This window comes from Schistocerca serialis, chromosome 1, assembly GCF_023864345.2.
Source record: "Schistocerca serialis cubense isolate TAMUIC-IGC-003099 chromosome 1, iqSchSeri2.2, whole genome shotgun sequence".
Classification (NCBI taxonomy): Eukaryota; Metazoa; Arthropoda; class Insecta; order Orthoptera; family Acrididae; genus Schistocerca; species Schistocerca serialis.
Genome location: NC_064638.1, coordinates 659,950,884 through 660,022,972, shown reverse-complemented (window position 1 = coordinate 660,022,972; position 72,089 = coordinate 659,950,884).

Below are 72,089 nucleotides of genomic sequence, written 5' to 3'. Positions count from 1 at the left end.
CCAACACTGCCTGAGCTGGGAGCGAAGGGATGCCAACTCAGCCTGCATCCAAACACAGCAGTTGCAGTCCCTATCCATGCTAAAAACTGTTGTGCAAAGAACGTCTGAACTAATCTACAGACAGCGCAAAAATCGACACAAAATTTAAACGGTTATTAAAATACAAGATTGCCTAGTAAATGCAGTAATGCTGCTACTTGCACACTGCTGACACACTGCTCAGCGGCGGAAGGAGACTACGCGATTTTACACTATTCAGGTACTAAAACGTGATGCTACAACTCTCAAATACTATAATATGCCAGAAATTTATGAATTAAACAATGCAAGTACCAGAAACACGCAAAGAAATTAAGAATTAAACTATGTAACAAATGAGTGAGCTAGGAGTATACGACTTGCTGCTGCAGCTGCTTATCCAACGGTGGCAGGGAGTCTTGTTCCTCCTGCCACCAAACTTCACTAATTCCCACTATATCCATTTCCCTTTTTAAATTTTCTAACCTACCTGCCTGATTAAGGGATCTGACATTCCACGCTCCGATCCGTAGAACGCCAGTTTTCTTCCTCCTGATAACGACGTCCTCTTGAGTAGTCCCTGCCCTGAGATCCGAATGGGGGACTATTTTACCTCCGGAAGTCAATCATCCAGAGTGTTGCCCCTGCAACTACTGAAAAGGCTGCTGCCCCTCTTCAGGAACCACATGTTTGTCTGGCCTCTCAACAGATACCCCTCTGTTGTGGTTGTACCTACGGTATGGCTATCTCTATCGTTGGGGCACGCAATCCTCCCCACCAACGGCAAGGTCCATGGTTCATGGTGGGTAGGAGGGGGGGGGGGGGGGGGGGAGGGAAGGTAATCAAAAATATTTTATTCAACAGACTGTTCCTAGCATTTACCATAAGCTGTTTAGAGATCTGAGGAAAACCTCTATCTGAATGGTCAGATGGGATTTCAGCTGCAATCTTCCAACGTACTAGTCCACTATCTTAACAACTACAGCTTGCTAATAAGGCTTGAACAAGCTCTTATTAATTTCTTTCAGATTCATTATTCACAACAAATTCTTTTTATTATTAGTACTGGTACTTAGTGAGAAATAGAGTTTCATTTCATTGCATAAATGATATGTTTAGATACAAGGCTCAAGGATCAAGAAGATGGCAGTGAAAAAAGGTACACTAAAATTGAGTTCCACAAAAAATGTAAAAAAAAGGGTGTTTATGTACATGATGATTATACTTAAAGTTAAACTTTCAAACCACTGTAGAAATAACACCACTGGGCAGAATGACATCAAAGTGCAACAGAATGTTATCAGAGAAGAGGGAAAATGTATGACAGAAGAAAAATACATAGTTACAAAATGTAGCAATAGATGGCACTGTAAGCATCATGATTTAATAGTGGTTGACTATAAATGACAAATGAATTCTACAATAACGTGTAAGGTGTATGTCTGACGTTAAACAAACTGTACTACTCAGTGTGCATGGGTGTATAAGTGTGATACTGTTAATTACGTAATCCCCATCAACCACGGCAAGGTCATATCGTGTTGGATGGGAAGAATCAGTTTTTAATTGTTCTGAGGCCAGAAACCACATAAAAATTATCACTCACATCGCTTTTTAATTGCCCTGAGGCCAAAAACTGCTTAAGAAGCATCGATCACTTCAATTTTTAATTGTCCTGAGGCCAAAAACTGCATAAAAAGCATCAGTAAAATCAAATCAGATTATTAATTTCTGTGTGACTGGTGCAAAACATGTTCAACATGCTGCACACCATTTTCTGCAACAAACTGAAACTAAGAAACAGCATGTTCCACAGATGGCTGAAGTGCTTCCAGGGTCACGACCAGAATGTGATGCGCAATGCGTGCCATCAGTGGAGCTAAGATTACAATCGGAACACTGAACACAACATCATTCAGATAGTCCCACTGCCATAAGTCACACAGATTAAAATCAGGTGATTGGGATGGCCAGGCAGTAGGGAAATGGTGGCTGATAATTCTAGCATTTCCGAAATGGCACTTCAGCAGCTACTTAACTGGATTTGCAATGTGCGGAGGTGCGCCATCTTGTATAAAAATGAACCGATCCACACATCCATTCTGTAGGAGAATTGGAGTGATGTGGTTGCGCAAAAGACACTCATAGCACTTACCAGTGATGGTACAGGTAACAGGACCGGAAGCACCTGTCTCTTCGAAAAAATATCGCCCTATGATAAAAGATGCTATAAACCTGCACAACACAGTGACCTTTTCAGAATGAAGTGGTACTGGTTGATTTGCGTGTGGATCTTCCATTGCCCATTTTTGACCATGATGTGTATTGATATATCATGTCAGATAGAAGTGGACTTCATCTATCCACAAAATCATCCATGGTCAATCATTGTCCACTTCCATGCGAGCACGGAATCCTAAAGCAAAAGTCTCTCTTGCTGGCAGGCCAACAGGAAGAAAATTGTGCACAGGGGCAAGTTTGAATGATAGCAAAGAAGGATGTTTCATAGGATTTTATGCACCATGTTGATGGGTATGTCCAATGTTCATGCAATTCTCTGTGCACTACGTGTTTGCACACCACCACCCGTCTCCTCCTGCATTGCTGTGGCCACTGCTTCCACTGATGTCGAATCAGTTCATTTTATCCCTCTACCAGGTTGCATACCAAAAGAACCCATATTTTCAAATTTCTGAATCATTTTCTCCAGACCCACAGGAGTCATTGGACCTTTTTTCAAACCCTTCAGTGCCTGAAACATCTGCAGAGTGATGAGTGCACAGTCTTCATTCTTGTACTAAAGTTTTACAAGCAGACAATGTAGTGCCCACAGAATTTTATGAAAGTCTGGAGACACTTGTGTTCCAGCCGTTTCGAACACACGTTATTTTAAAGCAGGGCATAAGGATGAGCATGGGATACTGCACCCATTTATTGTTTGTGCAGGCGAAACTGGAAGGGAGATAATTCATCGGTGCTGGCAAGTGTTCAGTGCGACCTGCCAAGAATAATTAAATACGGCCCGGAAGCTCCATGGCCGGCTGCAAAGAGTAATGTAGCTTTGTATTGTTGAAAAACAAATGGAGACACTTGAAATAGTGACTGTTTATTAGACGTTGAACTGCTGTTGAGAGTACGTGGACAGGATGTGGATAGTCAGCCACAATAAAAACTTATGTATTAATTGTGTTAAAAAATGTGTAATTAACTGATCTTGGGTGCCCGATAATGTGTGGGCTTACGTCATAAAGCTTAGTTGTTTTTTTGTACAAAGTGGAAATAAATATGCTCTGGTGCATTGAATGATATTCCAAGAGCAGCGAATTTTTTAAATAAGAAGAGAGAGAGCGAGAGAGTGAGAATTTCCCCTTCCTAGCAGTGAAATCTTTGGAGAAGCGTCTGGTGCTAGCAGAAGATATCGGCGCTGCAAGAAAGCAGAACAGAATTCTTCAACAAGTAAGTCCACAAAAATGCTTAAGCTGTATAGAGAGAACTTAACATTACACTGGGCCACTGCAAGAACATGGTGACCATAAAGAAAGGACCTGAGAAAGAAGGGGATATATTGAAGAAGTTATAAGAAAAAGAAAAAAAAAAACACAGTTGGGAGTTGCCATAGCAACCAATAACAGCGAGGCTGAAGAGTGATTCCACGATACTTATCCAGAAATATCGGGTTGATAAATGGTGAAATGATTAAGGGAATCAAGAAAATCACACAATGCTGCAGTTAGTCTCAAACCACCGATGCTGCCTTCCACAAATGCTGATGCCACCACACACCAATGCCAACGCCGCCGTACACCATCGCTGACATCGCATCACACCAACGCCGGCGCAGCTGTCAACAAAAGCCGACGCCGTTGTTCACCCACACCGACACCACTGTCTACAAACACTGACACCACCGCACACCAATGCCGACACACCATACACCAATGCTGATGCTGCCGTACAACAACGCTGACGTCGCATCACACCAACGCCGACGCAGCCATCCACAAAAGCCGACGCCATCGTTCACCTATGCCAATGCCGATGTCCATCGACGCTGATGCCGCTGCACACTGGTGCCAACGCCGCCTTCCACCGATGCCAGGTGAGCTACTATTGACCCTTGATTGTTTGTGAATTGTGGGGGTTGTGGAAATAAGTGAGTGTACTTTTAATGACAACTAGATTAAAGGCAAAACAAAACACAATGGGAAAAGAACATCAATTCGTAGAGCTATGGGAATTGAAAAACAGGGGCCAGATTTAGGCGGATTAATGAGGTTGATCAAAGCGCAGTTTGAATCACAGAACACAAAACAGGACACAAGCCAAAACAGGACGAACTGAAGGCAGAATTAAACTCTAAGATAGATTTGCGAAACACCACATTAGAGGCTCAACTTAATATCCTAAGTAATCAGATGCAAGAATGGAAAAAAGAATTGAAAAAAGAATTATCCAATTCCCTGAGTGAACAGACAAATATTTTATTTAAGGATTTAGAACAAAGAAATGAAGCTGATCTAAAAGGTTTAGTTCAAAAATTAGAATATGATGTAGACTGTAAATGTAGTAATTTGGAAACACAATTTAATGAAAAATACGACTCTTTGAAAAATGTATGTAATGTTACATTTGATGTGGTTGAACTATGCTAAAAACCAATGTCCAGAAACAAGATAAGTTGCTCCCCCTAGTACAGGTGCAAATTTCAGCGGTCAAATCACGGGTGGAAACTGTAGAACAGAACTTCAAAGAAAAGTTAATGGCTGCAGAGCTTATAGATTTGAATGGCTTAGAAGAATGAGTAGAAGAATTAATAGGACGAAAGGTTGAAGAGAAACTAAGTGTTGATATCTTCGCCTATAGTAACTTCCAATTTAGATAACACCAAGAAAGCCTTCGAAACTTTGAGGAAAGAATTCAAGCTGATGCAGGAGAAACTAGAGAAAGGCACAGTTTCCCAAAATATTATATTAAGTAAGGACATGCCAACTGATTTGCAATGGGGATCAAATTCAGGCTTGTGAGACAGTTTCCTAAACTCAAACCAGATGGGGAGGTACACCCCACCCATTTCTTAAAACAGTTTAACCAAGCCATACCAGGACCTTATCGTATCCAATCAATAAAAAACCAAAAAACCTTATATTTAGTAGATCCTGTGATGGGAGAGGAAAAGGGAATGTATAATGTTAATGACATAAAATGATATGTACGAAACCCCCAGGGATGTTGACATTCTGTGTCAATGGGCAGAGTGACGCCCGCCGGTTCCCGAGTTGGGTTCGGTGTTACTTCCCCATTAGTTTTCCTGCACCGAACTCTCTTCAAATCTTCAACTATCCTGTAATCTATTTATAGCCCTTAAGCTATCCTATCATATTAGTATTAAAAGAGACCAATTATGACTACACGCTTATGACTAAATTAAGGAGTCACAATAAACAGTAACCTCTAGGCAGGAGATAAAACTAACAGGGTAACATTCTAACAGGAGATATAATATGATGGTACAGTTTAGGAAGAATGATACCTAGATGACATAAACTGAACATGTGTATGAAATATAAAATGAAGTGACTAACTGAATAACTATTTGATTATAGTGTATATAATTTCTATTTTTATAGAATGTTTTATATTTTTTGTAAAGTGTGATGTGATTGGGGAGAGTTCATAACTAATTTTGAAAGGGGTGAGTAGAATAGGCACAGACATGACCTACACACCAAGCCATTCATACAACCCTCGCAAACAAGTGTGACTGGTTCTTCATCATTTGCCATTCCATAGGAGTTGCTAAGATCTTTTCTTCGGGGACTTCAAAGGTGACGGTGAGAATGTCCGTTCTGCAGTAGATGCCGAACATCATACCTCCTCCGGCTTCTCACTTAAGTACCGGCGAAGTGGGGGTCCTGGGGGGGTGGAAAGGGTTTCCTGTCTTTGGGGCTGTCTTCTTTCTTTCTTCGATCTTAGCAACCAATTCTTTTATTTCCTTTCTTACTTCTCATAAGAGTACCAATCTATCTTTCCCTCTGTCCACATTCATATACTTCTATCGCTGAAGTCCTTCTCTTTTCCGTGATTTCTATAAGTCTTCAACTAAGAACCTTAGTGGGCCGAAGAATCAGGACTCATGATCACACTCTCACACTCAAACAATTAAATACAAAGATGCAGACAAGTAATACACAGGGAGATGTAACAACCGTCACAGATAAGGGGGGACGAAGTGTGTATCCATCTGTGTCCATAGCTATAGTAATACAAAGTAATATGAATGGGGATAAAAAGAAATAGATATTAAGCCAGAGGTATCAAGTCAAATAAGTTTCTGAGGAATAATAGGATTGTGCAGACCGAATAGCCCGATGAAAAGAAATAAAGTTACAACCATGGACGAAACATATTTAGTTATTAAGGCTATATAAGTGAGCTGTAAACAATGAACAAGCGAAGAATTTAAGCAGGTAGGCTGAAGGACTCAGGAGGAGGAAAGGAGAGGTAGATAGAAATTTTACCAAGCCCCAGACTGAACGCTGAAAGGCATAATCAGTCTTAAATGACGATGATGATGATGATGAATTTTAAATAAAATAGTGTGCAGAGGAGTACAAAACAGGCAAGACTATGAATCATTGTTAGAAAAGATAAGGAGGGCGCATCTGATATAGATGAAATGAGAGAAAGAGAGGCAGGTAGGCAGACCCAGAGGAGGCTGACCTATACTGTGCGGGCAGGGGCACCAAAAAGGGGATTTACCTGTACCATAGTTTAGTATAAATGGAAGGGGCGTACATACCTAAGGATGAGGAAGAAGATGTTTTCATAGTATCAACCCTTCCATAGATTGGAACCCAAAGGGAAAGGGTGGTATAGAGACCTGTGATTGTAGCAGAAAGTTTCTCCTGGTAAATTTGAATTCTAAAATTTTTTAAATAGAAAAGATGAGTCCTGCGCGAGGAGATAGAAAAAAGAGAAAACCCCCAGTACAACTAATTTTTTTCAGACCCAGAAATCCGGTGGTTATCATTGCAACAGCTTCCAAAAAAAAAAAAAAAAAAAAAAAAAAAAAAAAAAAAAAAAAAAAAAAAAAAAAAGTAAAGACTCAACACAGAATAACGCCTGAACTTTGAAACTGGCTAAGGGGAGGGATTTATTGTGGCTCAATCCTGGAAGCAAGAGTAGATAAATCTATTGGAAATAGCTAATACTTGTTGTACTATTAGTTTATCATACTACTATGTCTATGAAAGATATTACCAACAGCTTAATGAAATACCAGAGATGGAAGAGAGTTTTTGTACCTAATATTTTTATGTAGTAAAAAGTAACAAGATAAGTGTTAAGAAAAAAAATTATTAAAATATATGTTGTGTGCAAAATAACGAGTGTTCAAGCTAAGGGGGGGGATGTGTAGTGCCCCCAGAATTTTACCAAAGTCTGGAGACACTTGTGTTCCAGCCATTTTGAACACACATTATTTTAAAGTAGGGCGTAAGGATGAGCATGGGATACTGCACCCATTTATTGTTTGTGCAGGTGAAACTCGAAGGGAGACAATTCGTCAGCACTGGGAAGTGTTCAGCGCGACCTGCCAAGAATAATTAAATACGGCCCGGAAGCTCCGTGGCCAGCTGCAAAGAGTAATGTAGCTTTGTATTGTTGAAAAACAAATGGAGAGACTCGAAATAAAGACTGTTTATTAGATGTTGAACTGCTGTTGAGAGTGCGTGGACTGTACATGGATAGTCAGCCACAGTAAAAACTTATGTATTAATTGTGTTAAAAATGTGTAATTAACTGATCTTGGGTGCCCGGTAATGTGTGGGCTTACGTCATAAAGTTTAGTTTTTTTTTTTTGTACAAAGTGGAAATAAATATGCTCTGGTGCATTGAATGATATACCAAGAGCAGCGTATTTTTTAAATAAGAAGAGAGAGAGCGAGAGAGTGAGAATTTCCCCTTCCTAGCAGTGAAATCTTCAGAGAAGCGTCTGGTGCTAGCAGAAGACATTGGTGCTGCAAGAAAGCAGAGCCAGCATTCTTCAACAAGTAAGTCCACGAAAATGCTTAAGCTGTATAGAGAGAGCTTAACATTACACCGGGCCACCACAACAAGCAGAACATAATCCTGCATTGAGACAGTCATGGTGAACATCGCAAATGTGAAAGAAGGAAAAGCTGTGTACCCAGAGTGTGTATACCAACTTCAATGGGCAGTGCACATGACAAGTGTTTTCATTTATGTATGTATAGTGACGCATACATCTCCTGATCAATTTTCACACTATTTTTTTTCCTTCTGCCATACGTTTTCCCCCTTTGCAAATAATATTCCATTGTAATTTGATGTCATTCTCACCAATAGTGTTATTTCCACAGCGTTTTGAAAGTTTAATTATAATCCACCTGTATTAAGTGCAAAAGAAGTATCGTGGTTCAACCTGGAAAATGTTCCTGCTGTGAAGTTAAAGCAAAAAAGGCAAATGAAATCATTACAAGATCAAAATCTAGTGAAAAAACTATGGCAAATATAAATTCAGTGACATCCATATATAAACATAGCAATGACTTTCTTAGTGTCAAAAAAAAATCTTAGTTGTTAAACTCAACAAACAGAGCATCGACTCAACCTCAAAGAAATATACAAACAAAGGAAGAATAACAGTGGAAGCCAGCACAAAACTTGGAAGTATAAAAGTAAGTGCATCAAATAGCTATAACGACAGAAGTGATTCTGCAAACAATGTCACTCAGAAACATGAGAGTGCAGATTATAATTACTAACAACAGCCGTGCACTGTAAACTTTTTGAGCATGTTGCATCGCACACAAAGAAATGTGATTAAAGAATTTGCTCAAGTGTGCAAAAAAGAACGAAAATTCTTAATTTGTGCTTATTATCATGAGTGTCAGATAGCAGAAAAGGTGACAGATACAAAACTAATGCATATGTCCAGGTCATTGTCAAGCCAGGATCTGGCATTTCAGAAGTGGCAAGAACAGTGTTGAAATCATGTGAAAACCTTAATGCAGACTGTGTCATAATTTGTGCAGGTGCAAATTATGTTGCCAAAGATAAAGGTAGTGAACTCAACACTGTTCTTGAAAGTGTGCCACCCAAATTAGCCAACACAAATGTAGCTGTTGTAAATCAACCACACAGACATGACCTACCTCTTTGATCATGTGTAAATAAATTAATAGGAAGAGTAAACAAAGAGACAGATGAAGTATGCAAAAAAATTCTGTATGTGAACTTAACAAATGTAAGAATGTTAGACGGATCCACACATACCAGCCATGGTCTTCATTTAAATCACAGTGGGAAACAATTTTTGGTTGAAGAAATCTGTTGTTTAGCAAATTTGAGTCACAATAGGTATAGTATAGAAACAGTCCAAACTACTTTGGACAAATGGGTCATACAGAAAGATGAAATGTCCTACAAAAAGGGCAAAAGACATTTTTTAGAGAAGTAGACTGTTTCACAAAAAATGTGATGCAGAACTAAATTGCAAATACACATTGAAGATTGTACACAGAATGTACAGTCATTAACAAACAAAGTTGATGAAATAAGTATACTTCTCAATAGTGAATGGAAAGATGTTCCAGTTTTATGTTTTTATGAGCACTGGTTACAAAATGGATACTAAAAAATATTGCATTTTAACCCTACAAACTGCTTTTGTAGAATGGAATAAAAACATGGCAGATCTTGTATGTATGTAAAAGAAAATGTAGATTATAAGAGTACAGCATCTGTTCACAAATTAGGTTGTGAAAGAGACTTTGAAATTGCAGCTGTTGAGTAAATGTCTGAAAAAAACTATAATTTTGTGTGTGTATGGATCTCTTGTTAGCAATGTAAGTGTTATCTTCAAAAAACTCAACCTTGCCTTAGGTAAACTCAAGACAACTGGGAAAACAGTGGTACTGTGTGGAGATTTTAATACTGACTTTCTGAGCTATAGCCCTCACAGGGAGAAGTTCTTAAACATGATGAAAGCCTACAATCTTTGTCTGGTTGTTAGCTCTCCAAAACATGTAAAAAAACTTGTGTCACTCTCCTTGATCAGGTATGTGTAACCATGGACTGCAATTACTAACCATATCTGTAAATCACATTTTGACCAGTGTAAAAAATATCATCCACAAAAGGAGTTAATGTCAGAAAAATACTTCCAGGATCTAATCAGTCAAAAATCTTGGAGAGTAGTATATGATACCTCTATTACCAATGAAAAGATGGAAAATTTTTTTGAACATTTTCAAGCATAACTTTGACATAACTTTTCCGCAATGGAAAGTGATTTCCAGAAGCACAGATAGAGTCTAAAAACTGGATTACATCAGGCATTAGACTATCTTGTAAAAGGTAGCAGGAACTTTTTCTTCAGTCAAAAACCTACAGCGGTCCAGAATTTCATAATTATTTCAAAAAATAAAGCTAGTTTTCAAACGTGTCATAAAAAAGAGGTAAAAATTAAGGAAAATGGCAAATAGATTTTGAAGTCATCCAATAAAACCAAGTCCATGTTGAAAGCTGTGCAGGATCTTATGGGAAGAAGACAACTCACAAAAATACTGTGATATCACATTACGGCAAGAATGTCACTGACCCTAGGTCAGTTGCAAACAGCTTCAGTTCTTACTATGCAGCTGTTGCTATACAATTAGTGAGCGAAAAATTTTGTAGTCCACCTTATACAACATTGAAAGAATTTTCATCTCTTGCAACAAATAATATATCTATGTTCCTCAGTCTAATAAGCCCAACAGAGCTCCTAAATACCATTAATTCACTGAAGAGTAATTATTCAAACTGGTATTGATGATATTCCAGATTATATAATAAAAATAACAGCAAGACACACTCTCTCTCCTTTATTAGACATATGCAGTTAATCCTTATTATGTGATGTTTTCCAACAGCAACCAAAAATGGCAAAAGTAATACTGCTATATAAAAAAGGTGATCAGCAATGTATGCGTAACTACTGTCAGGGTTTTAGAAAATTATTGAAAAAGTGTTCCTTTCGCAAATAACTATGTTCTTCAACAAGACTAATATTATTTCTGGATGTCAACACGGCTTCAGACCACAGCGATCCACTGAAACAGCTACTTTCAACCTGATAAATCATGTCTTAAATGCAGTGGGCAACCCTATTAGAATCTCAGATGTATTCTTGGGCCTAACAAAAACTTTTGATATGATTGATCATTCCATGCTCCTGAGAAAGCTTGAATGGTATGGTTTAAGAGGTGTGCCAAATTAGTGGATTAAATCATATTTGGAATACCGCTCTCAGGTAACTGAAATTAAGTACTTGGAAGGAAATCAACTCCAGGTACACCTTTCAGAACCATGTAGACTAAGTCCTAGTGTTTCACAGGGCTCTATTTTAGGTCCCTTTCTTTTATTTTTGGTATACATTAATGATTTCCCATCACACATTAGGGATTCCGAACCAGTACTGTTTGCAGATGACACCAGTCTATTGACTGAAGCAAATAAAGGAGAAAATATTACTGCATCTGCAAAAGATATTACAAAAGCAGTGTCTGAATGGTTTACCAGAAACAGGCTAATAGTTAATCCCCAAAGAACAGTACTCATGAATTTCCAAACAGATCAAAATAAAAATGCAGCACAACCTGTAAAATGTATAGACAATCAAAACATTATTGCTGTCACTGAAACTAAAGTTCTTGGGATTCATATCCAGGAAAATCTTAAATGGAGCATTCACATCACGTCCCTAAATTCAAAACTAGCAAAAATGAGCTATGTAGTAAGAATTCATTGCAATAGTACTAGTGCAGAAACAGTGAGGGCTGTATACTTTGCTCATGTACATTCAGTATTGAAGTACGGTATCATTTTCTGGGGAAATGTACATTAGGCCATAACATTTTTCAGGAAACAAAAGGCAGTTATAAAAATAATGATACAAGTGAGCAGCACAAAACCATGCAAACCTTTCTTTAAAGACCTTACCCCTTCCCTACATTTATATACTGGAAGTAGTCATGCATGCCAAAAACGTATACTGAGAAAAGAGAACCTCTTTCATCAAAACAAAAGTGTCCCTGATTATAGTACCAGGTCAGATAGTGAGATACACATTAGTCATTGTTAACACCACATTATGCCAAAAAGGTTTATATCGTGCAGGAACAAAACTATACAACAGATTACCAAGACATATAAAATCTTTTCCTGAACTACAGATCTTTAAAAAGTCTGTGACAGCCTACCTTCTGAAAAACTGCTACTATTCAATCTCACAGTATCTTATGTAAAAAAAAAATGTAATTTGTATATTTAATTGTAGAAATAAGTGATAAATATACAGTATTTTTAAAAAAATTGTAGTTATTAACTGTATAGATCCAATTTGTTATAAAAATTTAAATAGTGTATGTTTGATGTTTGAAAAACCAATAGATAAAAGAGTTTTCTGTCCAATATCCTATGTACGATACATGTACTGAAAAAGAGATTTATGTAGACAAATAAATAACTAAATTAATTAAAACAGACATACTCCACTGTAAAACAGAAATATGGTTCATAAGTAATGTAGTGATGAGCCAAAGGACTGTGTATAAAAGCAAGTGATTTGTATAGAATTTTTGAACAGCTATTGTACGTGGTTTACTTCAGGATTTCTTGCAATATCAGTTATTAGATACTGTCAGCAGCATTTTAAAAGTCTATTGATTTGATGGTATTTTACACTGAAGAGCCAAAGAAATTGGTGCACCTGCCTAATTTTGTATAGGTTCCCCACGAGCATGCAGAAGTGTCGCAACATGACAAGGCATTGACTCGACTAATGTCTGAAGTAGTGCTGGAGGGAACTGACACCATGAATCCTGCAGAGCTGTTGATAATTCTGTAAGATTATGAAGGGGTGGAGATTTCTTCTGAACAGCATGTTGCAGGTATGCCAGATATACTCAATAATGTTCATGTCTCGGGAGTTTGGTGGCCAGCGGGAGTGTTTAAACTCAGAAGACTATTCCTGAAACCACTCTATAGCAATTCTGGATGTGTGGGGTGTCGCATTGTCCTGCTGGAATTGCCCAAGTCTGTCGGAATGCACAATGGACATGAATGGATGCAGGTTATCAGACAGGATGCTTATGTATATGTCACCTGTCAGAGTTGTATCTAGACATATCAGGGGTCCCATATCACATGCCTCACACCATTACAGAATCTCCACCAGCTTGAAGAATCCCCTGCTGACATGCAGGATCCATGGATTCATGAGGTTGTCTTCATACCTGTACACATACATTTGCTTGATACAATTTTAAATAAGACTCGTCTGAATAGGCAACATGTTTTGAGTCATCAACAGTCCAATGTCAATGTTGATGGGCCCCGGTGAGGCATAAAGCTTTGTGTCATGCAGTCGTCAAGGGCACATGAGTGGGCCTTCAGCTCCAAAAGCCCGTATTGATGATATTTCATTGACTGGTTTGCATGCTGACTCTTGTTGATGCCACAGCATTGATATCTGCAGCAGGGTCATACTCCTGTCAGTTGAACAATTCTCATCAGTCACCGTTGGTCCAATTCTTGCAGGATCTTTTTCAGGCCACAGTGATGTCAGAGATTTGACGTTTTATTGGATTCCTGATATTCACAGTACACTCGTGAAATGATCGTATGGAAAAGTCTTCACTTCATCACTACCTCGGAGTTGCTGTGTCTCATCACTCATTCAAACTCACTTAAAACTTAATAGCCTGCCATTTTAGTAGCAATAACTAACCTATCAACTGCGTCAGACGCTTGTTGTCATATATATGCATTGCCGACCTAATTATTTGAATATGCATGCCTATACCAGTTTCTTTGGTGCTTCAGTGTATTTATTTACACCCTAGAATCCTTCATCAAGATTGCTCACATACCTTTCCCATAGCTTACTTGACAAGTTGTCACCATACGGTTGGCATCTGTTGGAGGCTGGATGTTTATCAGCGTTTTCCGTTTCTGAAACAGGTTTACGATATATGGATTGATATGGAAGAATTCTCAATGGTACAGAACATTGTAGGTTAGCAGTCAACAACCCAATTTGGATGAAATGAGACGGTGAGAGCCATAGGGGTCTGAAGCACATCACCATTGATTTTGAGATTGTAGTATGTATGAGTTACCTGACACCTGTTGATCTTGTGGTGAATTAACTTTATCTACAGCTGTAGCCCCACATTTTGAATATGAACATTCACAAAAAACTGCCTAACTAATTTGTCAAATATTCATTTCTGTAAGGGTACAAACCACAAAGAATAACTTTGTTGCTCTGCACTGCTCAGTTGTTGTCTAGGATTGACAACATAATTTAATGTCCACATCAAGTATGTAGTAGTAATACTTCATAATCTGAGGCAGTTTTATCTGAAACTCAAGCCACAGAATGTACGTAATGAAAATGATTATAACGAGGACTGAGAAGTGTTCGAATATGTCATAATTACGTGTGTGGTGTATTTAGTATCTGTTCTTTATTAGTAATTCTTGAGATCATTTCTCATGGAGAATTTTCTGATTCTAATTGCCTATTAATTATAAACTTTACAACATTATTGTCACCAACCTGTACATGGAAATATTGTGGGTTAACAATAATAATAAATATAAGCTTAAATATTAATTAACATTTGATAATAAAGTGAGTATATTACTTTTTCGTAGGAGGTGTAGGATATTTACACCTGATAAAAAAACAGTTTGGACCCATGAGTCTGGTAGTTTGGCTATAAATTTGACTTTTACAAGCATTTATTTTTCTCAAAATGGCATTTCTGTGTTTTGGGCCCATATGGTTCTCAGTGCCTCAAATAGTTTAATATATGTCCTTATCCAAATACAGATATTAGATGCCTACATTTTGCAACATGATATTACTTTTCAAAAGTTTTACAAATTTGCTGCTTCTGAACTGAGTATGTTCAGTCAATAGAATTTATTTATAGGAAAATAGTAGAATAAAGCTTCATTGATGACTTACCTCTGCATTGCCCACATATCATGGAAGCTTCACCAGGTTATACCTGTACCACTACTGATCTCTTTAATATAAAACAGAAGTGACAGAGTGTGGATAAGAAAGATGTAGCTAATGGGCTCATTCCTAGATAGACAAATGCCATTTTTTGTATCTGTGTCAATTTTTACTAGTGTCCTCTGATGAACTTGTACAGAAAATATATTTTCTTCAACTGCAGTGAGATTTTTTAATTGTAAATTTGGTAATTTATAGCTTTCCTAACTGTAGCTTAATAAGCATATTGTGGACATACCATGAAAAACGCAAAAAAAAAAAAAAAATCTAGTAAATTTGTGCTCTAATACTTCATAATCTGAGGCAGTTTTATCTGAAACTCAAGCCACAGAATGTATGTAATGAAAATGATTATAACAAGGACTGCAAAGTGTTCGAATAGGTCATAATTATGTGTGTGGTGTATTTAGTATCTGTTCTACCTACGAGCACTTCATTTTCAGTACTGTGGAACACATCTCTTCTTCTGAAAAAGTGCTCATAGCTTGTAAGATATGCATTTTAGAGCTCATGTTTTCTAGGCAATTTTGCTTCATTCTTCCATTTCAATACAAGAATCTTCCCATTACAAAAACTTTCATCTTCATAATAGAACTGAGGGCATTATTACAACCTCAAGATTCAAAATCAGAATTAGATGTGTCAACTTGACAGATCTGATTGACAGCACAGAATAATAATTACAATACAATCTTGATATGTCTTCCAAAGTCAATATAGTCACAGTATGTAACCTGTGATGACTCACTTCTCCAACATGGGCTGGTGATACACAGAATGTCAGTATTGTGTCGCTGCATGTACTACTTCTTCTGATGTTACGGTGATCACCAGCCCACCCTGAAGACAAGCATTCACCACATGAAAATAAATTATAAATTCATGCAGCAAGTGCACTCACCTATATAATAATTTATTATGTTGTTTTATTGTTCACAAGTATCATTCGTTGGAAAAGTCGGCAAGACTCAACACAACCAGGAGCACCTCCGAAGATGTCCAACATAGCTTTGGACGAAACGTCAGGGATAGAAGAGTTCCACGGACCGTAGAAATTGTTTGTTAGCATAATATGAAAGCTCCTTTGTAATAAATATTACAGTGCTTAATTTGCACCAGACATTGTCTGTATGTTGTGTCAATTGGAGCTTATTGTCAATTGTAAGTCCCAAAAATTTTATAGATGTAACTTCTTCCAATCTTGTTTCATGTATGAATGTATGTGATCTTCCTTTTCTTTATTTGTGAACCCCATGAACATTGTCTATTTCAGGGTTGTAATTAAGTCATTTTGTATGATATACTGCACTATGCTATTTATTGACTGTTCTTGTACTGGCACGAAGACGACGGTGAGGGGGCTGCGTTGTGAGTAATGAGAGATGCCAAGATCCCGAGCATCAGGTAGAGCTGAAGGTGGTGTAGCGGCATCCGGGACAGGTGTTGCCGGCACACGAGGCTGAAGCTGGTCTGAATGACGCACTGCTACACCTGTGTCCATCTGGATTTCATACAGGCGTCGGCCACTGTGTCGTAAGATGCGGTCCGGACTCCATTTTGGCCACCTGCCATATCCCTGTACCCAGGCAAGGTCGTCGGCGGTGAACCGGCCAAGCGAAGGCACCCGCGGCCGTGAAGTGGAAGGCCGCAGAAGATGAAGTAGCGTGCGGGGCTGTCGGCCATGTAAGAGCTCAGCCGAGCTGTGGTCACCCATGGGGGTGAAACATTAAGAAGCCAGAAACTGGAGAAGTGCATCATCAGCAGCAGAAGAAGTCAGGAGTTTCCGCATCTGAACCTTAAATGTGCGGACCAGTCGTTCAGCCTCACCGTTTGAGATTGTGGATGGAACGGAGGGGCCGTGACATGCATAACGCCGTGACAAGCACAAAAATCTGAAAATTCAAAAGAGGCAAATTGCGGACCATTATCAGTAACAAGAGTAGAGGGAAGGCCTTTCAAAGAAAAAATGCGGGCGAGAGCACTTGTGGTTGCCATGGTGGTAGGCGACATGCAACGGACAATGAAAGGAAAGTTAGAGTAGGCGTCAATTACGAGGAGCCAATAAGTACCTAAAAAAGGTCCCATGAAGTCAGCATGAATGAGCTCCCAGGGCGTCTCAGGCGAAGGCCACGGTGGCAAAGATGACTTCGGGGTGGCGGCCTGTGGTGCACAAGGACCGGAGCCAACGACCATGTATGCTATTTCAGAGTCGATGCCAGGCCAGTACACATGACGGTGAGCCAGAGATTTTGTGCAAGAGACACTCCAGTGCCCTTGGTGAAGGAGGCGCAAGACCGAAGCACACAAAGATGCAGGTACCACAACACGCTGCGAAGCATTGTCGGTGGAAAGGAGGATAACACCATCCCTAGCCGTGAGGCGGTAGCGCAATGTGTAGTAGTTCTGCAACGGGTCAGAAGTCTTAGCGGACGGACGATCTGGCCAACCCTTCTAAATACAGCATAAAACCTGGGAGAGGGTAGGATCTGAACCCATAGCAGCCACCAGCCGGTCCCCAGTGATGGGGAATCCATCCACAACCCGCTGCTTGGCAACATCCAGGTGGAAACACAAACGTTCATCCCTATCAAATGCCAGATCAGGACCCATGGGAAGGCGAGACAGTGCAGCAGCATTTGCGTGTTGAGCCGTCGGCCGGAAATGAATCTCGTAATTGAAACAAGACAAGTAAATAGCCCAACGCTGGAGGCGGTGTGTAGCCTTGTTGGGAAGTGACAATGATGGATGAAACAAGAAAACAAGTGGTTTGTGATCCGTAACAAGATGAAATTTCGATCCATAGAGAAAAACACCAAACTTATGAAGAGCATAAACAATGGCCAAAGCTTCTTTTTCAATTTGAGAATACTTTTGTTGGGCATCCGTGAGTGTTTTGGAGGCATAAACAATGGGTTGTTCAGAGCCGTCAGAAAAACGGTGCGCAAGGACTGCATCGACCCCGTATTGAGAGGCGTCCATGGCGAGAACAAGATGTTGGCCAGGTTGATTAGTAGCCAGGCATGGGGCCTGTTTCAGCATAGTCTTCAATTTCTGGAAAGCCGCATCACATGATGCGGACCAGTGAAAAGGCACGTTTTTATGCAACAGTTGATGCAACGGCTGAGCCACCGAAGCAGCAGATGGTGAAAACTTGTGATAGTATGCTATTTTCCCCAAGAAGGCCTGCAGTTCCTTAACAGATGTAGGGCGAGGAAGGGCATCGATTGCAGCGACAGTTTGCTGAAGCAGACGAATACCATCCCGAGAGAGTTGACACCCCAAGTACATGATAGACGCCTGAAAAAATTGTGACTTCTGAAGATTACACTTAAGACCATCAGTCTGTAAGACATGAAAAAGTGTGCGGAGGTTCTGAAGATGTTCTTCAGTGGTGGAGCCAGTGACAAAAATGTCATCCGTGTAATTTATACACCCAGGGACGGCGAGCAATAATTGTTCCAAGAATCGCTGAAAGAGAGCAGGGGCGCTGGCAACCCCGAGTGGCAAACGTTGGTATTGATAGAGGCCGAAAGGCATGTTAAGGACCAGAAACTGCCAGGAAGCAGCATCGAGAGGAAGTTGATGATAAGCTTCTGACAGGTCAATTTTAGAAAAATACTGGCCTCCCGCAAGTTTAGTGAACAATTCTTCAGGTTGGGGCACAGGGTAAGTGTCGATGAGGCATTGTGCATTTACAGTGGCTTTAAAATCGCCACAGAGACGAATATCATCATTGGGCTTAGCAACGACAATGACAGGAGAGGACCACTCACTGGAAGTGACAGGAAGCAAGACCCCCGAAGCAGTGAGACGATCCAGCTCCCGTTTTACCCGATCACGAAGGGCCACAGGAATGGGCTGAGCCCGAAAAAACTTAGGCTGAGCAGTGGGTCTGAGCATGATATGAGCTTCAAAGTTGTTTGCATGGCCTAACCCAGGAGAAAAAAGGGACAAAAATGTTGTCGACAAGGAATCCAATTGATCATAAGGAATAGCATCAGAGACGATATTGACAGAGTCATCTATAGAGAACCCAAAAACACGAAAGGCATCGAAACGAAAAAGATTCTCTGCATCACTCTGGTTGACCACAAATATGGGAACAGTGTGAACGATGGATTTGTAAGATACCTCAGCATTAAATTTCCCCAAGAGAGAAATCTTCTGTTTATCGTACGTCCGTAATTGCCAAGTGACAGGTGATAGGAATGGAGAACTCAACTGAAGATACGTCTGAGAATTAATTATAGTGGCAGCAGAACCAGTATCCACCTGCATGCGAACATCCCGACCAAGAATTTGGACAGTGAGGAATAACTTCCCTGAAAGGGAAGAAGTGCAATTGACAGACAACACAGAAGCAGAATCAGTGTCACGGTCATGAACATCATGTATGCGGTCGGATTTGCAAACGGCAGACACACGACCTTTCTTTTTGCAATTGTGACACACGGCCCAACGTTAGGGGCAGTCCTCCTGCGAATGTTTCGTAAAACACTGCGGACATGAAGAAAGTTGCCGTGGGTTTTGCAGCAGTTTCCTAGAGGTTTGTTTACGGTTAAGCCCAGGCTGCGCGTGGGAGCGTACTGCGGCCATGTCGGCAGGCGGGGACATGCCACACGCGTCATCAACAGTGCACTGAGGTTGTATTTCCCTGACGTCACCCCACTCCTCTATTTGGACCCCAGCGCCACGAGAAATTTCAAAAGACTGCGCGATGGATAGGACTTCATCTAGAGTCAGATTTGCCAACTGAAGGGCACGTTGCCGAACATCTTTGTCGGTTGCTGACTGGATAATAGCATCCCGTGCCATGGAATTGGCATAGGATTCTTTGTGAACGTCAGTAACAAATTGACGCTTTTGACTGAGGCCATGAAGTTCAGCAGCCCAAGCACGATACGATTGATGCGGTTGTTTTTGACAACGATAAAAGGCAACACGAGAGGCTACCACATGTGTTTGCTTGTGAAAATAGACAGACAGAAGTGAGCACATTTCAGCAAAGGACAAAGATGCAGGATCTTTCAAATGAGTCAATTGCGACAACAACCAATACATTTGAGGTGAAATCCATGAAAGGAACAGAGACTTACATGTTTGTTCATCCGTGACATGAAATGCCAAGAAGTGCTGTCGAAGACATTTTTCGTAATCAGACCAGTTTTCCGCCGTCTCGTCGTAAGGAGGAAAAGGAGGTATAGACAACGACGAGAAACGCCCCGCATTTGATGCCGCGCCGAAATCGCAAATCGCCGATGTTAGAAGCGTTTGCTGTTCAATGAGACCTTGCAATAGTTGCTCGACAGTAGCCATGGAAACCTGTGGGTCAACTACCTCATCACCAATTGTTATAACATCAAGTTGAACACATATATTTCGAAACGACACAACACATATAAGTCACTGAGCAAGTTGACAAAGCAAGACGTGTGAACACAGTAACATTAAAATGAGCACTGAGTTCAAGTCTAGCAGCCACTGGCTGGCTGGCCGCTTAGGTGGCATGGCTGCTGCATGGCTGGCAGACAGCGCCGCATGTAGATGATGCGTGTAATTACGCGGCAGTACTTTGAATGATCGGCGAGTCACAACACTTTCCTTTACTGAGATATGTTCATGTACCAATAGCTTTCAAGTTTTTCAATTGGTCTGAAGTGGTGATTGTGTCAGAAGCTTTAGACAAATCCAGCAACATAGCAGATACAGAATTTCTTTTGCCTAATGTGTCTATGACAGGTTCTGTTCGGCTTGATATAGTAGGTTATGTAGATTGTCATATTTGGAAACTATGTTGTGCCAGAACCAAAATACTCTGTTTCTTTAGGAATGGGGTCATCCTACTATTTTTGAGAAACCAGAGATTAAAGATGTTGGTATGTAGCTATTCAGGTCGTCTTTGTCACCTGTCTTATATATTGGTACTACTTTGCTGGTTTGTAAGTTTTCTAGAAATACATCTCTGAATGAGCAGTTTGCTTTATCCAAAAGAGGTTCAGCTACTTCTTCTTTCACACACTCTGTTACATAATTTGATATTTCATCACCTCCTGCAGACAGCTTTAATTTTAATTTCTCAATTACATTTATGAGTTCTCTTCTTCTCACTGATTCCAGGAACACTGAGTGGGAAGGTTGTTAAAGGGTTGACCCCTGATGATTTCTTTCACCCTATAAATTTTGTACAGTACCTATAAAAATTTTTGTTGAGTATATTAGCAATTTTTGTTTCATTTGTAACTATGTTGTTCTTCAGTCTCAATGACTTAACAAAATTTAGTTATTTACACTCATTTGACTACACCGTTAAATAATCATTACGTCCCATGCAGCTTTATTTTTATGATTTGAATTTGCAGTAGCTCAGGTTATTGAACTGCCTTTTGATCCTCTTACAAATTGCCTGTACTACTTCTGATGCTGTTTAGACTTCTTCATATTCCCTATTTGTCTGAGTTCCTTCTGCCTAGTCCTGAGTTCAATTATTTCTTTGGTAATCAATGGTCTACTGTAACCTCCTTTTCTGAAAGGTCTTTTTGGGGAAGACTGCATGAGAATGCTACAGAAATGTATCATACTTCTCATTAGTGCCTTGTTCTTGCATTGTTTTTGTTTCCTCACATCATTTTAAAAACTTTCAAGTTTTACCAATAGATAATCCTGATTTCTCTCTTGTCTTGCTTTACTCCTGTCTTGAGCTCCTATTTTTGTAGATACAAAACAGTAGCCCATGATGATCAGAGATTGTTGCCTGCAGAACTTTTACTTCACATTCACTATTTTCAAGATTAGTGATAATGCTATAAATGATGATCTGACACTGACCAGTCACTCTCGTAGGTACATTTATTACTATTTTCATATTACATGGCAATAACGTTTCTTTTAGTTCTTGTTTCAGTTATGATTCTTTACCCATACCTATGTTATAGTCTCTATTTATTACAACATACTTCATGTCAAACTTTAGTAATAATTTTGCTAGCTTTTTCAGAAATGTTGCAGTACCACCACTTACAGACATGTATATAGACAAAATTCTTAAATCTTCATTCATTAGGTCAGTAATTTCAAAATATTTTTCAATGTTTGCTGAGAGGTTTATACATTTACAGTATTCAGTACCTTGTGGGCTTCAAATTTTCTTTTTGTGTACAGCACCAGTTCCACTTTATGTTTGGATCTACAGAAATAATTAATCAGATCATAGTCTCTTTCATCACACTGCAAAGTTCTACTTCATTTAACCCATGATCACTAAACAATAATATATCTAGTTGCGATTCACTCAGGAGCAATTCTGCTTATAGTTTTTTGTTGCCCAGGTATTGAACATTTTGCTGCAGACCTTTAATGTTATCTTTCTTTTGATGATTCCTGAGTTTGTTGAAAATCTTTTGTGGTTGTAGACTAACATGTGACCCCAATTTTATCTTGTCCATCTTCTATTTCATTGGCTGTGGAATAAAAAATCTTTTGCTAAGTAGTTAGGAACTGTTTGTACACTCTGTGAAGTCTCTGTTGGTTTCCCTTCTATTTGTGAAACTTTTGAAGTTGCTGATTTTTTATTTTAATACTGTGATGTATTTCATATTCTTTTTGTGGTGGTGTGTGTGATGGTTCAATTATTACATTTACTGCTGCACCAGCTAGTTTTTCTGTTGAATACCGTATTGACTGGAAATTGGGAGCATCAACTGATGGTGGTCACCATAGCACTCTGCTTACTTCACCATATGTGTCAGGCCACTATATCAGATGTTAATAACAGTATATTGTTCGTCACAAAACATAACATTGTAGATGTGATCTTTTTTTTGGATCAGGAGATGAGCCCTGCCACGTACAACAAAATCTGGATTGTGTTGAGATGAATAGCACCAATCTGTTGCATCTAGATGCTTTGATTCCCTGGTATAAATGGTGATTACACCTGTTGGCACAAAATTCATACCTGAGCTTCTCACTCTGAGAATGTTTTGTCAGCATTTAAATAGCATCTTCTCTGGGTGTCATACATTCAGATAAATGTTAATCCCTAGAAGAGGCCATGGGTAATGAAGAATAAAAGTAAAGGGGACACCATGGCAAAGTGCTGTCACGTGCAAAGAAGGATACAAAACTGTTGATAACTGAATGAGATAGTCCATGTGGGTGCTTGATGCTGGCACAATGCACTACAATGTACATGATATTTTTATGTGTCACTGCACACAGAATTAATGGCCTGCAAAAATCGGAAGGTGGCTCTCCAAAGCAACTCAGTAAAACTAAAGGGGAAAAGGCACACAAACCATAACCTGCTGGACTGTGAATGGTCCTGCTGAGGAAACTCCAGCACTCACAAGCTATCTTCCCGAAGCAATATACAAGGCAGACTCATCTGATTTTCCTACAAATAGACATCGCACAGTGACATCCAGGTCCTCCCTGAAAATGATGTTTCCACTGGTTCACAAATGGAAGGAGGAGCATCCATGTGGATGCTACATCGACTGTTCATCACTAGTACATGCTGAAGAATGCCTGTCTCACACACAGATGGGAATTCTAGGCAGAGGCACCGCTAAACAGACTGCAGTAGCAGAGGGAAAGACATTCCTATTGTTAAATATTCACTGTGGTGCAGATGCTTTGGAGAGAGTCTAGGTGTGACTCTGAGGCTATAATTGTCTGCTGGGGCAGACTGTGGTACTCATGAAATTTTAGAATTCAGAGGGGGTTGGAGGGGGGGGGGGGTGGCACACATCTACCCTCCCTTTGAGAAGAGGACATCTGTGTAGCAATGCCAAATGCAGCTCCGGTGTATCAAACCTAGTGTGGGTGCCGTAGTGGTGCAGTGGTGAGCATCAATGGCAGTGACATAGGTGGAAAATGCAAGAGGTTCTTGGTGCCTGAGAGCCATCATGTTGATGATTGCCATGTTGAAAAAACTAGCCATGCCAAAAAAACTGCAAAACTGGGAAAGGAAACTGACAACAATGTAAGAAAGGTGTTTAATGGCAAGGGAAGCACTTCCCAGTGCACGGGGTGGAAGGCGATGGGGGAAAAAAATGCACGCTTTGTGCACATGAGAGTGCAGGCATGGGATGGAAACAATGGCTAAACATCATGTGGAGCATGTGGAGCAACAAAGAGATGCATGAAGGGTAGCCTAACAGCAAAGGTATGTTACGTGTAGCGTGTGAGGATTGAGGGTGGTAGAAGGAGTAAGAGGGGGTGGGGTTCCTTAAATATGGGTCACCAGTGTGGTAATGCTGACAGTAAATGTAGCACAATGGCAGTAAATGTGCACAATGCACATCACAGCTATTTGGTTGGGGAAATTAAGGGAAATGGAAGGAGAAGGCAGGAAATGCGGTGCATTGTGTGCTGTAGTGAAGCAACAAAAAAGGGAGGAAATTGAATTTTACACAAATTAGGTGCAGCTTACACAGCAAAAGTTCTCAGTTTATCAGTTCCAGTATAGGAACAAACACGCATTTAAAGTTCATAGATTTACACAAATTCAAAAGTTCAATATAAACACTAAAAGCTTGCCCCTATCAGAGGCTGTGGGTAATGACAAATAAAACTAAAGCGGACACTGGGTAAAGGCACCTACCTGTGTGAAAGAAGATCAAAAACTGTGTGATAATTGAATAGGTTGGTCCACATGGTTGCTTGGTGCTGGCACAAAGCAGTGCAATGTACAGGGCATTTACGTGTATCATGCATGTGGAATTAATGGCTTCTAGAACTCAGAAGGTGGCTGTCAGAAGTGACTTAGGAAAAGCAAAGGAGAAACAGTGTATGAGCTATAGCCTGCTGGACTGTGACTGGTCCCACTCGGAAAGCTCACAAGTTATTTGGCCAGAGCAATGCACAATGCTGGCTCAGCACATTTGTCCTTGAATAGTCATTGTGTGGCAGTCCTCATTGAAAGTGCTGGTCCAAAACGAAAGCATTGGTTCACAAATGGAAGCACTGATTCACAAACAGCAGCACTGGTTCATAAATGAAAGGAGGAGCGTTTGTGCAGATGCAGCAGTGACCATTCATTGCTGCACACACTGAAGACTGCCTTCCTTGCATGTGGATGGGAATTCCAAGAGGAAGCACTGGTAGGCAGGTTGCAGTAGTGGAAGGAGAAACAATGCAGTCAGTAGGTCCCCACTATGACATGAGTGGTTTGGTGAGCATCTAGGTGCAACGACAAAGGGAGAATTGTCTGCTGGGGCAGGCTATGGAACTCTCAAAATTTTAGAATTTAGTGAGGCACCATCTATTGATAGAATTTTAAAATTTAAAATGCTGTCAAATACCCTTGTGTATTTGTGAATGATGGAAAAATTAGAAATTTTTTAAGTCTTATTGAATTCTGTAGTTCTATATGATTAGATTGATATTTACTTTATAGGGAATGAAGAAAAAAAGACTGCTATGTACTAAATTTTAGAGTTATGGTCATATATGCTGCCACACTCTCTTTATTTCAGCTATAGGAAATTTTTTGCTTCCAGAGTTTCAGTTTGGGATGCATCATATAAATTAATAACACCACTGTTTTCCAGTATCTGTAAATGATCATCTTTGCTCGTTTATTTTGACATGGTGATGTGTGTTTTTTTAAAACATCCTGAAAGTGTGTTGCCAATGAGCTACAGACTTTTGTGGATATAGATGTTCTTTAGTGAGAAATAAATACTAACAATACCACATATCAAGAAATTTAATAAAAGAAAATTCAGGGGTAACCAATTTACAAATAAAGAAGTCCTTGTTACAAAGAGGAACCCATGTAACTGTTCATCAAGGAAAAACTTCTACATGGCTTTCCTTCTCATGATTTCAATTTTTATGTTAATGGTGATGCTGTTTATAGTGGCCAAGCAGTTTACATCATCACATTTTTTTATATTCTGCCACTTCTTTTATTGAAGAAGGTACTTTGGTAACTGATAATCCACTATGAAATTATATCATAACCTCCCCCAGAATTTTACACGTAATAATGAAATGAGCATATAATTCTATTAGTATGTATACATCATTCCTTTTAAGAATGCTGAGTACTTTTTTTGGCCCCTTTTTTGTGAAAATAAGTATATGTTTTTTTCATTCACTATTTGTTGTATGTTTTACTGTTTTATAGTTCATCACAGTTAATGCAGAATACTTTCCATACAATTTACAAGTATTTTGAACAATTCAGAATGTACTGATATTTATAGGAAACAACAAGAAAAAATTAATGTACCAGATTTTCTAAAATGCTCCCCAAATTCAGGTACCATTTAATCCCACAACACACATGTGAAGGATTGCCAGATTCTTACCAGATATTTATGACATGATGGCTGGGATACTAGAGGTATTTAACTCCACAGTTTATTTATATCAATTAGAAAAAAATAATATTATATCTTATATTTTAATTTTTAGGATATTTTCTTAATTAAAAATTTTATTTCTCTATAATTTAGCTGCAGCTGAAATGAAATGTAGGTTTCCTACATAGGTATGGAAAATGACAAGTTACAGGAAAAGTTGAGCTATGTGTGCCTAAATTCTGAAAAATACAACCTGCAGGAAATTGCGTATGAAGGAAGGAGTCATATTGAGATGAAGCAAGCTGGGATATTTTTTACTTTCCCTCTTGTTTTGCCATCTGCCTCCTTAAATGCATTTCTTTCTCAACTAATTACCATTAGCATATGTGAGTATGATCTGCACTTTCATAAAAGAGAAAGGTTGGCCCTCAGTTTTAAAGAATGTAACACCAGGTCTAATTTTGTGCTTAGTTTTATGTAAGTAATTGATTTTCTAATTTATTTTGACTATGCCTAGTTAGTATTTTTTGTCATAGGGTGAAATCAGTAATCGTTTTGTAACCTAAATTCTATTGTTGACTTATAAACAAATATAAATTCTATAATAATTTAAAAAATTTGGAGGAATAAATAATAGTAATAATAAAGTATTTATTCGCCTATATTCAAAAACATATTAGCAAAGGCAGCTCTTAATTAATTACAAAGCAATTACCAGTTTTGTCCAGAGTATTTTTTGCATAACTATATCTGTTAATTTCATCATTTAAACAAATAATTCAGCCTAAACCTTGTAGTATAAGAAACTGTTAAGAGGAACAAATTTTTTGATGTATTCCATTAATTTAATGAGTTAAGTTTTAATAGTAATTTCTGTAAATTAAACATCATACAGTGTGTAGTTTCAGTGCTTATTGTTTTGCTGATATATAAGGGCTTGATTTTTGGTTCTGAGACAGTCAGTCCATGGCTGAGTTTCAGACAAGGAACCTTTGTTGGTGAAATAAGTGGTATGCCAACAGGCCATGTGTTAAAGCAATGGCAGTCTCTGTTCAATTTATTTGAAAGACTGTGAAATGTGTGGTTTAGTTTTTATTGCTCATAGATATTCAACAGTAAACTATTGTAGCAGTATGTTGATGTTTGCTTGCAAACTATAAGTGAGGCTTATCAAAAGTTAAACGATAGTGCACTGGCCATATAACCATGTATATTGGGGGGTTGTGAACAGTGAAAGTAAAGCACTGTGAAATGCAGGAGTGCACCTGTCGGCTACATCATTTAAACTTGTCAATGTTGAGCTTCCACCCTCATTTTTCAGGCAGTACAGCAATGCAGTACGTCAAAACTGAGGTCAATCAATGATGAAATAAAGCAGGTGAACGTCACGATATTATAGTGTCCCTCATAATATTCATGAAGCATGGCCTTCATCCTCTTGCATTTCTTCATCTTAAGGCTTCCTCTTGACATTCCTTTGAGCACTTCTTACTTCTTTGGGGAATGTATATTAATTACAATAATGTGCATGTAGTTCCACAAAAATATTCCTTTTTGTACCATGACATTACCAGGGAGAAAAATGAAATTTACATAAATAAATCTGCTTAAAACAAATTACACATGACTAGCAACAGAGCTGTAAACTTAATTTATCACTATGTATAAAATTCTGGGGGTTGTCCTGACATAATTTTATAATTGATTATCGAAGCATCTTCTTTGAAACAGGAAATGGCGAAATGTAAACAATGTTGCTGGTGTCATTTGGCAGGAAGTAACTGAACAGCAGAGTAGTACGAAGGGTTTGGCATCCACTACTAACAGCATCACTGTTAACATGAAAATCTGAATCATCAGGAGGCAAGCCAGGTGGGATTTTCTTCACTGGAGAACAGATACGTGGGTGTATCTCAATAGTACGTAGTTTACAAATGAAACTTGTTACACCTGAATTTTCTTTTACTGAATTCCTTGATGTGTAGAATTTTTAGTACTTATTGCACACTAAAGAACAGATGCATTTCCAACAATGGTCTGTAGCACTTAGGCATGAATCTTTCAACAGGAAGTAAAAAAATCACCAAATCCAAAATAAACAAGAGCAAAGACAGTAATTTACAGTTGCTGGAAACCAGCAATGTTACCAACATAAACAAATATATCTTCAACTATTACAGTAAACAAAGATTTTCTTGCTGTTTTGCAAAATATTAATGGCTTTCTATACTTGACACAAACAGGGTATGGCACTGTACATGATCTTAACTCTAAAATTTAATGTACATTGGTCATTTATCTCACTTGCAAGCTCATTTACAAATAGGACTTTAATACAGGTAGATACTTTTGCTGAACTATGTGGACATAAATTTCATCAATATACATTCACCAAAGAAGCCAGAAGCGTTAAAAGGAACTCTAAGAGGAAGATTGACAATGAAGAAATGCAGCAGGATGACGACTATGCTTCAGGAATGCTGTGAGGGTCACTGTAAGATGACTCTTACCTTCATTCACATTTTCCCATGAGCTGTATTTTTCAAATTTAGGTACACATTTTGCCTTAAATTAATAAAGCATTACACATTTTTTCCTGCAATTTGCTGTTGTCTATACCTATCTCGTAAACCTAAATTTTACTAATCTACTCTAATTAATGTGTGTGTTTTGAAGTAAGGTAGCTGTACTAAGTGTAGCCTGGGACTGACTCAGTATGGCCTGTGATTCAGAATGGCCTGTAACTCAATATGTCCTCCTGCCTTTGCCTTGGTAACTATAACAGGTATCCAACAGATGGCACCTCATGCACATTTGGCAAACTATGTTAACTATCTCTGTTTCTCACAGAGTGCTATGACTATCAGTCATTTCACAGATGAGCTTTTGTTGCTTGCCATACATTTGTTATTATTTTGTGCAGGTAAGTTTATTGCAGCGCTCATTTGTTACAATTATTCTACAAATGTGATACTGTGTCAGTTACTTCCTGCAGCTGCCACATTTAGGCATTTGTTACAGAATGTATGAGTTCTTCATGGAACTCTTCTTTTAATAACCTGTGATGAAGCAGGCTGGGATCTTTTTACTTCCCCTCTTGTTTTGCCATCTGCCTCCTTAAATTCATTTTTTTCAGTTAATTTAATGAGTTAAGTTTTAATTGTAATTTCTGTAAATTTAACTTCAAACAATGCGTAGTTTTGGCCCCTATTATTGTGAGGATATATAAGGGCCTGATTTTTGGTCACAAGACAGTCAGTTCATGGCCGAGTTTCAGACAGGAAACCTGTGTTGGTTAGAACAACAATTCTTCAACTTAACTGTGGAATAAGTGTTACACAATTAGGCTGTGTGTAAAAACAATGGCAGTGACTGCTCCACACATACCTTTTATTCTTCAAGAACTGTGAACTTCGTGGTTATGTGTTTACTGCTTGTAGTAAACTATTGTAGGAGTATGTGGATGTTTGCCTGAAAACTATTAATGAGGCTTATTGAAAGTTAAACAATATTGGTTGGTTACATCATTTGCAGTACACAGCACTGCACTTCCACTCCCACTCTTTTTAGCCAGCACATCAAAACCAAGGACAACAAACGAATAAACATAGCTGGCGGGCATCATCACAAACCACAACAATTTCTGCTATACATGTGGTAAATATTGTCAAGAAAGGTAACAACAGTACTGCACTTCCACCCACTATTTTTTCAGCCAGTATGTCAAAACTGAGGACAACAAATGAAGAAGCATAGCTGGCAAGCTTCATCACGAACCCCAACCATTTTTGTACATATGTGGTAAATATTGTCAAGAAAGGCAACAATATAATATAAATGATTTTGTAAAACAAAACTATTGGGCATATTTTGGAAAACAACTTGGACAACAAGATAAACATTGGGCCCCACATGTCGTTTGTAAACTTGCTTGGAGTCACTTTGATATTGGAGTAATGGAGGACAAAAACGGCATCCATTTAGACAGTCAGCGTAAAAGCAATAGTTAAAGTTAATTCAAAGAATGCAGTCCTATGCTACAAGGCTTTTCTCAGGTGAGCCAAACGACTTGATTTGAGATTTAAATTTATCTAAGAAATCAGCTGAGCAGCTTGTGTCAAGACTAAAAGAAAAACATTGCCTTCAGTCTGGCATGTCAGTAACATCCTATTGAACTAGAGAGCACAACATTCTTCCATAGTTTAATGAGATGAAAGATATTCTACATTCTTGTGATATATTTGGGCTTTTAAATTTAATGGGTCTTTTGCTGCACCAAACAAAAAACTGGTGACTTTTCCTAGACAGCTCAATCTGTCTTACTGCATAAAGGAAATAAACTAGCTTCAATCCTGACAGCTCATTCAATGACTCTCAAGGAAGAATATTAAAATGTTAAACTCAATTTAGCAACAATTTCATTTCACCAACATCAGTGGTCAGTGTGTACAGGTTTAAAAATGGTGAATATTTTATTGGGTCAGCAAAATGAATACATTAAATATCCCTGTTTTCTTTGTCTATGGAACAGTAAAGTGAAAAATGAACATTGGAGCAGGAAAGACTGGCAACTGAGATTGAACCTGACTACAAGAAAAGATACTATCATTATGAACCATTGGTCATTTGGGGAAAAAATCATTCTTCCACCCCTACATATTGAACTTGGGCTTATAAAACAGTTTGTTGAAGCTTTACATAGAAATGGCAATTGCTTCAAATATAATTGTCAATTGTTTCCTGGTCTCAGTATAGAAAAGTTAAAAGCAGGAATTTTTGATGGGCCACAAGTTTGTACTCTTATAAACAATGATGATTTCACAAACCACATGACTCAAGTTGAATTGGAATCATGTTCAAGCTTTGTATCAGTTGTCAAAACTTTTTTGGGGAATCACAAAGCTGACTCCCCAATGGTAACCTTACCTTGTCGTGGTGGTGGGGCTTGTGTGGTCAAATGATCCTGAGAGCTATGCCAGAGGTAGCTTAGCTACTGGTAAGGCCTCCCAAGCCAGACAGGTCAAAGGTGAAGATCCAGACTAAATGAGATACCCTGGTCCTCCAGGCTGGGGGTTGGGTGTAGGGCTAACAACCCCACCTTGTAAAACCAGTCGTGTTACAAAAGCTAGAGAGAAGCCTCGGATACAGAACAGATGCCCAACACAACAAACTAAGCATAGAAAAGGACTGTGATTTGGTACATGGAATGTACAGCTTCTTTACAAACCTGGGGCAGCAATAACTTTAGTTAGAGAATTGGAAAAGCAGAAAATATTGGTGGTTGACCTGCAGGAAGTGTGATGGGAAGGTATAGGGACAATAGACATAGAAAATTACACAATTTTCTATGGGGAAGCAATAAAGCACAGTTTAGGAACTGGTTTCTGCATTAACAAAGACATTGTACCAATGATAAAGAATTTTACCACAGTGAGCCCAAGAATCTCAAGTCTAACTTTACCAGTGAAAAACCACCAACTTACCTCTGTGAACTGTCATGCACCAACAGAGGAAAGTGCAGATCAAGTAAAGGATATATTCTGTGCTGAGCTGGAAGATGTTATGGATTCCATCCCTAAAAACAGCTGCAGAAATCTCATTGGTGATTTTAATGCCAAGACTGGAAAGGAGACCAGCTTTACTCCCGCAATAGGCCTTCATGGTCTGCATGAAAACAGCAATGACAACAGAATGAGGCTAATTATCTTTGCTACATCCAAGGGCATGTTTATCAGTAGCACTAGCTTCCCACATAGACAGGTGCACAAAGGAACATGGAAAGACAGTTAACCAAATAAACCACACAGCAATTAATTAACGTAGAAGCCAGGAATTGGATTATGGATGTAAGAAATTCCCATGGGGATGAGTATGGTTCCGACCAAGCCTTGGTTAAAAGTCAACTCAGAGTCACCCCGAAGCCAAACCAAAGAAGTTAACTAAAGAAAGTGACACATTTACAAATAGAAAAAGGAGCACAGGAAGAAACCAGAAATGAACTTCAAGTTGAGATCAGGAATCATTTTATAGTATTACCAGAAACAGAGGACTCAGACGTGAATCAGCAATGGGAAGAAATTAAAAATGTGGTTACAAAGGCTGCAGGAGCAGTCATTAGAAAAAGAGTGGTGAGCAAGAAGAAATGGTTCAACGAGGTCTGTGAAGAGGCCGACAACAGGAGAAAAGAAGCCCGTGACGTGTGGTTATCATCAGCAACTGATCACAGCAGTCAGGCAGAATTTAACAGAGTCCAAAGAAAAACACAAGTGGTATTGCAACAGAAAAGAGTAAGTTCATGAGTAGGTTTATTACAGAAGCAGAAGAAGACTTCCAAGGAAAGAGGATGAAGAACGTTTACAGAAAGGGCAACTATCTGAGGAAAACCTATAAACCCACTGATAAAAAATGTCAAAGGAGAGATGCTGACAAATGAATAGCAAATTGCAAAGAGATGGGAAGAATATTTCAATAAATTGTTAAATTGTGAAGACCCAATGACACTCTTTTAACTTCCGCCTACCACAGACAGCAGACCGGAATACCTACTGCCAACTGTGGAAGAGATCAAGAAGCAGATAAAACAGCTTAAAAAGGGCAGAAGCCCAGGAGAAGATGGCATCCATATCCATGCTGAAATAATTAAGGAAGGGGGTGAATACCTTGTCGCAAGGATTCACAAATTATTAGAGACCATTTGGAACACTGAAAACATTCCAGAAGACTGGAGAAATGCACTAATCTGTCCCATCCACAAGATGAATAACCAAATGGCATGTGAAAATTACTGTGGTATTGCTCTGTTCAATATTTGTTATAAGATCTTCTCAAACTGTCTTCTAGATCAAATCCAACTGCTGGCAGACACCATTATTGCATTATTGGAGAATATCAAGGAGGATTCCGACAAGGGAGATCTACTATCAACCAACTCTTTGTCCTATGCCACATCGCAGAAAAATGTGGGAGTTTGGTCAAGAACTATACATGCTGTTTGTCAACTTCAAAAAAGCATATGATTGTATTCATCAGGAAAGTATGCCGAGGTGTTTGGAAGAGTTCAGTTTTGCCAAGAAACTAGTAAGCCTCATGAAGGCCTGTCTGATGGATACTACAGCAAAGGTAAAAATGGGAAATAAGGTGACTGAAGCACACAAAATAAAAACTGGACTATGGCAGGGCAATGAACTATCACCTGTTCTTTTCAATCTCGATTAGAGAAGGTAATATGAGAGATGTCATCTAATGAATTCGGAGGAGTCCAGACTGGGGATGTGAACATCAAGTGCCTCAGATATGCTGATGATATAGTGCTACTATCTGGGTGGCAAGAAGAATTAGGGGAATGGCTGACATTCTGGAAACAACAACGAGGAAAATTGGACTTCAAATCAACTGTGACAAGATGGAATACATGGTTCTACACCACAGACATAACGAAACTCAAGAACCACTTCCGCCCTTACAGACAACTGAAAGTTCTTATTGCCATGTCAGGGAGTTCAGATATCTAGGTGCAATATTCAGAGATGAACCATCAGGTAAAATAGAAATACAGGCAAGACTACAGGCATGTAATCGCTGTTACCACTGCCTTAATACGCTCCTCAAAACCAGAAGTTTGTCAAGACATTTCAAAATAAACATCTACAAAACACTCCTACAGTCAGTATACTACATGGATGTGCCACCTGGAATACAACCAAGCAAAACCTGAACAGACTGATGATATTTGACAGGAAGGTCCTTCGGAATATTTTTGGACCAGTTTACGATATGAGAGTGAAAAATGGAGGATCCATCAGAATGCAGGGTTCTACGATATTTACAAAGAGCCAAACATTGTGGCTATAATGAAGACACGATGACTCCTGTGGGCAAGGCATGTTGCTTGAATGCAGGACAACCAATGGCCGAAAACTGTGCTCAACACCAAGCCAACCAGCAGAGGGCCCATAGGAAGAGAACTAGAACTGGATGGAGTGACTGCGTATCCAAAGACCTTCAGAGAGTGGGACTGCTAGAAGCATGGCAGAAAGGAGCTGAAGACAGGCTGAAATGGAGGCAGTCTCTCAAAGCAGTGTGCGGTCCATTGGGCTGATCATGTAAAGTAAGTAAGTAATCACAAAGTTGAAGAAAATTCTGAAATAGTAGACAAAATGCTCCAAAATTTCCAAAAACTAGGAGCTAATATGAATAACAAATTGCATTGTTTGCACAGTCATTTAGGTAAATTTCCTGACAACTTGGATGATTAAAACATGGAACAATGGGACTGGTTGCACCAGCACATCAAATTATGGAGTAAAGTTATTAAGACTATGGGGATCGCCATGTGATGGCCAACTACTGCTGGAACTTGTAGAGAGATTGTCCGGACCAAAATACCAAAGAAAATCCGATACAAAATGTTTGTCTTAATTCGTATTGATATGTTTTTGTTGTCATGATTAATTTTATTATTCTTTGTGTCATTTATAGTACTTTGTTTGTTTGAAATCGTCTGATAACTTTAAAATAAACGTTTTAAAAAATGTTCTCTTGTTTTTTGTTAATTTCCAGTAGAGAGAGAGAGAGAGAGAGAGAGAGAGAGAGAGAGGGAGGGGGGATTATAATTAAAGTTAAACAAACTGCTGTAGAAATAACACCACTTGTCAGAATGACATGAAATTGGAATGGAATATTATCAGAGAAGGAAGAAAACATATGACAGAAGAAAAATAAATAGTTACAAAATGTAGAAACAGATAGTGCAGTAAGCATCATAATTAACAGTGGCCAACTACAAATAACAAATGAATCATACAACAATGCCTAAGGTGTGCAAGGGTGTACAGGTGTGATACTGTTAGTTATATTAGCCCATCCAAATCTGCTTTGTTGAGTGATCACTTTTTGATTCCTTTTGATCCCTCCAAACCAGTTGTTTTGGCTGTCAATGGATCTTCTCATGGCATTGGAGTGGTTCTCTCACACCGCATTAATTCTGTCAACCGCCCAATCACTTTTGCATCTAAGTTGCTCAGTTCTGCACAGCAAAATTATTCTCAAATCAAGAAAGAAGCCTTGGCTATTGTATATGCAAGTTCTCTTTGGTCACCGACCATAAGCTTTTGACGTTGTCGTTTCACCTGTCAAAGCCAGTTCCAGCCCATACTGCAGAAAAGTTGCAACGTTGGTCTTTGTTTGTGTCTAACTACAATTACGAAATTTTGTTTCAGCCTATGGCCCAGCATGGCAATGCTGATGCTTGGTCTCATCTACCTATCAGTCCTGACACAGTGTTTGATTCTTCCGAATTGTCATGCATGTTTATTGACTCGCAAGATAAGGAATTAGCTGATGGCTTTCTGGTGGAATTTCATCACATTGCTTCCATGACAGCCGCTGATGCTTCTTTTCAGATTCTTTTGCAGTATATTTGTACTCAATGGCCTCCATCTGATACGCAGATTTGTGATCCACTTGTTCGACATTACTTTGCACAACGTCACAACTTGTCTGTACATCACAGTGTCATCTTGTTACGAACTGACAATGATCAGTCTTTTGTGGTTGTACCTCGTTCGTTGCCGTCAGAAATCATCCGATTGCTGCATGCTGGTCATTGCGGTATAGTGCGGATGGAGCAATTAGGGCATCATCACTGCACTTGGGTTGGCACTGATAGACAAATTGAGAATTTGCATGCATCAGCTTCTTTGCGTGACCGATTCCTATTGTGCCTTGGCAGTGCGTTCATCTTGATTTTTCGGGTCCTTTCTGGGACACCCGCTGGTTGATAGTTATTGATGCATGCAGCTACTTACATTTTGTTGTCCCTATGTCTTCTACTACATCTGCCAGTACTACTAGGGCTTTGACATCTATTTTTGGCATTGAGGGCCTTCCTGAAGTTCTTGTCTCCAACAATGGCCCCCAATTTGCGTCCTCCGAGTTTGAAGCATTCTGTGCTGGTAATGGTACTTGCCATGTTACCCCAGCCCATTCCACCCTCAGTCGAACAGCGAGGCTGAACGCCTTGTGCATATGTTTAAGTCACAGATGAACAAGTTGAGCAACATGCAACTGTGCGCTCTGGACTTTCCTTGCTTCATATCACCCTCAGCCGCGTGGCACCCGTTCCCCAGTGAAATTGCTACATGGCCGTGCCCATTGGTCGCTCCTGCAGCTGTTGCACCCACTGCTGTGCACTCCTGCTGCTCCGCCTCGTTCTGGCTTGGCGCCCCATGATTTGGTGTTCTATTGTGTTTTCTCTGGGAGGCAGCACTGGGAGCAGGGGCGCATTCTTTGCCAGCTTGGCCTCGCCTTATTTGTCATTTCTGCTCCCTCTGGCACTGTCAGGCGACACTGGAACCAGATCCGATTGTGCCATCCTCGGTTTTCTGCCGCTGGTTGTTTTCCGGATGCTGCTGTCGCACATGGAAGTCATTGCTCCGCCTCCTCATCAGAGCATCCCCACGGGGTGTTTTCCTCGCCCCCTCACAAGCAATTCAGGGTTGTGGGTGGGCAGCGCACCCCTGCAGTTCTGCTGTCCGCCCCCTCAGTTGCACCGCCCCTGGGTCCCTCCACCTACTGTCGGAAGCCCTACTCAATGACGGTATGCTGTTTCAAGGGGGAGGGGTGTGGTATCGATAGCTACGATGCCACGGCATAGGTACAAGTTCTTAGTTTGGTACTACGACACAAACGACAGCACCTTCTAGCTGGTACTGTGCAGCTCTGCGAGCGCCACTCCAGATTCAGCCCATTTGATTCCGAGTAGATGACCAAGCAATATTGTTTCTATTTCCTAGTGGGCAAGCCACTACAGATTTTGCCTTTGTAACTTCTAGCCAATGTTAGATTTGACTGATGTACAGCTTCGCACCTATGTGCTCATCTAAGCCAAAGTTAAGTTACTATTTATGTATTCAAGTTATTGTGTTGTGATATAGTAAAACCACTTTTAATCACAGTACCAAGAGTTCTACCTCACCTGCTCCTCCTAGCTTCCTACATTCGGCCGACCCTTCAGTTACAGAAGCAGACCCACATGCCGCCTTCCAGATGGGATACAAAAAATGGATCATTACTTTAGCAGTGGAGGGAAGTGCGGAGGGTAAAAATCATAGAGGGAGACCAAGGCATGATCATACTAAACTGATTCAAAACTGATTCAGAAGGCTGTGGGTTGCATTAGTTACTCAGAGATGAAGAAGCTTGCACAGGATAGAGAAGCATGGAGAGTTGCATTAAACCAGTCTCTGGACTGAAAACCACTACCACCACCACCACCACCAACAACAACAACAACAAACCTGAACATCTAAAACACCTCTTCACTGTGTTTCATACATTCTCATTGTAAAAAAATGATGCAAAATGTGCAAATGTGCCATTCACTAAACATATGTTGTTACAACTGCACTTCCATATTTGAATTAACAATTTAAGCCCTTCCATATGGATGAATTTACTGATATGCAGTGTTCACACAAACATTACCAACTGAGGTTAAAATTACCAGTGAACAATTTTAAAGGTGAAACATATTAGAACAAACTCTCAAGCTCAGTACAACTAACCTGTTTTTTTTTTCATATTTAAAAAAAAGTTTACTGAAGATCATACACAAATGATTATAAAAACCCAGCTAGATTAATAATTGAAAGTTGAGACTTCATTCTGCAGATCACATCAGGAATCATTTTCAAGGAAGGAAAGGAGCCAAATTGATGACATAGTAAAAGATTTTCATACCAAGATAACACTGAAATAGATAACATCCAAGGCCTGCTTACACAGAACAGTCAGACAAACAGTCCAACATTAATAGAGAATAAATCAATACAACAGAACAAAAATTGTATGTACGAAGTTCAAACACTTTGATGATGGTTCTACAGAGGAAAGCAAGTGCAGAAAAATGAAAATACCATTGTTACTGTGGACTCTATATATTAGTAAATTATTCTAAAAACAAAGATGATGTGACTTACCCAACGAAAGCGCCGGCAGGTCGATAGACACACAAACAAACACAAACATACACACAAAATTCAATCTTTCGCAACCAACGGTTGCTTCATCAGGAAAGAGGGAAGGAGAGGGAAAGACGAAAGGATGTGGGTTTTAAGGGAGAGGGTAAGGAGTCATTCCAATCCCGGGAGCAGAAAGACTTACCTTAGGGGGAAAAAACGACAGGTATACACTCGCACACACACACATATCCATCCGCACATACACAGACACAAGCAGACATTTGTAAAGCCAAAGAGTTTAGTAAATTATTCCTTATAGTTGTGCTCTGAGTTGTTAATTGAAATATGAAAGTGTAATGTAAGACTATAAGTTCACTGAAATTTATATATTTTACACCAATTTATGCCTATTAACACTTTTAAAAAGTAATGTGTGCTTTTTTATATTTTTTTATATTTTGAGCACCAGCTATGGGTGGGTTGATTGCTTGGCCTTTTTTACAGTGATGTTGACAGTCTATTTGCTCTCGTATATGTTGCAGTTCAGTACATAATTTTATGATACATTCTGCGTTGATCATTTATTTCTTATGGTACATATTCAGTACACAATTTGAAGATTAATTCTGCATGATTACTTCTTTATTATCGTAAATATTATTTCTCTGATTCAGATACTTCATGAAGAAGTTTGACTCCTTAGCTGTAGAAAGTTTAAAAAAATGTTAATTCCTTTTGTTTTAAATTGTAAGACAGATTTGGTACATGGAAGTCTGCTGAATGCACAGATTACAATTGATGTGGATAGATGAAGTGTGATCTTGACAGTACATTTGTTGTATAAATGCTTCCTGATTACCGACCTCTTCCAAGGCTTATACTCTCAGGGATCTTCTCCCACAGTTTGTCCCTATTCTTCATAATTATTGTGTGTAAGAGTGAAAACAAAATTCGGAAGATAACCAACTAAGTAACTATGCAGCAGTATAATAGTAATATACAGAAAGTTTGTCAGTATGGACTAAAGACACTTGGAATAATTTCAAGGTTATTCCCTGTGTCATGTTGAAGAACACGTGATCTACTTACGGCTTCATGTCGGCAAGTCTCGCAGTCACAGTGTGTGGGGTCTGCGCCTTTTGTGGCCTCAGTATGCACCACCTTTGGTGGTGTCCTCTGCCTGTGGATATGATCATATAATAGAATCAAGGAGGAAAACCTCAGGTCACCAGTGTACCTCTTATAACTACTGCATGTCAAAAGCAGCTGTTTAGAATCGAACACATTGAACAATGGAATGTCCCAAAATCATTACTCATTGTGAAGATAGTTTTCTTGCAGTCTGTACACATATTATGTATACTATGGCTAGTTTTAAATACAGTATATAAGAAAGCAACCCCCACTTTTGGAATACGTGTTAAAATGCCCATTGCTTGAATGAGTTGTGTATCTAGGATTTGTTTCTGCCATACTTAATAATTTTAAAAGATACATATCTATGCAACTATTTTACAGCATATACAATAACATCTGGCAATTGTTCCCAGAGGAGTAGTAGTAGTAGTAGTAGTAGTAGTATTAGTAGCTTTATTCATCCACAGATCTCTTTTTACAAGGATATAGGACACGTCAAAGTATTTACAAGTTTAGACCAATTTCAAATAAGCTAATTTGTATACACATACATTTACAGACTTCTAGTTAAGAGATAACCATTAGATTTACTGATTGTCCCTCAAATACCATTTTTCATAACCACACTGTTGACAGAAAGTTAAATTCTAATCTTCCTTCCTTTTCTTTTTTCCTAAAATCACTATCACCACACATTGGGCTCTTCTTACTAGTCTAAATGAGTTAGTGATCCAACTTTTATCAGGTCAATATCAACAAGACAAACATATATTTATTTCCATTACTGTCAACTCCAGCCCACTGGACACTATGATAACTGGAAAAAACACAGGTGCTGTTCTATAAATGTATCCTCGAATTCCTAAGTATCCTGCCAGCTTTGGACCACAACAAACTTTTAAATTAAGGATCATTTTCATTGTATCATGAGCTCATGGAAGTTTGTTTATAGTGGCTACATGATATTACTACTACTTCATATTTTATTCCCAGCAGCATGTGCCATAAAGAATCTGTTCATGACTTGCGTTAAGTTATATACACTTTGCTGTTTCAGTCACATGTTTTGGCAACATGCTGCTATCATGAGATGTATTTTCTTCTAAGATATCAACATCTTATTCACATGATGCTATTTCAACATTCTAGCATCATTTTAGTTAAGGTAAGGCTGTATGACATTTCAGATGTAAGAAAGAGACGTAATTTTTGTAGATATATGACTTTATGGAAGGCCTCTATGCCTGTTTACACTTGGGTCTTAGTCTTATATTAGATACAAACATAACAAATTAATGACTTCATACAAATAAAGATTAGGTAGAATCTACATGTAGTTGGCAAAAAAAGGGAAGGCAGAGCGTAGCAGTAGCTGGGAACAATTAAGAAAAGCTCAACAACTGGGATCAAATGCAGGCCAAACTGAAGAAAACAATTGCAACAATTAGCAGAAAGCCCACTTAGTGGAAGAATAATTGAAGAACAGGGCACATTTTATAAAGAAAATGTTGGCCCTATGCCGCATTGCAAAATCGAATATGACAGAAGCCAACAATATTTCACATTTGATGAATTTGTTTGCAGAAGACATGTACCAAGATCCTCCAGCAAAGGATATCATGGCAACTGAGGAATTCATGAGTGATGCCACCATATTGAGGAAACGTAACAGAAAAGAGGAAAAGGGTCAGATGAAGGTATGATTGATTCCCAAGTATTATCACTTTGGTAGTCATGAAAGACCACCACAATCTTGCCTTCTTTCACACAGGAAGCAGTAAGAGAAGTGATACAGCATTTTATGGCAACCAGAACTGTCAGACTGAGTAAGCAAGAGACAGTAGCCATGAATGAAGATATGATATGCCAGGAGGTAATGGAGAATGTTGAAGAATATATGTATCAGTTTTTGGCACCAATCTACACAACCAAATGAATGCACAAGGTAAAATGGACCTGGTCAACTCAGACTTATGCTACAGCCATCAAATGACAACCCAGCACCCAATCCATGCATGTGTAACCAGTTCATATGCCAATATAATGCTCTGTAGAAAAACAGAGCTTTGAAGTTCAAAGGACAACAAGCCAATGTGTTTCCACTGGGGATGCGCTGGTCACATGGTACATTATTTCTGAGAAAGAAGGAAAGTTTTCAACAACTGCTATGTCACTAGATGTCAACTATCACAGAAGTTCTGTTTATGCCTGTTGAATACAAGTGATTATGATCAACCTGTGGGATAAAGCCTATAGCTTACCCTGGATGAGATCACTCCCACAACTTGCTGTAGTCTTTCCCTTATCATCGTACAAAGGTACCAGCTGGCCACCTAGTTACTAAATTCAGGAAAACAATGTAAGGCGACCATCAATAAAAAAGAAGTTACCACAGATTAGAATCCTCCATGGACAACAGTCACCAAGATGTCAGGAAACTTAACTGAAATCATCACTGATGGCCAGCCTATCTGGGTGCTAGTTGACTCATAGACTTTGTTTTCTTTAGTGTCAGTTCCTTATTGCCATCAGCTAAAGAAGACTACATTCCATTATGCTGAAGGATGCAATATAGAAATACTGACAAGAATATGTATTGCAAGAATAATTATCAATGGCAGACCATAGCTCTTTGAATTTGTCATCTTAGAAAAATGTAGCTATAATATTATTCCCAAATGTGGCTTCTTGCAGGCATTACAAATAGTCAAAGACTGTGGAAGGTCAGAGTTCCAGATTGATGAAGCTATTTCAACAAGCACACATAACAAAGATTGCACTGGTCAGTTGTTTGCTATTGAGGATGTTGTTATCCCACTGTCAGAAACAACATGAGCTCCAGTCTTCAATGAAGATTGCAAAATGCTACTCAAGCTCACTAAAGAAATCTATGTCAAATGAAACTATATGGTTCTGGAGACTACAAGTGTTGAATATCTATGATGGATACTAGGGAGTAACCCTCCTTCCCCCCCCCCCCTCCCCCCCCAAAAAGAACAACAAAAAAAAGAAAAGAAGGGAAAAAAAGGAATGACACTGCCGTGGGCGGAGCTTGTGTGGTACGCATTTCTGCTGCTATGCACCTATAGCGCAACTCATTTCCAGTCCAGTGCTGCCTGTATTGTCAACCTGATTTGCTCTGTTCATCTGCAGTGATTGTTTTTGCTAGAGGTAAGTTGTTGTTGTTTTGTTTTTTATGATGGCATGTTTAAGTGAACAACATGCACTTGTCAGATTTTGTTTTCTACTTGAGAAAAATGCTACTTAAATTGTTGTAATGTTGAAAACAGCTTACCAAGATGATGCTATGGGAAAAAATCAAGTGTACGTGTGGTTTGCTTGATTGAAAAATGGCGACATGTTGATTGGTGACAAACTTCTTTCTGGATGTCCATCAACTGTTTGAATCAAAGAAAATATTGGAAAAATTTGAAAGCTTATGTTCACAGACCATCGACAGACAGCTAGTCAGCTGTCAGAGATTAGAGGGTTATCTTGGAGCTCTGTTCAGCGAATTTTAAAGGAAGATTTGGGAATGAAAAGGGTTGTTGTCAAGTTTGTTCCTCGGGCTCTGACTGACAATCTAAAGGAACATTGAGTTGAAACATGTTGCGCTTTGAAACAACAGCTTGAAATTGATGCAGATTTTCTGTCAAAGTTCATGACTGGTGATGAGTCATGGTCCTATGGTTATGACCCAAAAACAAAGCAACCATCAATCTAATGGGCAACATCATTATCACCTTGTCAAAAAAAGGTGTCGTCAAGTCAAATCGAGCATCAAAACAATGATGAGTTGATTTTTGATGCCAAGTGCATAGTTCATTCAGAAGTTGTTCCTCCCAGTCAGACTGTCAATTAAACCTTTTATTTGTAAGTTTTAAGAAGATTGCACAACAGTGTTCATCAAAAAAGACCTGATTTGTGACAGGCTGGAGACTGGTTCTTCCGCCATGACAACGCACCTGCACTCACAGCCATCTCTGTTACACAGTTTTTGGCAAAAAATGGCATGGTTCTACCGGCCCAGGCATGTTACTTGCCTGACCTGGCTCTGTGTGACTTTTTATTATTTCCACGTGTGGAAAGGGGCATGAAAGAACACCAATTTGACAACACTAAAGAAGTCAAGAAAAAAATGTGGGAGGAGCTGTCAGCCATTTCTAAAGATGACTGCAAAAAATGTTTCAAAAAGTGGAAGCACCAGTGGGACAAATGTATCGGTTGTAATGGAGAGTATTTTGAAGAGGGTAAGGTCATTTTGTAAACAACTTGAAAATATATAGCTTTTAAAAAACAATTCCAGTAATTTTTGGTACCCCCTCGTGTATGCAGACTGAAATGATAAATGAAAATTTGTGCCAAGGCCAGGATTCAAACCCAAGTCTCCTGCTCACTAGTCAGATGCACTAACCACTAAGCCGCCCTGACACACTGGCTTTGCACAACTGCACAGAATATACTAACTTCCCTCCCACCTCAATCCAAATTCCCATTCACACCTCAGCCCACTTTGTGTTCCCCCTAAACTCAAACAGCACTGCAAAAGCTCTCCAACTTCATTGCTTCAGTCTGCATGCACACATCATAGATATTTGGGATTTGAAAAAGCTGGTGGAACAACACACAATTCTGGAGGAAGTGGAGGAGATGCTGCAAGATGATATCATTGAATCCTCAGAGAGTTTTTGGTCATCTCCTATGGTCCTTGTGAAGAAGAAGGATGGCACATGGTAGTTTTGCATTGACTGCTGATGACAGAACAAAATCACGAGAAAAGATGTTTACCCATTGCTGAGCCCTAATGACAGCCTACATGGCTTGAAATTATTTCTCAACCCTGGACGTGTAGACAAGCTATTAGCAAATCAAGAATTTCGGGGAAAAGACTGTCTTCATAGCACCTGGTAGCCTCCATGAGTTCAATTTATGCTGTTTGGACTGTGTAATGATCCAATCACCTTTGAACATATGATGGACAACCTGTTTCGACACCTTAAATGGACAACATGTCTTTGCTATCTGGAAGACATTGTTGTTCTTTAGAAGACATTTGAAGACCACTTTATCTACCAGACAACCATGTTGAAGTGTGTTCAAAGTGCAAGCCTCTATTTGAATCTGTAAAAATGCCTCTTCACCACCAAAGAAATAAAAATCTTAAGGCACCTAGTGAATGTCGATGGAGTCCATCCTGACCCACAGAAAATAAGAGTAGTCCCAGATTTTCCAACCCTTCATCACATTCATGATGTGAGATGTATTCTTAGCATGTGCTGGTACCAAATTTTCCTGGAACAGTCTAAAGAAGCTGCTGACATTTTTGGTCCTAGCATTGTATGATGAGAATGATTTCAATGCTGGCAGCTATGGGATAGGTGTAGTTGGTGTATAGATTCAGGAAGGTGCTGAAAAGATGATACTTAATACTTCCAGAGTACTCTTCAAGCCTGAGATGAACTACTCTTAATTGAAAAGAATGTATTTCAGTTGTTTGGGCCATCAACAAGTTCTGGCTGTATTTATTTGGAATATCATTCATCTTTGTGAAGGACCTTCATTATCTGTGCTGACTGACTAGCCTGAAGGACCCATCAAGCCAACTGGCAAGATGTACACTAAGGCTTGAGTAGTTCAGTGTCACAGGAGGCAAACACAAGGACACTGACTGCTTTTCAAGGAATCCTTTGCTGGAAAACAGCAGTGTGAATGAAATCTCAGTCATCACTGTACTAAATGACATTGCTGCTGAACAGAGGAAGGGCCAGCAGTGCTGAAAACCACAGAAGCCTTGAAGAAGGGGAACTGACCAAAGGAGGATTCAAACTAATAAATGGAACTTTTTAGGAGTGGAATTATGATTCAGCAGAGCAGAAATGTTTGTTTGTCACCCTAGTTATCTTCAGGTAGCTATCCTGAAGTATTTCCGTGATGCTCCTACATCTGGACACCTAGGATTCCTGATGCCTCCAGACAGAATCAGACATACATGTCACTGGCCAGGTCTCTATTGACTATTTAGACACTATGATAGTAATGGTAAGGAATGCCAGTGACAGAAGCACATGCCACAAATGAGTCTTGGGCATCTGGTACCAATTCTGCTTCCTGCAGCACCATTCCACTGAATTGGAATTGACCTCTTAGCAAGGTCCCTGAAGTCGACAAAAGGAAATTGATTAATAACTGTGTTGACTCCTCACTCACTATGCTACAACCAAAGCTGTGCTGATGCAAAGGCTCCATAAATCACGAAGTTCCTTGTAGACTGTGTCATTCTGAAGCACACAGCACCCCACTTGTTGATTTAAGATTGTGGAAAAGTTTTCCAATCATGATTAGCACTAGAGGTAATTTCACTTTGTGGCATCATCCACAGAATGACAATGGCCTACCACCCACAGACGTATGGCCTCAGAATGGTTTAACAAGACATTGGCAGATATTCTCTCAATGTACATTGATGCTGAACAGAGAGATTGGGACACAGTACTTCCTGTAATGACATTTGCTTGCAACACAGTGAAACAAGGCTTCACACTGTTCTTCCTGCTTCACGGCCATGAAGATAAAACAGGAATTGATACACTATTCCTGTTTGAATTGGATGATCATGAAGATGACTGTGTGAAGCACCTCATCATTACGATCAAATGGCTCACATATGGAACCTAGACATCCAGGAGAAAGACTAAGAGCTGAGCACCAGCCAGTGAGAGACAGCCCAAGATACTTGGTGCAGATTTTTACACTTGCTCAATTACCATGAAGCTTCAACTGGAGGGTCTACCTCCAATGCCCATCATAGTGAAGAGGATGTGAAAACACAACCAGCGTATGAGAATTCACCAGCACTGCCACACAGAGGACCATTAATAAGATCTTGATCCAGGGTGCTGAAGACAGCTCCAATGAGAACTTCAGAAACAGTGGGTCACCGCTTCCCCAGGAAAGGGAGTAATTCCGTGAGCAGAGCTGCATGCAACGTGGTGTACAGGTAAGCATCCACAGCTGATACATTGTGGGTCACCAGTTGAAACCCAACCACCAGCAGCATTTTTTATGTAGTACTGATCATCTCTGGAAGGTTCTTGAAATTTCCTTTGCTTATAATGTTTGTGTATTGTGGAATGTTCGATGTTTGTATAAATAGCAGCACTCTCTATCCCGGATTTCAGTTCTGTTGTGGCAGTATGTTCATGTTCATTGCTGTGTACATGGCTTAAGAGATACACAGCAATACCACAAGAGGCTGCCACAACACACACTATTAGTTCTGATTGGACACTGTATGCAGCACTAACAAATAAGGACTATCTTCTGCTTCCATGCCACATTGTTTCACATTCAGCCACTGATAGTGTTACCAGTCACTTGAGAGAGCACTGTCAACAGTGGACTATTTAGCTTCTGCTAACACTGACACTAATGGAGATCCTTCTGCCAACAGGCACAATAGAAGATGCACCACCAACAGTCTGCCACTTCATGCGGTTCCTAAAGTACCACACTGCCTGCATTACACAGTTTTGCGAATTACAGCAGTTACATTCAGAAGTCTACAGTTCCAACTTAGCAGTTGCATTTACAGGGCAATAGGAAAGTCAACTATGAACGTCTGCATAATACTTTGTCTTAGTGACTAAATCATAGACTGTCAAGAGACAGCACAGTTATTTTGAATGTCATTGTATTAGGTGTAGGACATAAAACGCCATGCATCAAACTGTTACCAATGTTAAGTAAAACAATGCATCATCACTATTAATAAATTTTATAGATTATTTCTTATTGAGTTGTCACTTTTCTGTTCTTGTGACTTTCCGTCAAGCAAGTGTATAATTAGATAATTAGACATTACTAGCATGCATACTGCCACCTTCCTTAGAACTATAGTGGAAGTACACTTTCCGCTACTGTGGATTTTGAACTGAATTGATAGCAACAGTCAGTTACAACATTCCAACATGGTCAGGGTAAATGGTTTAAGAGTAGTATTCCAACAATGGTAATGAGGAGAAGTGAAAATTGGTAACAACTTTTACCAATTACCAACACTGCTGGTGAGGTAAAATTTACAGATTTGCTGAAAACTTTGGACCTGTACCCAACACTGGCATATACCAGTACTACAGATTCAAAGCTCACGGGTTTCCAGCCAGATGGCAGCGACAGTGTGTTATTTCAATAGTCACAAGCCAGAGAGATCTTCATCGTGTAGAATGTGATTTAATGAAGCAGAAACAAGAAATGAACTAAAAAGAAACAGTATGGTATCACTGAATTGCAAATAATAGAAATAACTTCTTCAAGAATAAAATACTAAATTAGAATGCTTTCAAGGCAGAAAAAATAAGAAATCAGGGGCAACGTGGACAGAAGAAAATAAAAGACAGCGTGGGGTGGATAATTGTTCATACATGGCACTAGAATTGGCTTGTTAATCAGAGTTCATATTTTCACAAGCAAATAAGCAAGAATGTTAGTATGAATGGTGGATGAGGCATGAGGAAATGGCGAACATTTATTAAGTTGTAGACTTCCAAACTTAGAGCTGTGCCTGTAGATTGTGCAGTTTTTTTGTAGTTAAACAGCCTAAATACGGGAACTGTTTCTGTAATTTGGATGATAATACTTATTGCAGAAAATCTTCTTTCGTTTTCACTGGTAATGTGACAATAGGTTTCTAGAAAATGTAAGGTGTGGTCTTGATAAGTATTACCGTTTCTGCAGAGGTCATGCCATGGTATGAAGTTTATTCCAGTGGCTGCCAATGATCGTGTGCTAATGTGCTGCTAATTTTTTTTTTTTTTTTTTTTTTTTTTTCTTTATTGTGGTTTTAAACACCTTATACAAAGGCAGGCTGTCAGCAGCACAATACGCCGCTCTTCAGCCTTGAGTTTGACAATAAGTAGTACATAAAGGTGGCACAGAGTAGACAGTAAACGGTGGGCAAAAAATGTAGACACTAAAAATCGAAAAAACATGGAGCCGTTCACACTGGACGAGAAACATCACTAACACGAGGCGACACGGTGCACATAACATGGATGATGGCGACGGCACGTGAACGGTGGTGGCGTGACGGCGAACAACACTACACACAAATGAAGGCACACACACGAAACACTGACGGCGATGATCTCCGGCGCGTGAATGTTCACTGAGCGTGTACGAGTCCGGGGACCTGCCAAGAGAGGAGGTGGAGGAGGAGGAAGGGGAAGGGGAATGGGAGAGGGGAGAGCAGAGATGCCATGGGCAAAGGAGAGAGGGGGAGGGAGGAACGGGGAGGGGAAGCCCAGGGGAGTGGGGAGGAGGAGGGGGGAAAGGAAAGAGAAGGGAAGGGAAGGGAGGGAGGGAGGGTGCCTAAAGGAAAGGACGCAGGAGGTGGGGGGGGGGGGGAGGATCAAAGTTGATAGGAGGGGTAGATGCAGGGGAGGAGGACATCATCAGGGAGGGGGAGCTGGCGGAAGCCACCTTGGGAGAGGGTAAGGAGGGTGGAGAGATGGAGACCGGGTGGGACGTGCGAATACAGGCGCGGCAGCGGTCAGGGGTGGGAGAGGATCGGGGAGACGAGCGGGTGAGGAGGATCGAGTTTGCGGGAGGTGTACAGGATCCGTATCCTTTCAAGGAAAAGGAGGAGGTGGGGGAAGGGGATGACATCGTACAGGATCCACGTGGGGGAGGGGAGACGGATGCGATAGGCGAGGCGGAGAGCATGACGTTCAAGGATTTGGAGGGATTTATAGAAGGTAGGGGGGGCGGAGATCCAAGCCGGATGGGCATAACAAAGGATAGGGCAGATGAGGGACTTATAAGTGTGGAGGATGGTGGAGGGGTCCAGACCCCACGTACGGCCAGAGAGGAGCTTGAGGAGACTGAGTCGGGAGCGTGCCTTGGCTTGGATTGTCCGGAGGTGGGGAGTCCAGGAGAGGCGACGGTCGAGGGTGACGCCAAGGTACTTAAGGGTGGGAGTGAGGGCGATAGGACGGCCATAGATGGTGAGATAGAAATCAAGGAGGCAGAAGGAAGGGGTGGTTTTGCCTACAATGATCGCCTGGGTTTTGGAGGGATTGACCTTGAGCAACCACTGGTTGCACCAAGCGGTGAACCGGTCAAGATGGGATTGGAGAAGGTGTTGGGAGCGCTGTAGGGTGGGGGCAAGGGCAAGGAAGGCGGTGTCATCGGCAAACTGGAGAAGGTGGACAAAAGGTGCAGAAGGGGGGAGAGGACGGAGCCTTGGGGCACACCGGCAGAGGGGAAAAAGGTGTAGGAATCTGTGTTATGGATGGTGACATAGGAAGGACGGCGGGAGAGAAAGGAGCTGATCAGACGGATGTAGTTAATGGGAAGGGTGAAGGTTTGGAGCTTGAAGAGGAGACCGCAATGCCATACGCGGTCATATGCACGTTCGAGGTCCAGGGAGAGGAAGATTGCGGAGCGACGGGAATTAAGCTGTTCGGAAAGGAGATGAGTGAGGTGGAGGAGAAGGTCGTCGGAAGAGGACGGCTGAAAGCCACACTGGGTAACGGGAAGGAGGCGGAGCTGGCGGAGATGCTGGTGGATGCGTCGGGTGAGGATAGATTCCAGGACCTTGCTGAAGACCGAGGTAAGGCTGATGGGACGGTAGGAGGAGACGGCGGATGGCAGTTTGCCAGGTTTAAGGAACATGAGGATACGGGAGGTTTTCCACAGGTCAGGATAGTAACCGGTGGACAGGACTACATTGTAGAGCCTGGCCAGGGTGGAGAGGAAAGAGACAGGAGCTTCACGAAGGTGACGGTAGGTGACACGATCGTGACCAGGAGCGGTGTTGCGTTTTATGCGGAGTGTATCAATGAGATCCTGTGTAGTGATAGGGGCATTGAGTTCCGTGTGTGCAATGTTGTCCAAGTACTGGAAACTAGGAGCGAGGGGAGGGACAGAGGTGTCAGTTCGATCACGGATATCCGGGAAGAGGGAGTAATCGAACTGGGGATCATCGGGGATGGAAAATACATCGGAGAGGTAGGAGGCAAAGTGATTGGCCTTACTAAGGGTGTCAGGGAAAGGGTGATCATCATGGAGAAGAGGATAATAGGGGGAGGGTTTAGTTCCGGTAAGGCGACAGAAGGCCGACCAGAACTTGGACGAGTTTATTGGTAGGGTAGCATTTAAACGGGTGCATGTCTGTCACCAGTCCCGGCGTTTCTTAGCCGCGAGCAAATTACGAATGTGTCGCTGGAGTTGCCAGTGGCGTCGTAGTGTGTCCGGGTCACGTGTGCGGAGGACGGGATTCACGGAGGAGGAGGACGGCCTGTGGCGGTAAGGTAGGATGGTGGGGGTGGATGGCGACAGTAGGGACGTGGGCCTCCACGGCCTCAGACAAGGTCTGCTGGAGAAAGGAGGCGGCATGGGTGACATCGTCAGGGTGGTGGTAGGTGAAGGGGTGGCTATCGACCTGGGTGGAAAGGGTATCCCCGTAGGCATTCCAGTCGGCACGGGAATAGTCATGGACATACTTAGGGGGAGAGTCATGACGAGGGTCGGGGCGGGGGTGACGACCGTCTGAAACGGTGAGGAGGACAGGGAGATGGTCGCTACCAATAGGCTCCAGGACATCCACCGTTATGCGGCCAAGGAGGTTGGGGGAGGAGAGGATAACATCAGGAGTGGAATTGGATTTGGGACGGGTGTGCTGGGGGATGGGGATTAGGTCGCCTTGAAGGGAGGAGAGGAACTGATGCCACCGCCGTAACTGGGCAGCGGAACGACTATGGATGTTGAGGTCGGCGGTGATCACGTAAGAGGAGAAGGTACAGTCGATGTGGGAGAGGAAGTCGAAAGGAATAGAGGCGTTGGGGCGGACATAGATGGTGGCGCAGGTAACGGTAAGGCCGGGGAAGAAGAGACTAAGGATCAGGTGTTCGGTGGGGTCGGGAAGGAGAGGTCGAAGCCGAACGGGGATCTGGCGGTGGTGACCAATGGCTACTCTGCCACGCGCAATTGGGAGGGGATTATCGGAGCGGTGGAGGAGATAGGGCGAAGTGTGGATGGAGTAATGGGGTTGGAGGAAGGTTTCACTAAGGAGGAAGGCATCCACGCGGTGGGTGGCAAGGGTGTGCAGGAAGAGGTTCTTGTTGGTGGGAAGGGAGCGGATGTTATTGAAAAGGATACGTTGCTGTCGCGCCATGACAGGGATTTAGACGAGGGTGTCAAGGCGGGAGAAGGTGAAATGGGCCTGGTTGTTGGAGTAGGTGGCGTACATTTTGAGGTGGAAAATGGAACGGGCGGCGAGGGATACCTGTTGGAGGGTGTGGGGGCGCTGAAAGGTATGGACATTCTGGAGGACGATGGTGAGGAACTGGATGATGTCCTCAGCTGTGGGGGAGGGGGGGGACGAAGGGAATTTCCAGGAGGGGTGGGGGCGTCCAGAGGACGGACAGGGACGGTGAGTTCAGGAGTGGTCAGAGGGGGTCGGGCTTTACACTTTTGGGAGTAGGTGGGATGGGGGAGATTGCAGGTATTGCAGGAAGGAGGGGATTGGAGGTTAGGGCACTGCCGGAGGAAGTGCGCCTGCCTACAATGCGGGCAGGTGGGGGCCTCGCGGCACTCAGCTGTGGGGTGCGCGTTATAGCGCAGACACCTCTGGCAGCGCAGGGCTTGAGGAGGGGAACAGGAGGGGTCGACCTTGTAACGCTGGTTGAAGAGGAGGGCACCCTCCTTCAGGAGATGGTCAATGGAGGGGGCGTCCTCGGAGAAAACCAGCATAAGGCGGGTGGGGCCGGCCGAGTTGAAAATGCGGCGGACCGCCCGCACCTCCAGCATGGGATGCGCCTTGAGCTCCGCCAACACCTCCTCCTCCGTGATTGACGGACTTAGCCGAGTGATCACGGCGGTGAGGGTCGGTGGGCGACGCGGGGGTTGGGGTTGGCGGGTAGGTGATGGGGAAGGAGCAGGGGTCAGGGAGGCGTTGGGGCCAAAACGGGTGATGGGGAGGCGGGAGAGGATGTCAGTATGGAGGGTGGGGCTGGGGGAGGAGATGAGAACGGAATCCCGTCTGGGAGTGAGGAGAGAGATAGGTGCACCAGGGAAGTTTTTGCGGAGGAGGAGGGAGAGATTCCAGGCCTCAAGAAGGGAAGGATCAGGACGGGAGAGGAGGTATTTGTAGAAAGAGGGGGGGGGGGAGGAGGAGGAGGAAGAGGCGGAGGGAGCAGGGCCAGGTGGGGAGACTTCCATGGCACCCTGGGGGGGGGGGGAAGGAGGACAGGGCGGGGCCTTTTTGGGGGCGGAGGAGGTGGTGGTGCCACTAGGGCTCTTAACGGCGGCAGAAGGGCGGGTGGTGACAAGAGGGACGGGAGCTATAGGGAGGTGGTGGGAAGGGACAGGTCCCGGCGTGGACGCAGCAGTCGGCGCCGGAGACGGTGACGGTGACGGTGACGGTGACGGCGACGGCGGTGATGGCGAAGGCGACGGGGAGAGCTGGGCATGGACAGTGGCCCTACGGGCCACCACCCTAGCCGGAGCTGTAGTGACAGGCTGGGGGAGTGGTGGGAAAGGATCAGATCGAGAGGAGCGGGAGGAAGAAGCTGGAGAGGGGGCGACAAAGAGCGAGGGCGAAGGGAGAGTGAGAAGAGGTGGGATGGAAGGAGGGGGGTGGGACTGGGCACACCACGTTATAGTGGCGGAGGCGGCAGAAGGGGAAGTGTAAACTATGGCGGTGGTGGTAGCGGTGGCGGTGGTGGTGGGGGTGGACATGACGTCAGGGAGAAACAATAACGCACAGAACGGAAAGGAAAGGACACAAACAGGGGACAGACGAAGACAAAGACGGAGGAAGGCGAGGACGGAGGAAGACGAAGACGACCAAAGACCAGGGTCGGACGGCGGCGGCGGCGGCGGCGGCGGCGGCGAGCACCGGCTGGCGGCGACCAGGCGGCGGCGGCGGCGGCGGCGGCGGCGGCGGCGGCGAACAGACGGACGGACGGACGGACAGCAGGCAGCAGCGGTAGCGGCGGTGATGGACAGCGAGCAGGCAGGCGGACGGACGGACGGACGAACGAACAGCTACAGCAGTAAGCGGCGGGCAGACAGACAGACAGACAGACAGACGGACACAATCATCGAAGACGGAGATTCCAACCTGAGAGTAGCCCAGGCTTTGCAATCTGACGCCTTCGAATGAGGGGATCCAACCCTCTGATGCGAATGTGCTGCAGCACACAGTAAGTATCGCTCTAAAATTATGCCATTTCTCTTCGAATATGAGCCAGAGAACGCAATAAAGTTATGTCAGTTCTCTTCCGGTACGTGCTCGTATGCTAATAAAAAGGACGAAAATATGTTTTGTAGCACTCTCTCACTGGTAACTAGAGGGAAATGAGCCAGCTGCACTATGATCAGCTCAGTGAAGGGATGTAACTGTTTATTTTCAACTGCGCGTGCTTTGATGTGATGTCATCGCTGGCACCACTGAGGGTGTTACGTTGCTCACAGCATCAGGTCAGTAATTTCTTTGAGCACTGTATGTAAAGTAATGTGCAAGCGTAGAGTATGAGGGATTTTAGAGGAGTAACTGGCATATTGGTGCCATAGTCCAGTGGCCAAGTGCACCGACTGGGAATTTATTGGGCCAGGTTTGATTCATGTTGCAAACATCATTGTTTCCATTTTATTTTGTTCCTTGCAACTATTAATTATAAAATTTAACCCTTTGACTGCTACAAACATGTTTTCTACATCCTGTGCTAAGAGAGGCTTTGCTGTCAGTGTACTGCCGCATAATGCTGCTACTTGTGCTCAGAGACAGCATTCTGGCTGCTGTGAAATACTTTTGATTCGATTTTTAGAAAACTATTCAGTGAAAAATTTGATTTTTGCACGTCTTACAGTTTGTTATCTTTGTTCGATAAAGAACTGAATTTCTTTACGTTATTCGTCATAGTGTGTTGCATCGAATTAAGTAAAGCATTGTAGGAAATTTTAAAGAATTTGCAGAGGTAGAAACGCAATGGATAAAGTTAGAGTACAGTTGATTTTAGCCCATGATATCGCCTTTGTAGCCATTCTCAAGTGTAAGCTGAAATGTCACAAAATGGCCGTCGTGCCAGAAAGACGATTAACATTTATTCAGAGAATGTCTTACAGTTATGTTGACACACACACACACTTTCGAGGCGTTACCGAGTCTGTAACGACAGTAGCCTACCAGAAGACATGACACGAGGACGAAGTGCAATCTCTAAATGGTAATTAATTATTAAAACAAATTACAGAAATGATCAGCTATACAACTCGCTGTTAGCCTACAAACACAAGTTTCTATGATGAAGCGAATAAAAAAAATAGCGCACTTTTTTATCGGGGGAATATAACAGCGATATTGCTCTGTGCCCAGTTTTCGTCTGACGTAGAACACATGTTTTCTCATGGAGGAGGTGGAATAAACAAGAATACAACCATTTTGTTTGCACTGGACGAAACTTGTATCACGGCTCCTTTAATGGAACACACCTGCAATTGTGTACTTCGCATCAATTAATAATTTTTGTCTTACACCCTCTACAGTTTCACAAAACACAGCTTGGTTTAAGGCCAAGTGATACCGACAATAGGTCATTTTGCTTGTCAGTGCTACTTCACAGCACTGACCTTCTGTACTAACACAGCTACGGGTCTACAGTATTTCCGAACCACGGAAAAAACTTAATAGTGGCGCCTCAATAAAAATATGTCCATTTTGTAGCGCACATCTTTCTGAAGAGTTTGATATATAAAACGTATGTTCGAGGAACTGTAAGACATTTTATTTGGTCTTAAGAGAGACAAACTGCAGTCTCACACCTCTTCAACACAGCATCCTTCTATCGCACGTCACTGTTTTTCGCTCTGAATATTAATGGAAGCCATCAAATCTATATTCAGGACAGTGAAAATTAAACGTCCTGTGGCGCCTTTCCTGCTTCCAGTCGGCGGGTTTGATATCCTACTTCTTGGGATTATTTGTGACTGGGAGAGTAAGAATTCTTCAGGAAATTTGCATCCTTTATTGCCTATTAGCTAATAACTTCCTATTTTGTGTGACATAAAAGTAAATACAGGAAACATAAAACCAGTAAAAGCAAGAGACAAGGAAAACTGAGGAGTCACCCGGACACCACACTTGCTAGGTGGTAGCCTTTAAATCGGCCGCGGTCCGTTAGTATACGTCGGACCCGCGTGTCGCCACTATCAGTGATTGCAGACCGAGCGCCGCCACACGGCAGGTCTAGAGAGACTTCCTAGCACTCGCCCCAGTTGTACAGCCGACTTTGCTAGCGATGGTTCACTGACAAATTACGCTCTCATTTGCCGAGACGATAATTAGCATAGCCTTCAGCTACGTCATTTGCTACGACCTAGCAAAGCGCCATTACCAGTTACTATTGATGCTGTAAAACATGTACCGTCAAGAGCGATGTTCACCATTTACGGATTAAAGTTAAGTATTCCAACAGCTACGTCCTTTTTTTGCTAAAGTCTAACTTCGTTGTCCTGTTCCAGACCTCACGCCAGCCTGCGTGAGCTAAAACGCGTGCCTTTCGGCTTCCTCTCATAGTGGGTTGGCTCTCTTGCCAATCCACAACAAAAACAGTACACATTTCTTCATTCCTTAGGTCCCAGCATTTTTTTTCTCTCTCTAATCTTGCTACAGCTTAACACGGCATGCTTTCCTTTCTGCCAAAGAATCTGTTACCTCCTCATCAAAGTTCGTTAAACATTTTGCTACATGTTGTTGAGTAATACTGAAAAAACGGTTAATATATATAGAATTCAAGACGTGTCATTTCTCGATTTGATTACGTCTATTTTGTCACTGTCTGCTAGATAAAACGAACTAGGTCTTTCTAATATTGCAGCAATTTCAACACACGCCAAATAAGCGAGTCTGTTTTGGCACAAATGGTCATTTTTATGTACCTCATTAACACGACAGAATATAATTCACGAAGTACCAATATCAAATGCCTATTAGGCGTACTACGAGCAAAAAGTTTTATGTTAGGAAATTGTTTCACATTTTATTCATATGCTCCAGTTCCTCAAGCATGAGATCGAAATGTAGTAGTACGAAATTTTTATATAAATTTGGAATCGTCATATTCTTCCACATAATTTGTGTGATGTCCCCATTTGTTCTCCTTCCTCGTTCTATCAAACAATCTTATCATCACTAATTCTGTAACCATTCCTGCCACTGTCAAATTTTATTTCGGCTAACTTCACTATTCGTGCCAGACTCACTGGCTCAGTTACCCCCGTTTATTCTCCGATTAGGCGTCGTTCATGTTCGTCCAACGCGTTTTCCGCGCTGTTCCGAGAATAGAACTTAAGCGGCTGCTAACCAGGGACTGTACAACTGGCCATTAGTAATGTAGCGTTCTGGCAAAAATTTTCTGTCAAAATTTCATTTTCTTAGATACATTGAGAAGATAATATGTAATCGTTCTTACCTGTTACTTCTGTTAGACGTTTATTTCCACTCTGGTAGTCTGAATCTATGGATCATTCGCACACCCAATCAACCACATAAAGAAACAGCTACCGGCATTCACCCGTTCCGGCTTATTTGGCTCAAGAGGACGTTGTTATCAGGAGAAAGAAAACTGGCGTTCTACGGATCGGAGCGTGGAATGTCAGATCCCTTAATCGACCAGGTAGGTTAGCAAAATTCAAAAAGGGAAATGGATAGGTCAGAGTTAGATATAGTGGGAATTAGTGAAGTTCGGTGGCAGGAGGAACAAGACTTTTGGTCAGGTGAATACAGGGTTATAAATACAAAATCAAATAGAGGTAATGCAGGAGTAGGTTTAATAATGCATAAAAAATAGGCGTGTGGGTAAGCTACTACAAAAGCACAGTGAATACATTATTGTGGCCAAGATAGACACAAAGCCCACGCCTACTACAGTAGTACAAGTTTATATGCCAACTATCTCTGCAGATGATGAAGAAATTGATGAAATGTATGAGATAAAAGAAATTATTCAGATAGTGAAGGGATATGAAAATTTAATAGTCATGGGTGACTGGAATTCGAGTGTAGGAAAAGGGAGAGAAGGAAACATAGTAGGTGAATATGGATTGGGGCTAAGAAATGAAATAGGAAGCCGTCTGGTAGAATTTTGCACAGAGCATAACTTAATCATAGCTAACACTTGGTTCAAGAATCATAAAAGAAGGTTGTATACATGGAAGAATCCCGGAGATACTAAAAGGTATCAGATAGATTATATAATGGCAAGACAAGAGATTTAGGAACCAGGTATTAAATTGTAAGACATTTCCAGGGGCAGATGTGGACTCTGACCACAATCTATTGGTTATGAACGGCAGATTAAAATTGAAGAAACTGCAAAAAGGTGGGAATTTAAGGAGATGGGACCTGGATAAACTGACTAAGCCAGAGGTTGTTCAGTGTTTCAGGGAGAGCATAAGGGAACAATTGACAGCAGTGGGGGAAAGAAGTACAGTAGAAGAAGAATGGGTAGCTCTGAGGGATGAAGTAGTGAAGGCAGCAGAAGATCAAGTAGGTAAAAAGACGAGGGCTAGTAGAAATCCTTGGGTAACAGAAGAAATATTGAATTTAATTGATGAAAGGAGAAAATACAAAAATGCAGTAAATGAAGCAGGCAAGAAGGAATACAAACGTCTCAAAAATGAGATCGACAGGAAGTGCAAAATGGCTAAGCAGGGATGGCTAGAGGACAAATGTAAGGATGTAGAGCCTTATCTCACTAGGGGTAAGATAGATACTGCCTACAGGAAAATTAAAGAGACCTTTGGAGAAAAGAGAACCACTTGTATGAATATCAAGAGCTCAGATGGAAACCCAGTTCTAACCAAAGAAGGGAAAGCAGAAAGGTGGAAGGAGTATATAGAGGGTCTATACAAGGGCGATGTACTTGAGGACAATATTATAGAAATGGAAGAGAATGTAGATGAAGATGAAATGGGAGAAATGATACTACATGAAAAGTTTGACAGAGCACTGAAAGACCTACGTCGAAACAAAGCCCCGGGAGTAGACAACATTCCATTAGAACTGCTGACAGCCTTGGGAAAGCCAGTCCTGACAAAACTCTACCATCTGGTGAGCAAGACGTATGAGACAGGCGAAATACCATCAGACTTCAAGAAGAGTATAATAATTCCAATCCCAAAGAAAGCAGGTGTTGACAGATGTGAAAATTACCGAACTATCAGTTTAATAAGTCACAGCTACAAAATACTAACGCGAATTATTTACAGACGAATGGAAAAACTAGTAGAAGCTGACCTCGGGAAAGATCAGTTTGGATTCCGTAGAAATACTGGAACACGTGAGGCAATACTGAGTTTACTACTTATCTTAGAACGAAGATTAGGGAAAGGCAAACCTACGTTTCTAGCATTTGTAGACTTAGAGAAAGCTTTTGACAATGTTGACTGGAATACTCTCTTTCAAATTATGAAGGTGGCAGGGGTAAAATACAGGGAGTGAAAGCCTATTTACAATTTGTACAGAAACCAGATGGCAGTTATAAGAGTCGAGGGACATGAAAGGGAAGCAGTGATTGGGAAGGGAGTGAGACAGGGATGTAGCCTCTCCCCAATGTTATTCAATCTGTATATTGAGCAAGCAGTAAAGGAAACAAAAGAAAAATTCGGAGTAGGTATTAAAATCCATGGAGAAGAAATAAACACTTTGAGGTTCGCCGATGACATTGTAATTCTGTCAGAGACAGCAAAGGACTTGGAAGAGCAGTTGAACGGAATGGACAGTGTCTTGAAAGGAGGATATAAGATGAACATCAACAAAAGCAAAACGAGGATAATGGAATGTAGTCGAATTAAGTCGGGTGATGCTGAGGGACTTAGATTAGGAAATGAGACACTTAAAGTAGTAAAGGAGTTTTGCTATTTGGGGAGCAAAATAACTGTTGATGGCCGAAGTAGAGAAGATATAAAATGTAGACTGGCAATGGCAAGGAAATAGTTTCTGAAGAAGAGAAATTTGTTAATATCGAGTATAGATTTAAGTGTCAGGAAGTCATTTCTGAAAGTATTTGTATGGAGTGTAGCCACGTATGGAAGGGAAACATGGACGATAAATAGTTTGGACAGGAAGAGAATATAAGCTTTCGAAATGTGGTGCTACAGAAGAATGCTGAAGATTAGATGGGTAGATCACATAACTAATGAGGAGGTATTGAATAGGATTGGGGAGAAGAGGAGTTTGTGGCACAACTTGACGAGAAGTAGGGACCGGTTGGTAGGACATGTTCTGAGGCATCAAGGGATCACAAATTTAGCATTGGAGGGCAGTGTGGAGGGTAAAAATCGTGGAGGGAGACCAAGAGATGAATACACTAAGCAGATTCAGAAGGATGTAGGTTGCAGTAGGTACTGGGAGATGAAGAAACTTGCACAGGATGGGGTAGCATGGAGACCTGCATCAAACCAGTCTCAGGACTGAAGACCACAATAACAACAGCAACGTATGAAATGGTTCAAATGGCTCTGAGCACTATGGCACTTAACATCTAAGGTTATCAGTCCCCTAGAACTTAGAACTACTTAAGCCTAACTAACTTAAGGACAGCACACACATTCATGCCCGAGGCAGGATTCGAACCTGCAACCGTAGCGGTCGCGTGGTTCTAGACTGAAGCGCCTAGAACCGCTCGGCCACACCGGCCGGCCTTAGCTCGTATAGCCTCATCCCCTTTCGTATGCAGGAATCGGGAACAGAGATTCTCCTGGTAGAGACATTGCACGCATTCAATAGTCAACATATGATTCATTCAGAAATCAACGTAGAGTGTGTTCAAAAATGTTCAAAAACAAACTGGGATGCGTTTCAAAATCATGTGAAAAATCGATAGACCAAGGTGCGCTGAATGCTAGGCATTCAAGAATATGAATTTGGCGCCCCCTGAAATTGCCGCCCAGGACAAATACCCCTGTTTGACCCCCATAGACCCGGGTCTGTACAAACAATAAGTCGCGACTAGCCTTACACTCTTCCAATCTTCAGCAAGAGAGAATAAGTTGACGAACATGAAGCGACCCCGATCACTCGGCTGATACATCACCATAATTTATCATTGAAAGTCACCGAGACTGCATGCATTCAATTCTTTTTACTTTTCTCTCTAGGATTTTGCCAAACTACAAAGAATTTACCGAGCAAGATAGCGCAATAGGAAGGATGGCCATTCGAATCCCCGTCCGGCAATGCAGACTTAGGTATTCGGTGGTTTTCTAAATTGCTTACGGCAAATGCTGATATGGTTCCTTTGGAAAGCACACGCCCGATTTCGTTCCCTCGTATTGCCCAGTCTGAACTCTTTCTCCGCCTCTAATGACTTCATCGTGGACTGGATGGTAAACCCTAATCTGACTTTTACAGATCGCCTGACAAGTTATTACTGAATTTACTATGACTTCAGTTTATTTATAGTTTGACAGACTTCATTGAAAACATATATGTGCGCTTTTGTTTGAGACGTCTTTTTTCATGTCTTCTCGCATGAATATGGCTCCTAAGCGCTCGAGAAAGCCAATTAACAACCTTGTTTGAGGTTGAAGGATCTATGGTACGTGGGAAAGGTGACGGAGGAATTAACGTGGAATTAATGGAGCACTAGATGCCAAAACAAAACAAAAAAAGGATAGTGTTACGGATTTGCAGAGTTAGTTACTTGTTCCACTGATCGTATCTGTGATAAACGCTACGATCCGGAGCGTGTCAGCTGAATAAACATAGAACGCATCTAGTATGTACATGCTAGTATTTACAGCTCTTTCTGTAAAAAAGACAACGTATTTCTTTCTATTCAAGAATTTCTCTGTGGTTTGGAACGAGACCATCAACACTAAGAATAGACGACAACACTGACAAGATAAAGGTATGCCCATAAGGAGCCCACATAAATCATTATATACTGTTGGAAACACTCTGATGAAAGTCTTTTTCATTGAAAACATTCCATTATCTCTAAAACCCTTAGTTGGAAGTCTGCGGCCGCAAGGTGGAGTTTGCTGAAATATTACTGGCGTGGCCTGGTGAATACTCTCATTTGTTGTCAAATTAAATGTGTCCCACTCAAGATGGTTTATAAACAATTTTAACGCTCAATACTGGCAGCATGTGACTGCTCCCATTTGTGTTTAAAACGAAGTCATATGATTACGTTGTGGCGCAATCTCATGTTTTTTATCCTTGCTTTTTTTTTTGTTATTTCACACAAAAGTGAATATTGACAGATATGCAAATAGTGCAAGATCGTGTGTGGCCAGGAATTTCTCAGCAGGACTGCAGAGCATAATCCACTACATCCTGCTTATGCAGGATCGTTTGCTTACACATTTTGCAAATGAACAAGTGAAGTTCACATGTGTTTACGTAATCGGGTGACGAGTAGTACCACTATATACGAGGGCGGTTCAGAAAGTAACCTCCGATTGGTCACAGTGCGGGTTGTGGGGGGAGTAGCGACGCCATCTGTGCGTTCATGCACTCAACAGGTCAGTCGGCATCAAGCCGTGGTCGAGTGAACGTCGTACCTGCACTAGTTTAGTTTTTGTGGCAGTTTGAAATGTGTGCTGCAATAGAAAACCCAGCCAAATGTGAAGTGCGTGCTGTCATAAGGTTTTTTACAGCCAAAGGATATTCTGCAGCAGCTATTCATCGTGAGCTTTGTGCCGTGTACGGACCAAGAGTTATGAGTGAAGGAGTTGTCCGTGAATGGGTATGTTTATTTAAAAGTGGACGAGAAAACGTTCATGATGAAGAGAGGAGTGGTAGACCATCATTGGTGACTGACGAACTCGTTCAGACAGTTGATGCAAAAGTTCGTGAAAATCGACGTTTCTCAATGTCGGAGTTGTCTACTGGTTTTCCACAGATTTCTAAGACTCTCTTGTGCGAGATAGTGACAGCAAGATTGGGTTACCGTAAGTTCTGTGCACGATGGGTGCCCAAAATTCTTACCAACCACCACAAAACTCAAAGAATGGCCTCTGCATTAGACTTTCTGTCACGTTATGAGGACGAAGGAGAACCATTGTTAAACAGAATCGTGACCGGTGACGAAACCTGGATTAAGTACGTGAACCCTGAGACAAAAGAACAATCAAAGATGTGGGCACATTCAAATTCGCCTACCAAACCAAGAAAAGCCTCGCAAGATTTTTCTGCCAGAAAACTGATGGCAACGGTGTTTTGGGATGCCAAAGGGGTGTTGTTGGTTGAATTCATGGAACGTGGTACGACCATTAATCAAGACGTGTACTGTGAAACAATAAAAAAGTTACGACGGGCTATACAGAACAAACGCCGTGGTATGCTGACTTCCGGTATCGTTTTTTTGCACGATAACGCCCGTCCTCACTCTGCTCGCAGAACAACGGCCCTTCTTGAGTCCTTCAAGTGGGACGTTATCAACCATCCACCTTACAGCCCAGACCTGGCGCCAAGTGATTATCACCTCTTCATGCATTTGAAGAAATGGTTCGGGTCACAGCGGTTTGATGACGACGAAGAGCTCAAAGATGCGGTCACAGGCTGGCTCCAGGCACAAGCGGGTGATTTTTATGCAGAAGGAATTTCAAAGCTTGTGAAGAGATACGATAAGTGCCTCAATCGCTATGGAGACTATGTAGAAAAATAGTGCAAAGATGTAGTTGTAAGATGTATATATTAAAATATTTTTATTTAACTTGGTGTATTTTTTTAAATCAACCGGAGGTTACTTTCTGAACGGCCCTCGTATATATTTGTGTGTGTGTTTTTAAGGGAAGTCGAATATTGCAGGTGTAGTCCCTTGGTTTCGATAAATTCAGTCAAAACATAATAAATATTACAAACATTTATCAGGCATCCTGAAGTGTGAGGTCGCGCTATTACTTGTTTCTACATTCTCTGTTGTGCTTCTACACTGCCCAACAGTGATCACTTTTATTATAGACTAACAATAATGTATTCGTAGAATATCATTTCTGGATGTGTCTCCGAGCTATGAGTTCAAAATTTTACGTAAGGTTTTTTCCCACCGTATGAAATGTGCAAATAATTTATGGGAATGCAGCAGCACACACCGGGTAGCAAAATACCTTGTTGCTCTATTTAGCATACTAATAGGTTGGTGTGTGCGTCACATAACGAACTCGGTGGATTTCTTTCGTCGATTAGAGAGATTGCGTTTGAACGACTATGATATTTTAGTGAGTTTTGATGTCTCTCTCTTCATTCTCATTCCTCTGTCTGATTAATTGCAGTTGACTGAGGTCAAGTTTGGTGTTGAACCAAGGAACCTATTTCGACATATCGCATCCCAGCAAGAACACTGACAACTCAAAATTGCAATAAGTGATTAACATCGACTTAAAGAATTCTATTACACTTAGATTGAAATAGTATAAGCTTCCTTTAAATTCCTAGTATTTTTGCCAGTACGTTCCATTATATTTTATACAACTGTAATTTGGAAATGTTGTCTGCTCTCGTCGAATATGAGGTTCTATCAGGTAATTATTAACTAGTTCTGTGAGTTGTCACTTTTCTTGCTTTCCTAAAAACTTTTTGTTTTTGTTATGAGCATTCATGTGATACGTTTGTCACGTTTCCAACCCAAAAACCATATATATTTTTTACTTGCTGTAACATAATTCAGACGTTCGTCAGGAAAAATTAGTACTTAAGTTAGAAAAAAAATGAAAAACACGTTGAAATAGTTTTATTCGAAAAATACAAAATGCAAAATTACAATTTATGACAGTAGAATTTAATGAGGAACGTCAATTAGGAATAATGTAAGGAACACCATTTACGAAAACATAGAATCATAAATGGACTTATATTCAATATGTTTATAGCAGAAATTTCCATTTTTTCCTTGTACACCGCAACGCATGAAATATAGTTATATTTACAACAGCTGTAATCGGCAAAACAGTGTCTTCCTTCAGACATGCATGCATGTCTGTAGAATACAGACAGTTTATAACTACAGATATTGTAATAACCAATTATATTAAAAATTACATTCAACTTCCCTTACACACAAAAATAGTCACAACTCAGAATGTGCTGCTCTTCTTGAAGCAACTATGCTCACCTGACAGTAGCAGTGCTGAAGTGACACAGTTCTTGGCGTGGCGAATCATGAAGTAGCCTACAACGGAACTGGCACAACTGTGTTGAAGTGGACAAATTGCGAGCTAGAGATGCGACCTTTTTCGTGCATGTTAAGGCACGTCAGACGTTTTTTTTCAGTGACGTAGAACAAAAATTGCAATTTCACTTATGTCACTTTCCTTGCCGGGGTGTGACCTGTCGACTTCCACTTGCCTTTTTATTCAAAGACTAGTTCCTTGAACAGATAGATGAGAGTGCGATGGGCAACCTTTTGTCATCTGTTATTACCAGCCGTTTATGGAAGGTTTCGAGAAACGTCCGGAGCCGACGGCATAGTAACCCGAATTCTGTATGTAGGCGATAGTTTTGTTGTTTAGCCTTTTTTAAAAGAAACGAACTCCCTTGGGTAAAACAGTTTACGACGTCTGTTTATTTTTTAAATGAGTTAATGTGTTAAATATTTCACGTTAAGCATGTAAGCGAGATAAAGTTTAGAAAAGGTTTGAAATTATACTTAAAGTTTGTTGAAATACGCTGAGTGCTCTCATTCTCAAATACTGAAACAATAATGTCCGGGTATTTGTGCGCCATCGGTTACTTGCCGCAAGGCAAACACACAGCTCCCAACTGTAATACTTCTCTTACCGTGATTAACTTTTAACGTAAGATTATGCGTCTTAATGAATAGATTATGATAGCATTTTAAATCCGCTCAATAACTACCTGAAATACTGAAAAATCAAAATATTGTTGCCGCTGGAGCCGTTAGATAAGCAACAAGCGGTTGCTGGTTTTTGGAATAGTCGCTTGTAATATACACTGAGTTGAAGAAAGTCGTGGTATACCTCCTAATATCGTGTTGGACTTCCTTTCGCCTGATGTAGTGCAGCAGTTCGATGTGGCATGGACTGAAAAAGTCGTTGGAAGGCCCCTGCAGAAATAGTGAGCCATACTGCCTCTGTAACTGTCCATAACTGCGAATGTGTTGCTGGTTTAGGATTATGTGCACGAATTGATCTCTCGATTATGTCTCACAAATGTTCGACGGCATTCACGTTGGGCCATCTGGATGGCCAAATCACCACATCGAATTATCCAAAACGTTCTTCAAACCAATTATGAACATCTGTGCCCCGGTGACACGGCGAATTGTCATTCATAAAAATTCCTTCGTTGTTTGAGTACATGAAGTCCATGAATGGCTGCAAACGGTCTCCGGGTAAACGAACATAACCATTTACAGTCAATTATCGGTTCAGTTGGTCAGAGGACACAGCACATTCCATGTAAACACAGCCCACACCACTATGGAGCCACCAGCAGCTTTCACAGTTCCTTGTTGACATTCGAACTCTACCATTAACTATTTTGAAAAGAGATCGGGACCTATCTCACAAGGCCACGGTTTTCCTGTCGTGTAGGGTCTAACCGATATGTCACGAGCCCAACAGAGAGGCTGCAGGCGATGTCATGCTGTTAGCAAAGACACTCGCGTCTGTAGGCTGCTGTCATTGAAATTTCTGTGGTTATTTCAGGCAGTGTTGCTTGTCTGTTAGTACTGACAAGTCAAACAAACACCAAGGCTCTCGGTTGTTAAGTGAAGGTTGTCGGCCACTGCGTTGTCCATGGTGAGAGGTAATGCCTGAAATTTGGTGTTCTCGGCACTCTCTTCAGACCGTGGGTCCAGGAATATTAGATTCCCTAGTAATTTCCGAAACGCAATGTCCCATCTGTCGGGCTACAATTCCCATGTCTGATAACCGTCGTGCGGCTAGAATCACGTCGGAAGCCTTTTCACGAGTCACCTGAGTACACATAACAGCTCCACCAATGCACTGTCCTTTTTATACCTTGAGTACTCCTTACTACCACCATCTGTACGTCATTATAAAGCTATCCCATTACTTTTTCTGATGTTGATCATCTTTGGTTTCATAGTGAATGTATTTCGGTTTCTGGTCTGTGTAGCCCCGCACAGCGGTCTCTCGTTGCATTTGTGCCTTGAAAATGACAGGGTGTTCACCTGTCCGAACATAGGCCTGTCACCCTGCTGCATTCCCGTTAGCTATATGAACAGAGTATTGTAGTACACAGCTTTCTGTCCACGAGGTCCTATCATTTAATCCTAATCTCCAAAACGGCTGTCAATGTACTCGTTCGTAAAAGCTATGGTGATGAAACCAGTATGCGCCAGCTATGTACATTCACACTATTGTTATTACAAAGCTGTAGGGAAGTAAGAAGTATGGGCAAACTTCTTTAGTATACCACCGTCACACAGAAATGAGATGAGCTACGAAGTCTTCGTAACGTCGAAATAAGTCAGACCCAAAGCAAATATGTATCATACTATACCATTTAATTGTTCATTGCCTTCTGATGACAGCTAATATGACTGCTCCTTCCGAAAGCGAGTCCAGTGTCTTAACAACTCCATCACCTCACTTTGTGTCATAGTGGTAATTGCAGCAGCCGCAGTAGTAGTAGTAATAGTAATATTCATTCCTAGATGTAGGACATATTAGTGTTTAAGGCCAAAGAAAACGACATAATCAGTATTCATGCGACAGCAAACGTACCGATATGTTCTAAAAGGCCACGCATAAAAGAGGAATTTTCCGGTGCTTATACCTCGGTTTCTATGGCGAGTATTTTGGATAGCCCTTAGGCAAGGACCATTTGTATACCCAACGGAAGGATCGTCTTAGTTTCACTATGCTACAGTACAGGATCAAAGTATGAATATTACAACTTCCCCTGCTTAGTGAAATGGAGCAAATCAGTTGCTTCTTTTTGCACTTGGTTTCGTCTGCGGTGGGCTTGATGGGACTTATGGAGGAACCATTAGTTCGTGGGTGGTTCCTCAAAAACGCCAAAAAAGGGTTTATACTATGTTTTCGCCGTTATCAGCGGACCAAAACCCAACCGAGGATCCGAATATCGCTATGCGCAGCGAATGGCTGAAATTTTTACGATATATTCCTAAGATTCCGATCTCACACAACCTTTACAATTTTCTTGATATTTTTATCCCTTTCCCAGCTACAGAGCTTCAAAGGTGTCCTACTCGTACAAGTAACATATGAGTGTAAAACTTAAATAGGTTGATCCGAAGCAGAAATAAGTTTTTTATGCTTTCCCATCCCTTCTTTTTCACGCCCTACTGTGGAGTGTCATGGGGAGGCGGGGGGAGGGGGTACAGACTTGAACTGTGCGTGAAGAAAACGACGGCAATCCTCTGTTGGGCAACCCCGTCAGTGCCACCTACGCACCATTTGGGCACGTTACGAATTTACCTACTAGAAACTTGGACACACATTCAGTCTCATGCCTACTCTAGCGCCTGTGGGTTAGGCAACCCTTTCGACACTCCTCAGGTGGAATTTGCTTGCCTTCAGGCGCCAGAGCAGCCGCAAGGCAGATGTGTCGAAGGTCCTGACAGGTACATACCTAATGTGCCAAACTAAGGTGCGTAGGTGACACCGATGGTGTCGAACTGAGGGGGTCTAAAAGGGACCCTTTTCCCTTTTATTCACGCAAAATTTAATGTTGCACCCCCCTCTCCCTCCCCTGTGATCACACCATAGTTAGGCTCGAGAAAGAATGGATGAAAAACGTATTTCTGCTTCGGATCATGTTAAGATTTTTTCGAATGAAATTCAGCGGTCTCTAGTTGATCCACCCTGTATGCCATAGCAAAAATTGCAGTCGCACTACGTTCCAAAGGGGTCCAATCATGTTTAATGGGGTTGCAGCTCAGTGACGTCCTTAGTCTGGGGCTGAAACGCCCAGGGGGTGGCAGCAGTGTCGAACGTAGTCAAGAACGTCGTCCTGTTGGTTATCACACTGTGAGCTGTCGTTTTCGAGCGCGAAATGTGTGGGAATCAGAGCCCCAGTTGAAGGGGTGGTTTCATTGACGGCCTTCATTCCACCCCCTGAGAAGTTTTTGTGTTGATTCTGAGCGGAGGTGTGTAAGAAATGTTTTCCTCGCCCACCCACAAGAAAACCGTGTGATTTCAGCGCTGGGCGTCGCGGTTCTGACCTCCATTAAAAATGGTTCAAATAGCTCTGAGCACTATGGGACTTAACATCTGAGGTCATCAGTCCCCTAGACTTAGAACTGCTTAAACCTAACTAACCTAAGTACATCACACACATCCATGCCCGAGGCAGTATTCGAACCTGCGACCGTAGCAGCAGCGCGGTTCCGGACTGAAGCGCCTAGAACCGCTCGGCCACAGCGGCCGGCTGACCTCCATCGTAGTGTGTCAAAAGGAGGGGTGAAATGTATGTAAGAGAGGGTATGACGACGTTACCATCGTATGACACGCATGTGGTGCAGTTGGTCAGAATTGTGGTGAAATTTGGCGCCAAAGTGACGTCATCAACCCACCTTGCAGTTCGCAAGAACTTCCTAGCTGTGACCTTTTTTTGAACGTGTAGACACCTTGCAATTTGAAGCGTCGCCGAGCCCGAGGGTGACGTCGCAGGGAGCCGTGCTCTTCCACCATTACAGAGGAAGGTTGCAAGCATCTTTGAGCCAAATTTCAAACTTATGCTTCGGAACGGGAGACAAATACGGGGGTTTGAAAAAAATGATCCTTTAATTTTGTTTCGCGGTTTAATTGGACCCATTACTGCAATTTCTTGAAGAACAACTTAGAGAAACCATGGGAAACCTAAATAAGAATGGCCGGATGGAGACTGGGGCCTCCATCCTCTCGAATACAAGGCCAGTCTAGTTAGAAAAAGTTCGGCACTCACCTTAATTGTCGCAAAGTTTCACCTATCTGGAGACTGTGCAGAATGGTTTCTTGAAGTCTGTTGTTCTAAACATTTATCTCGATAGACTCTACAACAAAAATTTATCGAATGTCGAAGGCATTCGGTCATTCCATGATATTAACATAAAACCTCAGCGACTGGTAACTTGGTGCAACCTGAAGTCGTCTAGAGACTCTGAAAGAGGACGCTTCATATAACACCATAAGAAGACATATGAATCAGTATGACTACAACTACTCCATAGCTGCCAAAACTGTACATAATCAAAGTGATCATTTACATCCCGTTCATAGTGAGTTGTCGCCCTACAAATTTTTAATTGCATAAGCTTACGAACTCTCTCTCTCTCTTTCCAAGCATTAATCCCGACTGGCGGGGTCTGCTGGTCAATCGGATGTGGGATGTTAATTTTAAGGGGTGGCTAGATGCCCTTCCTGTCGCCACCCCATAACCCCCCCCCCCCCCCCCCCCCCCCCGGGAAGGAAGTAGTGTCCGCAACTGTCTGCGTCTAGAGCAGGGATCTCCAAACTATTTTGGACAAGTGTCCCCTCTTCGAAAATGAACTGTTATTTCAGACCGCCATGGCCAAATTACCTACTTTTAGAGATCAACTCCCTTGTTCATAATGGTCCGCTAACTCAAAACAGCTGCTACAGTGTGTTATTCTTCAAACGCGACTGAAAAACGTACGCTCGAACTCATTATCTTGCACAAACTTGTCCACACAGACTTGCCGAGTTTTTCATCTTGTACGAACTTGAGACTTTACTTTACTACAACAATGCTATTTCCTACAAAAATATTAATAATTCCTAGTACACGTTACACAACATAAACTATACAGTACCTACCTATCTTGAAAGTTTTAAATAAGAACTTGTGTTAATTTAATAGGGGTCGATTTTTAGACCTCGTCGACCCCCAACAACAGTTTTCGTTAATGTCGATCTGTAGGAAACCGATATCGACCCCAAGGGGTCGATATCGACCACTTTGGGAATCCCTGGTCTAGAGTAATCCATGGAATAGTGCGAATGTGTTCAGATGACTGCGAGTCGTGGAACTGAGGTGGAACGTGGGGACCAGCCCGGTATTCACCTAGTGGGATGTGGAAAACCGCCTAAAAACCACCTGCACCGACGCACTGGCCCTCGTCGTTAATCCGCCGTGCAGATTCGACCTGCGGCTGGCGTGCCTACCCGAGTCCAGGAAGCGGCGCGTTAGTGCTCTCGGCTACCCTGGCGGGTGCATAATCTTACGAATTATCTGCTCAAATTTTTCACGAATTTGGGGACACCACGTTCGAACAGCGATTCGGTAAAATTTTACATTAGAATTATTCGATTACAAGACACACTGTGTAACTGGAGCAAAGCAAGTACTAATTACGAATACAGATCTCTTTTTGTGTACACATCACAGAATTTTGCGACGTGAAGGCTGTTAGTTGTAAATGAAGTGTAGCTGAACCACGAGTTACGTTAAAGATACGAGGCAAAAGAGTTGTAATGACAAACGACTATTAGGTCTTCCAGTTTTGGTGTTTAGACTTACTCCTGCTCTGGAGGATGTGAACACGGTGTCACTTCTTCTGCGGCGTCTGACTTCTCGGGATCGTTGTGTCCCATTCTTACAATTCCTGCAGGTAATCAAATCTGAAAAAAATGGAAGCAATTGAGGTTGAGAGACTAGCTAATCCTAGACATCTAAAAAATCTTTGTTAGCAACAGGTATTAAAAGTAATTCAAAATTAATTTTATTTTAGTTCTGGAACGTTCTACAAAATGGTAGTATGCGGCTCTCACATAGATAAAAAAAAACTGCTCGTTTCTTCTGGGTTTGTTATTTCTGTCTGAATAGAAAAACGTACTTCAGAATACAAAAAAAGTGCACGCACTTCACAAAGTTTTTCATGATTAGAATTCATTATCCTGCATAGAATGAACAAGAGCGTCCTTCGAACATTTAAAACAAAACACACAGTTAACTAATCGACGACTAGACGATTTCGGCCATACGAAAACATCAGTAAACACATCAATGTTTCAAACTCTGGTGTGAAAGGAATAATGCAGTCGTATCGTTAAATACATACGACGTAAAGATGAGGTGTATCTCTCGTAACAGTCGTCAAACGCATTTTCTCTGTGTGTCGCCAGACATAAGCAATTTCGTTTTTTCAGTGCGTAGATAGAGTCGGCCCAAAGAAATTTGCTCCTCACATGCTTCATATGGGGTCCAGTGGGAACGGAAAGCGTCGATTTTGTTTCCCGTTAAGAACAAACTCATTTTTGTATCAAAATTTCATGAGTGTATTCGTTAAAGCCGTCCCAAGTTAGTCTAGTGCGATATTTTTTGAATCTTAATCTATAAGAGTTAACATGGACAGAAAAATACGTAGAATAACGAGTACTCCAATAGAAACTGATTAGCGCTGCTGCATGACGGCGGCAGAAAGCACGGGACAAGGCGGTATATTCAGTCGCTGCTGGGATACTGGTTAGTCTTCGCGTTTTAGTGTCACTGTTAATACATATCGCTACGCCGAATATCCCACAGGGCTGATGTGGGATCGCACTGTCTAATGGGTACATAAAATTCCGCATGAAAATAATTATGTTCTTAACGTGGAACAAACC